Source organism: Eptesicus fuscus, chromosome 10 (assembly GCF_027574615.1).
Source record: "Eptesicus fuscus isolate TK198812 chromosome 10, DD_ASM_mEF_20220401, whole genome shotgun sequence".
NCBI lineage: Eukaryota > Metazoa > Chordata > Mammalia > Chiroptera > Vespertilionidae > Eptesicus > Eptesicus fuscus.
In genome coordinates this window covers 737968-808849 of record NC_072482.1, presented here as the reverse complement: position 1 = coordinate 808849, position 70882 = coordinate 737968, and the positions used below count along the sequence as shown (strand labels likewise).

The following is a 70882-nucleotide window of genomic DNA, read 5'->3' as shown; positions in this document are numbered from 1 at the left end:
TCATCCAAATTTGAAAGGAAGAAACAAAATTGTAATTATTTTCAGATGACATAGTAATATATATTATGGAGAGAGAAACCTAAAGATTCCACCAAAAGCTATTAGAACTAAAAAGTGAATCGAGAAAGGTAGCAGGATGCAAAATTACTATTCAGGAATCAAATGCATTTTTGTATACTGATAATAAACTGTAAGAAAGGAAAACTCAAAACAATCCCATTTACAATTGTATCAAATAAAATATCTAGGAATTTATTTAATCAAGGAGATAAAAGACCTGTTCTATGAAAATTATAAGACACTGAAGAAAGAAATGTAAGAAGATACAAAAAAATGGAAGGATATACTGTACTCATGGGTAGGAAGAATTAATACAGTTAAAGTTTCCATACTACCCAAAGAAATCTACAAATTCAATGCAATTCCTATAAAAATACCAATGACGAAAATGGTGGCAAGAGTAAATGCAGTACTCACATCCTTCCACAATAACATCAAAATTACAAGAAAACTATAGAACAACCAACATTCAGAACCACCTGAATTCTGGCTGAACAAAAGTCCTACAACTAAGGATATAAAGAAGCCACCACATCAAAACTGGAGGTGAGGCAGAGATGAGGAACAGGATGGTCCCACACCCACATGTGGCAGATAAAAACCGGGAGGGAGAGCTTGGCCATGGAGGTCCCCCCTGAGGGGTCTCAGCCTCACACCAGGCCTCTCAGCACAGGGTTCCAATGCCAGGAGGAGAAGTCCCCATAACTTCTGGCTGTAAAAACCAGCAGGGATTATGGATGAATGAGATGGAAGGCTGCTGGAGTCCCAGGTGTTCCTCTTAAAGGGCCCATGCACAGACTTACTCAGACTCACTAGCTCTGAGCTCCAGCACTGGGGCAGCAGCTTGAAAGTCATCAGGCGCGGAGAGCGGCTACAGCGTTTGGACAGATCAAGCCTCGGACTGACGAGAGGGCACGGTCCTCTTGTGGCAAAGCCACATACAAGTCCCAATTGGAGGGCAAAGCCCTCCCACCACAATTATAGCCAAAGGCTATGGTTGTATGTAAGCTTGACCTTATAGTCCGACCTTGTAGTCCTAGGTAGCTGAGGAATGTGGGCTGCAGGAGGTACAGCAAGTGCTACCAAAACAAAGCTTGATAGAGTTCAGAGAATTGCAACCATAGGAAAGAAGCAGATTTGAAACTTGCAAGAACATTGTAAATATATTGACCACTTCCTTGTTTTGCTTTGTGTGATCTGACTATAAAATAAAGCTTCTGCTTGCAGGCGGGGTCACTGTGTCCTCATCCAGGCGCAGTGATCACCTGGCCTCAACTATATTCTCTTGTCTGTTTTAATCCTTCACCACCCCTCCTCAGGTTCACCATTGGCCTTGTTGGATGTGGTTCAATCAGGGACAGAGGGGGAGGAACTGAAGTGTTTGGCATCAGGGCAAGAGCTGGAGGGGCAGCTTCCTTCCAGACACAAGTGCTGGAAGAGGCCATTGTTCCTTTTCTGAACCCCCCTACCACAGACCTATTAGGTGAGCTCCATCAACCTGGCTAACATGATTAGTCCTGCCCTGGCGATTCCCTGAGACTCCAGAAAAAGAGCTAAACAAAATGGAGAAAACCAATTTACCAGATGCAGAATTTAAAACACTGGTTATAAGGATGCTCAATGAACTTAGGGGAAGAGTAAGTAAACTTGGTGAGAACTTCAACTGCATAAAAAGGGCATGGAAACCATAAAGGAGAACCAGTCAGGAATGACGACTAGAAGAAGTCTGCGTGAAGATGGAGGCAGAGATAGAATGATGCACCTGTGAGTCAAGAATACAGAGGATTTCTTGCTGAAACCGGTTTGGCTCAGTGGATAGAGCGTCGGCCTGGGGACTCAAGGGTCCCGGGTTTGATTCTGGTCAAGGGCATGTACCTTGGTTGCGGGCACATCCCCAGTAGGGGGTGTGCAAGAGGCAGCTGATCGATGTTTCTCTCTCATCGATGTTTCTAACTCTCTATCCCTCTCTCTTCCTCTCTATAAAAAAATCAATAAAATATATATTAAAAAAAAGAACACAGAGGATTTCTGGCTACCCCAGAAGCCAGGAAGAAACAGGAGGGATCTTTTCCATAGAGCCTTCAGAAGGAGCATGGCTGGGCTGACACCTTGATTTTCAACTTCCAGTTCCAGAAATGTGAAAGAATAAGTTCTCTTGTATTTTAGTCAACCAGTTTGTAGTACCTTGTTACAAAAGGCCTAGGAAACGAATACAGTCTGCTTCCACAGACCCATCTTCAAATCACTCAACCAAAGTCTAAATCCTATAATATGTATTTTCTAACACCCTCTACTATGATACCCCACAGCTCCCTATGTCATGTGTTTTCCCTCACTACACTATGCTAAATAATAAACCCAAGTTGTTTAACTTTAAAAAAAGAAATGAAGAATACATGAACTAAAATGAAGAATACATTGCAGGGAATCAACAGTAAAATAGATGAAGTAGAGGTTCAACTAAGAGACTGGGAAGATAAGGAAGCAAGAAAACAACCAATCAGAACATCAAAAAAAGAAAAAAGACTCCAAAAATATAAGGATAGAATAAAGAGCCTCTGGGACAACTTCAAGCATATCAACATTTGCATCATTGGGGTACCAGAAGAAGTGGAGAGTGAGGAATTGAAAATCCATGTGGAAATAATGACAGAAAACTTCCCTAACCTGGTGAAGGAAATAGACATACAAGTCTAGAAAGCAGAGAATCTCAAACAAGATAAATCCAAAGAGGCCTATACCAAGACACATTATAATTAAAATGCAAAAGGTTAAAGACAAAGAGAGAATCTTAAAAGCAGCAAAAGAAAAATAGTTAGTTACTTACAAGGGAGCTCCCATAAGACTGTCAACTGATTTTTCAACAGAAACTTTGAAGGCCAGAAGGGCAAAAAAATATTCCAAGTTATGAAAACCAAGGACTTACAATCAAGATTATTCTACCCAGGGAAGATGTAATTTAGAATTGAAGCATATATAAAGAACTTCTCAGACAAAATAAAACAAAACAAAAGCTAAAGGAATTCATCACCACCAAACCAATATTACATGAAATGTTAGAAAGTCTTAAGAAGGAAAATAAGCAAAAATATGAATAATAAAGTGGCAATAAGTATGTATCTATCTATAGTTGAATCTAAAAAACAAAATAAACAAACAAGCACAACAGAAATGGATTAATAGATACAGAGAACATTTTTTAAAATAAATCTTTATTGTTCAGATTATTAGGTGTTCCTCCCCCCCCCCCCATAGCTCCCCTCCACCTGATTCCCCACCCCACCCCACCCCATGCCCTTACCCCCCGCCACTGTCTTCATCCATAGGTGTAAGACTTTTGTCCAATCTCTTCCCACACCCCTCAGACCCCCTTCCCCCTGAGAATTGTCAGTCCACTCCCTTTCTATGTCCCTGATTCCATTATATTCACCAGTCCATTCTGTTCTTCAGACTTTTTATTCACTTGATTTTTAGATTCACTTGTTGGTATGTATGTATTTGATGTCTTTTTGTTGTTCATAATTTTTTTTAAAAATATATTTTATTGACTTTTTACAGAGAGGAAAGGAGAGGGACAGAGAGCCAGAAACATCGATGAGAGAGAAACATTGACCAGCTGCCTCCTGCACACCCACTACTGGGGATGTGCCCGCAACCAATGTACATGCCCTTGACCGGAATGGAACCTGGGACCTTTCAGTCCGCAGACCGACGCTCTATCCACTGAGCCAAACCGGTTTCGGCTGTTGTTCATAATTTTTATCTTTACCTTTTTCTTCTTCTTCCTCTTCTTCTTTTTTTTTTTTCTTCTTTCTCTTCTTAAAGAATACCCTTCAGCATTTCATGTAATCCTGGTTTGGTGGTGATGAACTCCTTTAGCTTTTTCTTATCTGTGAAGCTCTTTATCTGGCATTCAATTCTGAATGATAACTTTGCAGAGTAGAGTAATCTTGGTTATAGGTTCTTGCAGTTCATCACTTTGAATATTTCTTGCCACTCTCTTCTGGTCTGCATAGTTTCTGTTGAGAAATCAGCTGATAGTCGTATGGGTACTCCCCTGTAGGTAACTGTTTTTCCCTTGCTGCTTTCAAGATTCTCTCTTTGTCTTTTGCCCTTGGCATTTTAATTATGATGTGTCTTGGTGTGGTCCTCTTTGGATTCCTTTTGTTTGGGGTTCTGTACACTTCCTGAACTTGTAAGTCTATTTCTTTAACCTGGTGGGGAAAGTTTTCTGTCATTATTTCTTCTAATAGGTTTTCAATATTTTGCTCTCTCTCTTCTTCTGGCACCCCCAAAATTCAGATGTTGGTATGCTTAAAGTTGTCCCAGAGGCTCCTTACATTATCTTCGTATTTTTGGATCCTTTTTGGTTGGGTGTTTTTTGTTTCCTCATATTTCAGATCTTTGGTTTGATTCTTGGGGTACTTTGTTCTACAGTTGAGTTTCTGTATATTCTTTATTTCAGACAGTGTATGCTTAATTTCTGACTGGTCCTTTTCCATTGTTTTGGCATTCTCATTAAGGTCCTTGAAGGTCTCATCAAGTTTCTCAGCGGTTTTTAGAAGATTCTTGAGTAACCTTATAAATGTGGTTTTGAACTCTATGTCGTCCCGTAGTTTGCTTTCCTCCATTTCTTTCATTCGTGACATGTTTCTGTGCCTCCGCATTTTGGCTGCTTCCCTGTGTTGATGGAGCGGCTTTGTGTGGTAGGTGACCTATAGGGCCCAGTAGCTCAGCCTTCCCAATCACCTGGGGTGGACGGTCTTGGTACACCCCTTTGTGGGCTGAGTGCACAGTCTTGGTGTAGTTAAGCCTTGATTGCTGTTGGTACACTGGGAGGAATTGTCCTCCAGCCAATTGGCTGTGGTGACCCGCTGTGTTTATAATGGAAGACACGCTCATGGTGCAGGACTTGTTTCAGTGGGGCTTTGGTGCTCACTGAGTCTGCCTCTTGAATGTGTCACTTATGGATGTGAGGAGTTGAAATCTGTGTCTCACACTGACCACTAGTTACACTGGCTTCTGGATCTCCAATGGGGTGCAGGTCAGCTACTGTCTGAGGTCACCCTGCAGGAGCTACAGCGAGAACTACAGTCCCCTCCTCCCTGCTTGGGATTTGTAGATTATGGAGCTGTCTGAACCAGTTTGCAAGTTTGCTAGGTTAAGCGAAGATAGTGAAGGCCATTCATATGCAAAAGCCGCTGCTTGGAGCTTGGGTGAGTTTGTAGGTTGTGCGGGGCGGGGTCTCAGGGAGTCACTAGGCTAGGGCGTGGCAAACAGCAATGGCTGGCAGCCAGCCATCCTGCACCTCCGACTGCGTCCCCGCGTCTCGCGCCCCAGTGCAGCAAACTATTATTCCTCCACGTAGCTCTGCAAGCAAGCCACCCTCACTTTCCAACTTAATGGCAGACAGTCCAGCTTCTCCTCATAGGAGTTTGGGTCCCGTGCGTCTCCCCTTTGAGTTGAAGAAAGCAACGCCCACCGCCAGCTGGGATCCGCCGCCAGCCTGTATTGCGCGCGCCCCCGTACCTCAGCTTTTCAGCGTTTGTGCACTGAATGCTCCCTTCTCTTTCCGTCTAGTTGTAGAACTTCCACTCAGCCAGCCCTCCCGTGGCTCTGGGTGATAGATGTTTTGTCTTTTAGTTTTGAAATTGTTGTGCCCAGCCGCAGTTTAGGTGTTTACCTACGCCGCCATCTTGGGTTCTCCCCTATGGAGAACATTTTGATGGCTGCCAGATGGGAGGGGATTGAGGGGGATGAGTGAAAAAGGTGAATGTAATTAAAAAGTAAAAAATTATACCCTCCCCAAAATACTAATGGCATTTTTCACAGAACTAAAACAAATAATCCTAAAATTTATATACAACCACAAACAAACCTCAAATAGCCACAGCAATCTTGCCAAAGAAGAATAAAGTTGGAGATATCACACTACCTGATATCAAACTATACTATACTACAAGGCCATAGTACTAAAAAAAAAAAAAAAAAAGCATGGTACTGGCATAAAAACAGCCACATAAATTAATGGAACAGTATAGAGTCCATGCTTATCTGGTCAATTTATCTATGACAAGGAAAGCAAGAATACACAGTGAGGTAAAGACAGTTTATTCAATAAATGGTGCTGGGGACAGATACATGCAAAAATAAAATGAACTAGACCATCTTCTTATACCATATACAAAAATAATATACAAATGAATTAAAGACTTAAATAAGAGACTGAAACCATAAACCTCCTAGAAGAAAACATGAGTAGACTCTCTGACATTGCTCTTACTCATATTAAAAAAAAAAATCTCACCCTAGCCGGTTTGGCTCAGTGGATAGAGCATTGGCCTGCGGACTGAAGAGTCCCAGGTTCGATTCTGGTCAAGGGCATGTACCTGGGTTGCGGGCACATCCCCAGTGGGAGGTGTGCAGGAGGCAGCTGATCAATGTTTCTAACTCTCTATCTCTCTCCCTTCCTCCTTGTAAAAAATCAATCCTATATAATAAAAGGCTAATATGCAAATTGACTGAACGGCAGAACGACCGGTCACTATGACACACACTGACCACCAGGGGGGGGCAGACATTCAATGCAGGAGCTGCCCCCTGGTTGTCAGTACACTCCCACAGGGGGAGCACTGCTCAGCCAGAAGCCCTGAGCTGGGCTCATGGCTGGCGAATGCAGCAGCCGTGGCAGGAGCCTCTCCCACCTCCACGGCAGCGCTAAGGATGTCCGACTGCCTAAGATTTCAGTTGGACATCCCCCAAGGGCTCCTGGACTGCAAGAGGGCGCAGGCCAGGCTAAACGAACTCCCCCCTCCCAAGTGCACGAATTTTGTGCACCGGGCCTATGGTAAAAAATATTTTTTAAAAATTCTCCTTGGACAAGAGAAATAGAAGAAAATATAAACAAATGTGCCATGTCAACTAAAATTGTTTTGCACAGCAATGGAAACCATCAACAAAACAAAAAGATAACCTACCAACCAGAAGATGATATTAGTCAATGATAATCCACTAAGGGGTTAATATGCAAAATTTATAAAGATTTCTTTCCATTTAACACCAAAAAAGCAAACAATTCAATTAAAAAATAGGCAGAGAACCTGAATAGACACTTGTCCAAAGAGGAGGTACAGATGGCCAATAGACATAGGAAAAGATGGTTAACTAATCATCAGGGAAATATAAATTAAAACCACAATGAGATACCACTTCACCCTGTCAAAATGGTTAGCGTAAATAAATCAACAAAGTGTTGGCAAGGATGTGGAGAAAGTGAACCCTCATGCACTGTTGAGGGGAATGCAAATTGCTGCAGTCACTATGGAGAACAGTATGGAGATTCCTCAAAAAATTAAAACTATCTATGACCCAGCAATTCCACTTCTGGCTATTTATCTGAAGAAATTCAAAACACTAACTTGAAAAGATATATGCACCCCTATGTTCACTGCAGCCTTATTTACAATAGCCAGGATATGGAAGCAACCCAAATGCTTATCAATGAACAATTGGATAAAGATGTGTACATATATACAAAGAAATATTACGTGGCCATAAAAAACTAAATCTTACAATTTGCAGCAACATTGAAGGACCTAGAGGGTATTTTGCTGAGTGAAATAAGCCAGTCAGAGAAAGACAAATGTCATATGATTTCACTTATATGTGGAATCTAAAAAACAAAATACAATGCAACTTTGGTTCTCAAACTTAATTTGTTCTGGAAGGCTGAGAAGTGATTTGTTTGAAAAACTGAATCATCCCCCCCCATTATAAATTATGTAAATTAATTCATCCCAGACCCCCCCCAAATGATTCCATTTTAACCTTTCTTATATACAGAACATGTCTAATGTATTGTTTAGTCTATAAACAAACACTTCTTAAATTTATGGAACCACCCCCTACTACTCTTAAATGAATCACTTTCAGCACTTGTTCCAGGGGTGTTTATTTTTAAGGAGTTCAGCATGTGGCATCTTCAATTGTTCACATATTGTTGCCTCCGAAATGCCATCACCTGCCAGCTGCATTTGGTTCATCCTAATCAACAACAGTCTTTCTACCTCTTCAATTGCCTGTGACCATTTTTTTTCACACCTTTAGCAACATTAGCACTCTTGATGGCCTTTTTATGCTTTAAAATTGTGCTAATTATCCATTTTGCCAGCAACAAAAGCAAAAAACCCACAAGAATATTCACAGCATGAGTTCTTGAGATATAGACAACTGATTCGCATTCTCTCCTGTTTGTGGCCTGAGAGAGCTTTTTGTCATGTTGATGTATCAGCAGGAAAGGGCTGTCAGGTTGAGAACTAAAGATTTTGTGCAACAACTGAGACATTATTCATGAACAACTTGGTTGAGAATCAAATTGTTTGAGATTAGAGATGTTCAAGAACTGATGAAGTTTAACTGTACATTGAATCTGTTCCAGAACCCCAAATGATTCCATTTTAACCTTTCTGACATACAGTACACGTCTAATGTACTATTTGTAAGTAAATAAAAACAAAAAGGAAAGGAAATGTCCAGTACAAAATGGAAATTTACAGACACACTAGAACTTAATGCTGAGAGCGACTGATGACTGAATGTGGAGGGTGGGTGTTCTTGTTTGGAAGGGAGCTCCTTCCATAAAAACGTCAGGTGGCTATTCTCCTGGGGTCCTTTCTCTTGCGTCTCTTTGCTCCACTAGAACTTGCTTCAGGCTCGCTGGGCCTCTGTCTCACTAAATACCTACCCAGTGATTGTTTTTGCCTGCGGTTTAACACTTGCCTGAAGTGCAACACCGCATTGTCATTGAACAAGTTGATTGCTCGGTTTGCTACTTCTTTGTCAGGGTGATATTTCTCAATAAAACTTTGCATTTCTCCCCATTTCCCAAGCATTCCCTTGATTAGCGAAGTGGGAATATCCTCCCTTCCCTCCTCTGAAGAGCGCTCCTCAGCTGCCGGCTGTTGCTGCTCCCTCTGAAGGTCCTGGAGCTCCTCAGTGGTCAGCTCCGTGCTGTGGTCCTCCACCAACTCCTCCACATCATCGTCATCCACCTCCAAGCCCATGGACTTGCCCAGAGACACAATGTCCTCCACCACAGACACAGGCGGGTCCTCACAGGCTCTGTCAGCAACAGACTCGGGCCACAGTTTCTTCCAGGCCGCTTGCAGGGTCCTGGAACACACCCCCCCCCACGCTTCATCTATGAGCCTCAAGCAAGTGAGGATGTTAAAATGTTCCTTCCAGAACTCGCTGAGGGTTAAATGCGTTTCAGAGGTCACCTCAAAACACCTCTGAAACAGCGCCTTCGTGTAGAGTTTCTTAAAGTCAGAGATGACCCGCTGGCCCATGGGCTGGATGAGAGGAGTTATGTGAGGTGGCAAGAACCTCACCGTGATGAAGCTGTGCTCCTCCGTCAGCTCGGCCTCCAAGCCCGGAGGGTGGGCAGGGGCCTCGTCCATGACAAGAAGTGCCCTGAGTGGCAGCTGTTTTTCCCAGAGGTATTTCTTCACACTTGGGGCAAACACTTCATGAACCCACTCAATGAAAATGTGCCTGGTCACCCAAGCTTTGCTGTTAGCCCTCCACATCACATTCCACTTGTTTTTCATGACATTGTTTTTCCTGAAAACTCGTAGGTTTTCAGGATGGTAGACAAGTAGAGGCTTCAATTTAAAGTCCCCACTTGCATTCCCACACAGCAGTAACGTCAGCCGGTCCTTTACTGGTTTGTGTCCTGGCAATGACTTCTCCTCCTGTGTGATGTAGGTCCTCTTTGGCATTTTCTTCCAGAAGAGGCCTGTCTCATCACAATTGAACACTTGTTGGGGAACAAATCCCTCAGCCTCGACGAATTCTTGAAATTCTGTCACAAAATTATCAGCAGCTACTTTGTTAGTACTGTCAGACTCCCCATGCCTCACTACATGATGAATACCACTTCTTTTCTTAAATTTGTCGAACCACCCCCTACTAGCCTTAAACGAACCACTTTGAGCACTCATCCCAGGGGTGTCTTTCAGAAGGTCAGTATGCAGCATCTTTGCTTTTTCACATATCATTGCCTCCGAAATGCTATCACCGGCTAACTGTTTCTCATTTATCCAAATCAACAACAATTTTTCTACCTCTTCAATTGCCTGTGATCGTTGTTTTGTGAGCACTGTCACACCCTTAGCAACATTAGCTTTCTTGATGGCCTCTTTATGTTTTAAAATTGTGCTAATTGTAGATTTCGCCATGCCATACTTGGTAGCCAGATCAGACACACGAACACCTTTGTCATAATTTGCAATTATTTCTTTTTTAAGCTCTATCGTTGTTCTCACCACTTTCCTTTTCACTTTGCTATCACTAATTTTCTTAGGGCCCATGATGACTTCCTGCACGTATTTAATAATAAGCAGCAAAAAGGCAAAACACAAAAACATCCAGAGCACAATTTCCCGAGAGGTCAACAGCATGAGGTTTAGCGGTAAAGTGACTCATACTTGCGCATCCTCTCCTGTGTCACCTGAGAGATGCATGACTCATCATACAGGGATCAGCGTGAAAAGGCTGTTGGGTCGAGAACAGAAGTTTTGTTCAACACCTGAGACATTTTTCCGTGAACAACTTGGTCGAACCCGAATTGTTTGAGATGGGAGACGTTGGAGAACCGAGGTTTGACTGTAAACGAACAAAGAAAACAGAAAGACTCACAGATAGAACAAGCTGATGGTTGCCAGATGGGAGGAGGGATGGGTGAAAAAGGGGAAGGGATTAAAAAGTACAAATTGGCATTTACAGAATAGCCGTAGGTATGTACAGAACAGCACAGGGAATATACTCAGTAATACTGTAATAACTATGTATGGTGCAAGGTGGGTATTAGACTTATTGGGAGGGTCACTTCACAAGTTATATAAATGTCTGGCCGAGACCGGTTTGGCTCAGTGGATAGAGCGTCGGCCTGCGGACTGAAAGGTCCCAGGTTCGATTCCGGTCAAGGGCATGTACCTTGGTTGCGGGCGCATCCCCAGTGGGGGGTGTGCAGGAGGCGGCTGATCGATGTTTCTCTCCTGTCGATGTTTCTGGCTCTCTATCCCTCTCTCTTCCTCTCTGTAGAAAATCAGTAAAATATATTTAAAAAATAAATAAATAAATAAATAAAATAAAAAAATATATATAAATGTCTGACCACTCATTGTACTTGAAGCTAATATAAAATTGAATGTGAACTGTAATTGAAAAAAATATCTTAAAGGAGTGACCCTTTTATTTAGATTTCAGAGAGGGAGATAAGGAACATCAATGATTAGAATCTGATTGGCTGCCTCCTGCACATCCCCCACTGGGGATCAAGCCCACAACCCAAGTATATGCCCTTGATTGTAATTGAACCCGGGACCCTTTAGTCAGCAGGCTGATGCTCTATCCACTGAGCCAATCCAGCTAGTGCAAGAGTGATCCTTTTAAAATGTTAAGCCATCTTTCCTTGCTAAAATTTTCCAACGGCCTCGCAGTGAACAATTTCCTTGATTGGCCACATTGACTACTCTCCACCTTGCTCACTCTGTCCCACTCATACTGGCCTTTCAGACTCTGGAACCCCTTGGGCAGGCTCCCACTTCAGGACCTTTGTCCTTCCTGTTCCCTCTGCTCAGGTCCTCCCCAGATGTCTACATGGTAGATCCCTCACCTCCTTTTTTCAAAAGTCACTCTCATTTTGGGTTCCTTCAAAGCAAAACCAGAGACAAATAATTTGGTGCAGGTAGTTTACCTGAAAGATTATTCCAGAAACTATGGTGAGGGAGTGGAGAGTGAAACAAGGGAGGGAACTGTTATCAAGGGCATGTGCAGCAGCCCGCACACTGAAGGGTCACGGGTTCGATTGCTGGTCAAGAGCAGGTACCTGCATTGCAGGTTCAATCCCCAGTCCCAGGTCGGCCTGTGTGTGGCAGCAACAAATTGTTGTTTCTCTGTCCCTCCCTCTCTAAAAAAATCAATGGGAAAAACATACTCAGGTGAGTATTAACAACACAAAAATAACTGAAAAAGGGCACATCTAAGCACCAGGGCTCAACCTTGCTGGTGACCCTGAGGGATCATGTAGAATATCCACCAACTTTCATCCCTGTTTGGGGTTGCTTGCATGGACATTGTTTCCTGGCGTGGTTGGCCTACCCTGCAAGGCTCCTGCTTCCAATACCCCTGGGCAGACAGAGCTGTTGTCATGCATGTGAACTAGGCGCACGAGGTAGCCTTCTCTGGGTTGTCTGAGGGGACACAGAGCGGCACCTTGTTTGTCCGGGTCCCTCAGTGCTGCTTACCGAGACTGCTCTATTCAAAACCGGGAGCCACACCTCACAGCTGCCTTCCCTTTCTGGTTTTCTCACTGCGAACATCCCTTTATAACTTATCATATGTTGTTTTTTTGCTCATCTTCCCTCCCAACTTTGTCCACTCATGTGTATCCCAAGTCCTGAGCAATTTGCCACAGACTAGGCCCTCTGAAAATACTGAGAAACCTGAGAGAAACCCTGGCTTTTTGACATCTAGTGGGAAAACTAGATAACTTCAACTGTTAGCTTCCCGAGTTAGAAAAACTATTGTCAAAGTATCTCCTTTTACAAATATGGATTGTGGAGACAATAACTCAGATTCCTTGATGTCCAGAACCTGTCTTTTCTAATATATTTTGCTGATTCTTACTACTTCCAAAGTATTATGATTCCTACATACTTTATTACAATGCCCTGTAATATCCTTTAAAGGTGTCTTCACATATATTCTCATTTGCAGTAACTATGTGATATAGACAATACCAGAATTATTCCCTTTGTTGAAAGTCTAAGGAAGTTTTCAATTTCCTTCTGAATTCAGGATGGTTTTTCAATCCTTTCCTCTCTTGTGCTCTCCCCTTGATAATAATGCTCATTTTTACCAGTTTTTAAAGTGCTAAATGTACCTACCTATGACTTGGGGATTAAGTCTTGATTTCTATGGCATTTGGGAGGTCACATTTTCTAGAAAAGATCTAGGTTTTCTTCTTTGTCCTCTGTTTAATTTTATTTAAAGAGTCTCAAAAGGGCTCAAATTTTGAATTACTAAAATGTTTAGAAACACTGAAGAAAGCTGACTTGTGTATAACAGGGATTTCCTGTTATAGGAAATGCATTTTTTTTTGTGGCATATATTGACAACTGTCACGTCATAATAAGCAAGCATGAAAAAGGACAGTTTTGGATGGAGGAAGAGGGCTGTGACCTCTCGTTAGGGAACATTTTCCTGCCAGGGGCCATTTGAATTATTTGTAACATCATTTGTGGGCCATACACATTACCACCTTAAAAACCAGCCTGCTCTATTTGGTCAAACATTTAATTAACTCACCCCTAATGCCTGGGCAGGGCCAGACCCCACCTGAGTTACAGGAAGCCATACTGATACAAACATATAACAGACCAAGCCAGATGCATAAGCGAACCACATTTCACATTGACTGGGCCCTGATTCCCATGTTCTCCCACGAGAGGAATCACTTAATGGCTCAGTCATGAAAACAAAACTCAAAGCTCCCCACTGCTGTTCCACTGTGGGCATGTGGTCATAATCACACTCAAAATCAACTCTGCCAGGAAACAGCCGAGTGTGTAAGCCAATGAGTCAGAAAGGAGACCGGAGGGTGCAGCCAAGGAAGGCCAGCTAAAGGCGGGAAGGGCCAGGCCTGCACGGGCCGCACTCCAGGCTCCGTGTGCCTAATGTCTGCTACAGCTGGCCAAGTAGGCATGAGCACCAGACACCAACTGTGGGAGACTAACTCAGAGCACCCAGCTACTTGCATAGTTCAGTATTTCCATGTGAATAATTTTAAGTGGAGACCGAGTCAGGGACAAAGGCGAAACAAGACAAGGCAGGCTGCTGCACCTGTGGTCCCCAGGGGACCAGTGGGCCTCCCAGCAGTCATGCCTTGGTGTTGACTCGGGCTTGGCCATGTGACTTGCTTTGGTCAAGGGGACATTAATTTGCCAGCACGGAGAGCAGAGGCTTGACAAGCACTCTGCGCTTGGAGCCTGTCTTCTTGGAGAAGCGTCCACGCACTCTGAGACAGCCATGCTGTGCAGACATTAGCAAGGCCACCTGGAGGAGCAATGAGAGGTCCCACACATGTACAACGAAGCTTCTCGGATCTTCCAGACCAGGTACCGGCCACCAGCAAAATACAGTGGAGTAACTCCAGGTGGTGCTAGTTGGAAAAGAAGAACCACCCATTTCATGAAATTAACCTCCCCCCCAAAAAAAACAACAACAACACAACCCCAAAAAACTAAAAAAAAAAGAACCATGCAACCCAGCCCGCCCTCTAACAGCCTAGCCCACGGAAGCAGAGGAAACAAGAAATCACTGTTTTAAGTCACAACATGATGGAGTATTTTTTTTAAAGAAAGCAAGACTTTGACTGCAGCAAAAATTACTTAGGACAAGAAACAAGGAAGGGCACAAAAGCAGCAACAGGAGAGCGTAGGCTGGGCTGCTCTGGTCACTGGGAAGGCAGAGAAAAGGGAGCCTTGGGGACAGGGTCAGGGCGTTAACCAGGACAAGTGTCCACTGCTCCCCGGGGGCAAGTTTCATGAGGACCTCAGGGTGAGGAATTACCTGCCTGTGAGGGAAGGAGAGGGGAAGGGATTGGCAGGGGCATGCTCCCTGGAGGGAGAGCACCATCAAGTGTTAATGAAGCTGTTGATTTTAACGCAGCAGGAAGTGCAGCACAGGATTTCTAAGAGAAAGGGAAGAAACTGCATTGTGGGAAGAGTAATTTTGTTTGTATACTTTTGGGGCAGACTGATTAACTGGCACCTAGCACCGAGGTCAGGAAGAAATTCTGTCCTTGAGCACGTTCTCTAGGGAACTGAAGAAAACCATTTTTGTTGTTTACTAATTCTTAAGGAAACGCTGAGGGTTACTTACAGAGCATACTGTATAATGTTTGCAGTGTCCTTGTGATTATCACCTTTGGCCTTGTTAATTCTGGTTTGTACAATTTCCCTTACTGGAATGTTAAAGAAGAAAATCCAGAGATGGGGAAAGACCAACGCTGGAGTGGGCCGAGAGGGTCTAAAGTCCCTCCCCCCACAGCTTTTCCCTTATTTAAAAACAGCATCTGTGGCATCAGCAGTCTGTCCAGCTCATCAGTCAACAAGTCAGGGTGACCTAAATCTGGAATGCCCCAAGACCAGGCCCTCACAGGCAACCCTAGGGCCCAAGTTCCACACTTGGCATTACATTAAGAACCAGGTGCGAAGGGGCCCTGGAGCTAGGGGCCTGCATATGGGAACTGCTTAGTGGGGGCCAAGTGGTCTATGGAAATAGGACCTCCCTGAAAGGTGGGAGTAGGAAGGTGAAAAAGACAAAGGAAAGGTTACCTGGCGACAGAGAAATACAGACAGAGGAAACGGAAGTAAGAGCTGAAATACTTACGTTACTGACTCACCAAAGTGAAACAGAATTAAACTTTATTTATCTGGAAGACAGTGACTCCATCACTGGTGACTAGAGCTCTGGGGCTGCGCTTTCTCCTCAGCAAGGTGGGTTGGGGTGGGGTGGGCTGTGCTTGGCAAGGGCTGCGGTGGTCTCAGATCTGGATAGATGGGAGAGTTTTCTAAGACTGTGGCACCTGTCACACTGACCCAGAACTCACCTGTGTGTCCTATTCAGCTCTCTGTCCCCAATCCATCCCTATCCCCGTGGGATATTCCACACTTTTGCCCACCTCTCACCTGATTGGCTCCCTAGCTGGGCCTCAGGCAGGTCTCCCCAGAGAACATGCGCAGGATCATTGAGGAACCGCCGGCTGCGTTGGCATGTTAGGCAGGTCTGTACTGTCCAGCGCTGTCCCTTGCAGCCTGGGTGAGAGGAGGAAAACGGAAGAGTGCCTGGGTTAGAAGAAAAGGGCTCTTGCACCCAGGTTTGTCTCCATTGTTTTCTAGTAGGAATTCCACCTGCTCCCCACTTTCAATGACAATTTGGTAGTGTGAGTCCCCTGCATAAACTATCAATTTCTTTTTTTAAATCCTCACCCGAGGATATTTTTTCCATTGATCTTTAGAGAGAGTGGGAGGGAGGGAGGAGGAGGAAACAGAGACATGGACCAGCTGCCCCCTGCATGCACCCTAACAGGGGCCGGGGCTCAAACCTGCAGCCAAGGTATGTGCCCTTGACTGGGAATGACGCGCCAATCACTGAGTCAAACTGCCCAGAGCTAAACTATCAATTTCTTGGTACTTTTTTTTTTTTTTAAGTCCTCACCAGAGGGTATTTTCTGCCATTGATTTTTAGAGTGGAAGGGAGGGGGAGAGACAGAGAGAGAGAAGCATCGATGTGAGAGACACCTCGATTGGATGCCTCCCCCACGAGACCTGATAGGGGCCGGATAGAACCTGCAGCCCTCCAGTCCGAGGTCTGACACTCTAACCACTGAGCCGAACGGGCTAGGGCCTCGGTGCGCTTTAAGATAAAGTCCAAACGCATTTACAAGACTCTAAAAGGTATGCCGTTTCCTCAGCCTCCTAAACTCTTGCGTTTTTTTTTGTTTTTGGCTAAACCTCAGCCAAGGATATTTTTCCATTGATTTTTAGAGAGAGTGGAAGTGGGGGAGGCATTTATGTGAGAAAGACGCATTTATTGGCTGTATCCTGCACCACCCCACTGGGGCTGGGGCTGGAACCTGCAACCCAGGTACATGCCCTTGACCGGATGAGAGGCTTTTGACGCTCTAACCACTGAGCACACTAGCCAGAGTGCTCCTTTAATTGACAGCACGTGCCCCACAAGCTCTCCTCTCAGAGCCAACACCCATGCTGAGAATTTCCATCTCCTACTGCCTCTTCTTATGCATCTCACCACCACTGGCATAAGCCACAGCATTCTACTCCTCCAATTAAAGCATTTTCTTCACCAGCTGCAAGAATTTTTAAAATATGCAACACCTGATTAGTCAGGGGCACTGACTCTTTTCCCTTAGATTGTCAAATAAGGTGGCTCAGATACCAAAAAAGGCTGCGGGTCCCATTCCCCGTCAGGGCACCTGCCCAGGTCCCAGGTACCTCGCCCGGGAGGTGCGGGAGGCAACTGATGCATGCTTCTCTCTCCCTACCGCTCTCTCAAATCAATAAACATATCCTCGGGCAAAAAACAGCCCACACAACAGTGGTCCGCTGTGAATGAATCAAAATTATACCTATTTCTTTTTGTCAGCAGAAAACAGTTTTCGGTGTGCTGCAGAATTTTAGTAACTAGTTTATGTGTGCCAAGGGATGAAAAAGGTTAAGAGTCGCGGTGCTCCACGATTTTAATCGTTCCTTTCTCAGTCTGCCCACAGACTGTGCCTTCAATGAGAACAATGGATCTGCACACTTGGCACACCTCGGAAAAATAAGCATTTGTTGCACGAACCGTGGACTCGTCCTCCACAATGCCAAGTGACGTCTATTCTCACGCACGGGCGACGCTGCCTCGTGCTGCCCGAGCGGAGTTACGTCCGAGCCGGACACAGCCGGCTCCCGCGGGCCCTCGGCGAGCAGACACCCGTCCGCCGCGAGGCAGGGCCGCTCGCCCGCCAGCGCGCCCTCCTCCTCCCGCCTCCACAGGCGCACTCACGTCTCTGGCGCTGCGTGCAGGTCAGGCCTGGGATGAGGAGAGAAGAGCAGCCACGACAGAGGGTCCTCTTCACCGATGGGTCCCTGCGGGCGGAGGGAAGAGGGAGACGGGAGGGGGTTCGCGCGCCCGCTCCCCGCCCCCGCCCCCGCCCCCGCCCCCGCCCGGCCCGCTCCGCCTCACCGGCGCAGGACAAGTCGCCTGGCCACGGTCCTCTCCGTGTGGCAGTAGAACCTCGCCAGCGCCTGGTTCTCGGGGTCCTGCGCGAGGACGCAGTGGGCGGCCTAGGGGAGAGGCGGTCACACGGAGCCGGCGGCACCGGGCGCCCTGCCCGAGCGCACCCCACTCGAACTCACCTGGTACAGGAAGCTGAGCCTCTGGAAGGCCTCGCGGTCCTTCACCTGCCCCGCCATCCGGGCCCCGCGAACGCCCGGAACACGCTGGCCCGTAGGCCCCGCCCCTCAGATAGGCCCGCCCTGGCGTCAGCGCAAGGCCTCCTGGGAAATGTAGTTCCAGGCCCACGAAGCCCCACCCTGCGGCCTCACAGATCCATCCGTTTGAATTGCTTTCTAAGCCACGGTCCTTTATGAGTCCTAGTCCGGGCTTCCTTCTAGTCGTCTTCAAGTCCGTCACTAGCTATACTCGGTAGAGGCTGGAGAGGCTGGTGGAACAGGAGAGGATCTCAAACTGCTATACATTTCAGGACAGAAGAGGGGTCTCTATGCAGCTAGGTTGGGGGATGGTTCTGTGCTATTTATAGCCAGATAGACCTTCTGCACTACTCTTTGAAGCCAAAGGTGAGTGCCTGGAAGATGTACAGATAGAAGGAACAGAGGTTATACATTTAAAAAACCACTGGTGCCAGTGGGAGTGAAATTGGAAAGGATCATGAGGGTGGTGGAGGGGAGGAACAGGGTTCTGGCCCTCAGCACAACTCTTTTCCACTGAGCCACACACACGCGTCCTGTCACACAGTTCTAAACAGACACTAACTCCTAATCGTAGGTACTGGAGCACAGAGACAGCATCTCCTGCCCCTGAAACCACCCCCACCCCCAACACAGGCAGACACGGGTCACAGTCCCTCCCTCTGACCTGTCTCCCATTTGTTCTGTTTGGCCCCCCGTCTCACCTCTGCTTCATAGTTAATGACCAATTCCTGAGATCAGTGTAGAGGGATGGAGGGGGAGAACATGGATGAACCCCGAGACAGGGAGAGGGCAGCCCAAGTTCCAGGAGGGGAGGCCTCTCTCCCCTCTCAAACCCCCTCAGGGTGGGCAGGGAACCAGGCCTCCAGCTCAGAGGAAGTGGCTGAAACCTCTTCACAAGTGTTTTACAAGTGTCCCCAGGCGCAAATGGAAGGAGTATGCCTAAAACGCAGGTGCCCAGGCCCACAGCTGATCAGTCACTCGGGATGAGCCCGGGAACACGCATTTTCAGCACCCAGTGCTTCTGACACATCGGCAGTGGCGGCCATCGAATCACCACACAGCACAAAGAGCACGTCAGTGGATCCTTTGTTCCATATTGTTTACCAGCCAAAGCATCTTGCCACAAAGAACCACAGTCAAGGCACAAAGGTAAGAGGAGAGTCTGGACAGAGTCCCGTTGAGGTGGTCGAAGGAACTGAAATGCCCTCACTAACCTGCAGCATGTCCCACCTTCTGTGAACCCCATTACCCGAGCAGCAGATGGTTCAAGTCGTGTCGATTTGGTGTGGCATGCATCGCTTGGCCTTTTTTGACATGTACCCTACGGATTATTTTGGCCTAACATTAAATGACTTACATTCTGATAGGGGAAATGGCGAACGGTGAGGGATGGCAGCAAACAAGCGAAAGACTGGCTCTTGTGAACACTAGTTCCAGGCCAGATGCACGCAGGCACAAGGAAGTTGCCCATCTGGTCCTTCCCTACACACACCACCCTCTTCTACCCTTTCCTCAGGGCGAGAAGACTCTTCCCTCTCTCCCTTTCTGGCTTAGACACTTTATCCAGGTAAGAAAGTTGACAACTTGGGAGTAACTATTTAGTAACATTCCTTAAGGCAAGAGCTTTGGATAGAAATATTTTTCTCTTTCCTCCAATACCGGACTCTCCTTTCCACGTTCCCTTGGGAAAGCAGTAAAAGGGCAGACTGTCTTGCAGGGTCTCTGGCCACGCATCCCTGAAGAGTAAGATGACCAGCTTCTTGGAGATGATCAGCTCTAAGGAGGCAGGCAATAAGCCAGCTCTGCTGAAGGCTGACAGGAGCCTGGGTCCTCCTCCTCCTCCTCCCCCTTTCCTCCCCACATTGCTACCTCTGGCCAATCCAACTCGCAATTGGCAACCTTACTCTGGGAACAGATGACCAAAGAAACCCCTCCCTCATTAGTATGTAGGGACCTGTTCCTTTGGCCCCTTCCCTGACCTTCTTTCTAACCTCTGGATGCCCAATCTCTGCCCTCGTGGGTCCTCAACTCCTAGACCCATGAGAGCAACTGTCATTCATTTTTATTCCGTCCAGAGGTTTGCGTGCCTCTGTGTTCTTCCTCAAGAAACATAACTACTCTGCGTTCAAGGGCCCCCAACACGTGTCCACGGGCTTGTTCCCGCCTCTGGTTTGAGTGTCACACCCTCCCACAGACTCCTTGCTTCTGGAAAAGCCCCTCCTCCCTTCCCGACCCGTCCTGTGCAACAGAAAGCCTGATGGGCTTCAGGGGATTGAGTCCTTGGGAGCCTGCTCCCCACCCGACAGGAGGAGACACAGCTGTGCTCTCACCGGACCAGTCCTGCCTACGCTTCCACATGAACCACTCTAGACACCGGGCTCAGGACCGGAACAGGCAGACGCGAAGCTGCTCCCGCAGGTCACAGGAAGGAAGGCCCGTAGCTCTTGATCCTGCCTCGTCCCAGTGATCCCCCGGCCCTCCCTGTCACTCCCAATCTGTCGGGGGCCTGATGGTAAGCGGTGCGGCATTCTTCCTTCCAGCCCGGATGCCTGGGTAGAAGAGGGGCCATAGTTTCTCAGTAAAAGTATCAGTGAAGGTGTAGATATGGGAGCGGTCTGTGACATTGTAAAAAGACAGTGTGCCGGCCTCGTAGTCTAGGAATATGCCCACCCGCTTGGGTTTCACCTTGATGTGCAAAGGAGTAAAAGGCGTGGTGGTGGCTGCATATTTGTCTCCGTTCCACAGTCGCACCCGCCAGTAGCCAGTCTCCGGCAGTGGGGTCAGCTCGCCCTTTCGGCTCACAGAGTCCCGGCACACACCCACTGCCCAGTGGGTCTTGTCGCCCACCTCCACCTCCCAGTAGTGTCGGCCTGAGGTGAAGCCCTCCGTGGCCAGGACGCAAGGGTAGAAGGTGAAGCGCCGAGGTGTGTCAGGCAGGTCCCGGAGTCTTGTCTCCACAAACTTGACGCTCTTCCGATCTTCCGACAGGACGAGGTTCGGATGAGCAGTCTCCGGGTCCAGGGTCACATCCGCTGGCGGGAGAAGCCAGAGTGGGGAGCTAGATGAGGACGGGAATAGCTCAACGCCCTGCCTCAGTCTTCCAGCCTGCCTTACAGAGCCTGCTCCCTTAAAGGCCCCAGAACACTGTGGTTTGGTTAACTTTCTCCATCCATCGTGTCACCTAAGGGAGGGGAGGGAATACTGCTTCACGTCTCACCCGGCCCTAAAAGGGGCAGGTGACTAACTCGCTCTTGCCTTTGCAAGGGCTGGTGGGTTAGGCCCTCCATCCACAGCCCCGACATCCTCTCACGGTGCAGAGAAGCACCAGGCACAGTTCAAGGGCCAGAAAGAAGGGAAAGTGAATGTGAAGAAGGATACAGAGAAGACACCGTCATCGGGTCTAGGGGTAGGGGGACCTGACAACCTGCTTTCTTGGAACCGTCCTGGTTTATGACTATATTCTCTGAGTCAAAATGAATGACACTCCCTTCACTCTCTAGAGTGGACCAATTTTAGGCAAATTATTTAACCTTTCTGGGCCCCTGTTCAGAAAAGCGTGGGCCTGAGATTAGATGACACTGAGGCTTTTCACTGCGAGTTCTGTGACTCAGAGTGACCGGAAGCCAGGTAAAGGGATGGGTGACAGACAGGACAGCCGAAACCCAGGTAAAGACTTTCTGCTCTCTGCCAATTCCCTTTGCTCTTTTCCTTTTGGGAACAACTCACCAATTAGCTGCTTAAGGATTTTCCTTAGGGCAAAGTACTGTCGGGGGAAACTGCTGAAGTTCTTTTCAAGCTGTATGGATACTGAAGTCACCTCCATGGTCTTCACCTTTTCACATCTAGGAGGGGCGGGGAGATAGGGGGAGAAAGGGCAGGTCAGGGAAGCTCCATCCTCCCACTTCCTCCCTCCCCCCTGAGGACAAGCACTTGCGTATTGCTTTCTTTTGCCAATCTGTGGAGAGCCATATGGTCCCCTGGACAAATCCTTAAGAACGAGCCTCAGAACTTTCTGGAGATATTTGTTATATTTCATGCAAATGGGTAATTACCCTTCCCCCTCCCAACCCTTTCCTTCTTCCATCTTGTTTGGGACACAGTTCCACATACAGGCACAGGAAGAATCTGGTTCTACATGATCTTGTAGAACCAGGAAGTCCTGATGCTCAAAGGGCTACTATTCCCAATGATTTGCTCTCTAACTGGCTTCATGGATGTAATAACCCTTTCCCATAGCCTCCCCGGAAGCTGCATGACTTTTCCATCTTATTCCCCCACTCCTGACTGTACCGTCAGTCTCTAAGCCAAGATCTAACTCACTTAAAGAGTTGCAGGAGTCACTTACTTTTCCAGGGTACTTTTGACATCCTAGAGGGAAGGAGAAAAGAAAGCAGTATTGGTCCTGGTAGTCAAGGGTCCTATAGGTAAAAGGGTCCCCCTCCTCCCCAAAGCTCCAGATCTCTAAAACAGGAACAGGGCAAACAGAGGTTGCCATGCAGGAGAAGGGCTCCAGAGGGGTCTGAGCACATCTCGCCCAACTTCATCCTCACTTTCAACTTCTGGTCACCACGAAGCTCGGCAACTTATATTCCTTCCAAATGGGTTCCTGCACGTTTGTCTTTGCTCCTCAAGGACACTGGGAGCTCCATGCAGGGTGCAGGGATTGTGTCTGCTCTTCGCTCTGTCCCCCAAGTACCAACCGCAACACCTGTCTCCGTGAGGATTGGTACAGATCGCTCCGACCGTGGTAGGGGAACAGGTCCTGCTCCCCACTGTGGGCTGGGATCCCCTGTTTGGCGTTGGTTAACAAACACTAACAACTGTGTGCCAATCCTGATTTGCGAATACTTGGGGTCCAGAAGACAAAGACGACAAATCTCTGCCCCCAGGATTTCCCAGTTTAATGTGGAAGGCAGAACACACATACATGAAAGGACATGAGAATAAACACCAAGGAGTACATCAGCATGCAGATCAATGTGCAACGGCGCCTCGCTGATTCCAAAGCTGCTAGTCTGATCTCTAAGGCGAGAAACGTGTTTCCCACAGCCCTGCTAACACCGTGCATCTCCTTCAGAAAACATGATTGCAAACAGTTTAGAGGTGTTTACATATCAAAAACAATGTAGATTTTATACATAATTTTAAGTGTCTTTCAAACTAGGTTTCTATTGTTTTTTTAAAAAATGTATGTTTTTATTGATTTTGAAGAAGGGAAAGAGAGAGAGAGATAGAAACATCAATGTTGAGAGAGAAACATCAATCAGCTGCCTCCTGCATGCCTCCTACTGGGGACTGAGCCCATAACCTGGGCATGGGCCCTGACCGGGAATCAGTTCATGATGCTCAACCACTGAGCTACACTGGCTGGGCTGTTTCTATTCTTTTTTAGCACTAGGTAAATCAAATTCTAGGACTTAAAAGTAATGGTAACTGCTTTTACACACTTTTTAATGCGTAGTTGTTTTTTTTTCACGAATTCAGACTAGATTTCCCTCCTTTCGAAAGAGTGGATTTTTTCTTTGGTACAAATTACTCACATAATTGTTGACAAGACGTAAGAACACAGAAATGATTAGAGGGAAATGGGAGAACTCAGAGGAGCCTTCCTGTGGAACAGCCCCTCTGACTGTGTCTAGAAGAAAGGACTGGGTTTAAAGAAGCAGAGCAGAGGAGTGAGCATTCCGGGCTGACAGAACCGCCTGTGCAAAGCTAGCCCGACCTGAGGGGCCACGCAGGGGCAAAGGGCGAACCTTAAGCATCTCGAAGCCCGACTGCAAGCACTTGCCCTCCACCTCAGCAGCCAGGTGGGCCAGCTCGCGGCGCCTGTCTCCGAGGTGAGCAGCATTTTCTCGGAGGCGCTGCAGAATGTCCTGTTCCTCCTCCTCCAGGCGGGACAGCAACAGCTGCTGCTCTTCATCCAGCCGCCTGTGAAGCTCTTCAAATTCCTTCAGGACCTGCTGTCGGCGACTCTCCACTAGCCTCTGAGAAAAGAGGGACAGTGTTGCTTACTTAGCCCGGCCAGGGGGGCACAGCGTCCCTCTCCCTACCGGCCACGTGCATGAATTCCGGTGTCATTAAAAACAGTTTAACGGGACACTCATGTTTCTCTCCACTGTCATTTCCTTCGATAAAGAATGGCTCTATCCCACTGATGACTTGGGAGTGAAGACCATTGGGAAGATAAAAAGCAATGTTTGTAACTTTTAATTTTCTTAAATTACATTAACTTCTAAAAAACCATGCTTTTATGTTTTAGGAAAAATAATTCAAGACATAAGAACTCAATAATATAATGACAACCTATTTCAGACATAAGCCATATCTGATGATAAAGCTCTAGCTACTGTAATTTGTTAAGAGAAGGAAAATACAGCCCCAGCCAGTTTGGCTCAGCAGACAGAGCGCGTCGACCTGCAGACCGAAGGCTTCTGGTTCGATTCCGGTCAGGGCCCCGTAGGGTGTGCAGGAGGCAGCAGCCAATCAATTATTTTTTCTCATCACTGATGTTTCTTTCTCTCTCTCCCCGTCCTTCCTCTCCGAAATAAAAAAATATAAAAAAAAAAAATAAAGAAAGAAAAGGAAAATACAAATAGTGGCCAGTTAAGTGATATGACTGTTATCATTTGTATGTTACAGATAGCTACCTGATGAAAACACGATCAGATAGAATTAAGTGGAGAAGAATCAGTAAGGTTCTAGTAATGGGCTGCAACAAATACCTAGATTTCAGGGCTGAACCTGAAATAGTTTCAAGTCATTTCTGAGACTTGCTAGTTGCCATCCCAGGAACAGGTTCCCAAGTTTCTTAGTAAATGAGTTGCTTAAAATTTGAAACATGCTTTCTCTCAGCCAGCACATAGACTTGAAGCTTTCCCATTCCTGAAACGTGTTAATTAGGGGGCAGACAGAGCCACAGCCTTTCTGAGGGTTATCAGCAAGCACATCCCAACTCTGCCCGGCCGCTGCACAGGAAGCGCTCTCCCCAAGAAGGCTCCTCCCAGCGCCATGTGGCTGGTGGGGAGGAATCACCCCAAGAGGGGAGCAAAGTGAGAAGCAGAGACGGGACTTTGGAGGAGGAAGGGCTGGGACTGAAAGGAGGGCTGAGGGGACTGGAGTGGCCTGGAGCCTGGGTGGCCAGGAGAGGCCGATGAGCTCCAGCGCCGGAGCGGCCGCTGCTCCCATTTCACTGCGGCCCTCGCAGAACCACAGGGAACAAAACACATTCGCACAACACATACCCTCACATAAAGCACAGCCTGGGGGTGTTCCGGGGTGATGAGTGGGTGGAATTTAGAAGTCATACTGTGATAAACAGGTAGCAAAACGGTTCTCCCTCATATAGCCCCATAGTCCCTTCTCTTTTTTCACTTTTTTCACATTTGCAGTGCAGTGGATCTGAAAGAGGGAGTGAAATGATATTTGGAAATATCATGTCACCAAGAGCTAAGCTGCTGGTGGCATTTGAGTCAACATGACTCACAACGGCCTCGGTCTGAGTCTGCATCTGCGGCCTGGGTGGTGACAGCACGTGTAGGTGCAGCATAAACCCTACTGCCGGGTCCTCCAGGGCACGCATGCTTAACTGCCACACAGCAGACTTCATCACACATTCCTTTTGTTGTATTACATGATACTATATGTGACATGACAGTTTATTTTTATTTGTATTACATGATACTATATTTGGACATGACAGTTTATTTTTATTTGTATTACATGATACTAAATTTGGACATGACAGTTTATTTTTAACATTATATAGATAATTTTATGAATAATTATCATTTTAGCATGGTTAATTACAAATTATTATTTTTTAAATCTTTATTAAAACTTAATTCTGCGATTATTACAGATGTCCCTCCTTATTCCTCCACCCAGTTCCCACCCCGCCCCAGGCCTTTGCCACCCTAACACATTAGTTTTCTTTCTTTTTTTTTAATATATTTTATTGATTTTTTACAGAGAGGAAGGGAGAGGGATAGAGTTAGAAACATCAATCAGCTGCCTCCTGCACACCCCCAACTGGGGATGTGCCCGCAACCAAGGTACATGCCCTTGACCGGAATCGAACCTGGGACCCTTGAGTCCGAAGGCCGAGGCTCTATCCACTGAGCCAGAACGGTTTTGGCCCTAACACATTAGTTTTAAAAGGTCATTGGGTCATCTCGGGAAGGCGGGGGAGGGTGGTTGGGTGGGAGGTAATCAATCAAAGACCTTGTATGCATATATGCATAACCCATGGGCACAGACAGTGGTGAGGGCCTGGGGCGGGGGCCAGGAGTGGGTTGGAGGGGGTCGATGGGGGAAAAAAGGGGACATACGTAATACTTTCAACAATATTTAAAAAAATGAAATAAAATAAAAAGGCACTGGGTCTGATTCTGGAGGTGGAGATGAGGGAGGAGGAAGGAGAACGCAAATGGTCACCAAAGAAAGGTTGATGCCCTGCCCGTTTTCTCAGTGGTTAGTGTCGGCCCCTGGACTGAAGGGTCGAGGGCATGTACCTTGGTTTTGGGTTTGATCATGCAGTTTTGGGTTTGATTGTGCGGGGGCAACCAATCAATGTGTCTCACCTCACTGTTTCTCTCTCTCTCTCTCTCTCTTCTCCCCACTCCTTCCCTTCCACTTGGTCTGAAAATCAATAGAAAAAATATCCTCGGGTGAGAATTTAAAAAAAAAGAAAGGCTAGTGATAGTTTCTGAAATCATTGAAATGATAACTTACATTTGTAAAAAACCACAGTTCTGTTTATGTATTTAGAAGGTTTTAAAATTTTTATTCCCCTCTCAATCCTTTACCTTTAAGAAGAGGATCAACAGGAAGAGGGATGTTAATGACCGGGAAGAAGCTTCATTTTCACCTATTTTAAGTTTCTCTGGAGCCTTTCAAAAGATCAAAGAACTTTTTAAAAATATATATATTTTATTGATTTTTTACAGAGAGGAAGGGAGAAGGATAGAGAGTTAGAAACATCAATGAGAGAGAAACAACAATCAGCTGCCTCCTGTACACCCCCTACTGGGGATGTGCCCGCAACCAAGGTACATGCCCTTGAACGGAATTGAACCTGGGACCTTTCAGTCCGCAGGCCGACGCTCTATCCACTGAGCCAAACCAGTTAGGGCCAAAGAACTTTAAAAAATATATATATTTTTATTGATTTCAGAGAAGATGGGAGAGGGAGAGAGAGATAGAAATGGAGATAGTCACTAATTGGCTGCCTCCTGCATGCCCAGCTAGGGCAAGGAATTTTTTTTAAACCCACCTTTGCAATCAGAATTAGTTTAATTAAAAGAAATTTCAGCCCTGCTGGTGTGTTCAGTGATTAGAGCATCATCGTCCCACACACTGAAGGGTCTCGAGTTCGATTCCCAGTCAAGGGCACATACCTGAGTTGCAGGTTCTATCTCTGACCCTGGTTGGGGCGCTTTCGGGAGGCAATCAATCGATGTGTCTCTCTTATATCGATGTTTCTATCTCTCTCTCTTCTCCTCCCTCCCTCCCTTCCACTCTCTCTAAAAATCAATGGAAAAAATATCCTCAGGTAAGGATTAACAACAACAAAAATCAAATGCTTGCTTTGTTAAAATGTATAAAGGACTAAGGTAACAATACTTGCTTTTTGTTGAAATGTCATTGTTAAGAAATGACTGTTTCTACTATTTTCAAATATGTGTTTAATTTCAAAAGCTCATTATTCCTTCTGGCACCTGGAGGTCAAATTTCTATGTTGTCCCCTCGTGAGCTGGCACCTCTGCTTTTTATACCTGTCATTGTTTATTCCGCCTGCTTGACTGTAAGCTCAAGAAGGCAGGGCTGTTTCTGCTCATCGGTTCCCAGTGTCAAAAACATGGTTTGACCTATACTGGAAGCTTGAGAAATATTTATTGATTCATGCAGAACCAGTATCCCTAGCTCTGCTACCAACTGGTTGTGTGATCCTGGACTAGACCTGGACTATCCAAGTTGTTTCCACATGTGAACTTGGGGTGATGACAGCTACCTTACAAGGAACGGCGTTCCCGCTTGCCGAAGACGGCCTCGGGACTCTGGCTTCTCATGTCCCCCTTGTGCCCAGTCTAGTTGGATTCAGGATTCCAACCAGGGCAGCACCCTAAGACCTAACACAATTCTGTAAGCTTGGAATGTCATGAATACCTGATGAATTAATGTACAGAACTCAATGCCTACTAGTTCCTACTGTTACTATTAGTGCCTATTCACGGACCGTTGGAAGAAATAGGACAGAGATAAAAACACCATGCTACAAACGTGGAGATGCCCTGAAAGATGCAGACATAGGTGAAAATGAGGAAAGCTACGTGCTGAAGTGTCGGGAAAAGCTGCCTAGAAAGTGGCTCTCCTGCTGCCTGCCTGGCGGACAGGGTTCTACAGGCAGAGGATGGGAAGAGGAGAGCATCCCAGGAACATCCCCTGTCATTCCTGAGCTGCTGGAGTGAAGAGAATGTCATTGGACAGTTCTCCTGGGAGCGCTCGGTCAGTTCCTTCGCCCTTCCTCCCCAGCGAACCTCCCAAATTCTCCTCTGCTCAGCCCCTCTAATAAAGCCCTACCTCTGCACTCAGCACAGCAGCTGTCCACAGCAAAAGAGACCAACAGGCATGAGCCCCTGCACTCGCCAGGAGTAAGACATTCTGCCTGTCCTTTACCTGTTCTAGCCTCCGCCTCAACACTTAATTCATGACAAGTCATGTCAGTGCAATGTCTAATGACCATCAGGCTTAAGAAAACAGCATCATTTCTGAGAGTACAGCATTTTTCTAATGAATCAGAACTGGTGGATTAAATAATGTTAATGCTTGGTTCATTGCCTGCCTTTACCTTGAGCTCTGCAGGCTTCTGCTCCTCCGAGGCCTTACAGCGGGTGACCTCCTGTAGCTTCTGCTCCAGAGGCGCCAGGCACTTCTGCAGCTTTTCCTGAGGGCAGGGAGTGGGAGGGTGGGATGTGGGGTTGGCTGGCATAGCCTACGTTCAGAGGCTAACCCATTTGTTTTAAACCATTTGTTTGCATCCTACCCATCTCACCAGCTCTTGAGCCAACTCCCTCCCTTGCCTGTCGCTTGCGATGTTAACTTCTTATAGGTCTCTCCTCCTGCCACCAGCCTATCTCCATCACCTTCTTTGCTCACCAATTTTCCCCCCTATCTAGCGGAAGAAAAAATGTAAAATACCAATGTGGGGCTAAATCTAGAATTAGGGTTTTACACGTGGGTAAATGTCCTCTCACTGAACCTCAGTGGTCCAGCGGTCACCAACCCCATCCACCTTCTAACTCAAGTAACTACCTACTACTGTCAAAGTGACCTTCTGGACCCTGATGTCCATCTTTAAACTTGCATTCCCATTCAACTCTAACCATCTGTAAATACAATGAAATCTTACTCATAAACAACTTTAAATCTTATTTCTAAGATTTTATTAACATAATTAAGCCCTGGCCAGTTTGGCTCGGTGGATAGAGCGTCAGCCTGCGGACTGAAGGGTCCCAGGTAAGATTCCGGTCAAGGGCACGTGCCCGGGTGGTGGGCTTGATCCCCAGTGGGGGGCATGCAGGAGGCAGCCGATCAATGATTCTCTCTCTTCATTGATGTTTCTATCTCTCTCTCCCTCTACCTTCCTCTCTGAAATCAATAAAAATATATTAAAAAAAAAAAAAAAAACACAGCCGAAACCGGTTTGGCTCAGTGGATAGAGCGTCGGCCTGCGGACTCAAGGGTCCCAGGTTCTATTCCGGTCAAGGGCATGTACCTTGGTTGCAGGCACATCCCCAGTAGGGGGTGTGCAAGAGGCAGCTGATCGATGTTTCTCTCTCATCGATGTTTCTCTCTATCCCTCTCCCTTCCTCTCTGTAAAAAAATCAATAAAATGTATTTTTTTTTAAAAACAAAAAAACACAAACATAATTAAGTAAAGTACTTGATAAAGTACTAAGACATTAGCAGCTCTAATTTATGTTTCTCAAACACTCTGACCCAGCAATAATTTAAACCAGATGTCATGTTATCCATTATCTGGGGAAGATGCAAATAACAGACTGGCTCAGTCTAAAGTGGAATGACACTCTTCCCAGTACCAATGGGAAGGGAAGGGATGCTCTGAGCAGGGGACAGAGTGAGGAAACCAGACCACTTTTCAGTTCTTCCCAACGTGGATCTTCTCTATGTGTTCTCATTCATTATGAAAAATACTAGAGGCCTGGGGCACGGATTGGTGCACTGGTGGGGTCCCTCGGCCTGGCCTGCATCCTCTCACAATCTGGGACCCCTCTGGGGATGTCGGAGAACTGGTTTCAGCCCAATCTCACAGGCCAGGCCGAGGGACCCCACTGGTGCACAAATCCGTGCATTGGGCCTCTAGCATGCATATAAGATCTTTGGTTAATCTCTTCCCGCCCTTCCCCCTCTCCTCTGAGATTCATCAGTCTGTTCCATGTTTCTATGCCTATGCCTTGAGGTTCTGCCCCCTGGTGGTCAGTGTGCATCATAGCTAACAATTGGATGGTCGCTTAGGCTTTTATACATATAAATGTTATAGTCCAAGACCCCTCACGCTCAAATGTGTTAGAAAGGTCAGAGAGAAATTTTGGGGTACTCCTCGCCACTGTTCTTCATGCTTGAGGATATCTGGTCAGATGTACTGTGTGCCCCCTGTGTATGCACCTTAGAGGGAACTACAGAGGGAGACCCAGATACAGTCTTGCCCTCAGGAGCTTATGATCCTCTACCCAGAGAGCCTCCCTCCCCTGTGCTCTGCCCTTTGCCCCACACTGACTTCATGTGCCTGGTTCCCCACCTTGTACTCCTGCGTGGCGTCGTCCAGGGGTGCGACGTTGTGGGCCCGATGGGTGTGGGAAATTGCACATATCAAACATACAGCCTCCTGGTCCTCATAGCAGAAGAGGCTGAGGGCCTCATGATGCTGGGGGCAGAGGCTCTCATCCCGGATCTTCCGCTTGACAGCCTGGAGCTGCTTGGCAATTTCCACCATACTGCCTAGTTGACGATTAGGCCGGAGACTGCGGTACCGGGAGGTCTTTCGACAGACGGGACAAGGAAAGTCCCTTTCTAGGTCCTCCCACCAGCGGGTGATGCAAGCTTTGCAGAAGTTGTGCCCACACTCAATGATGACAGGCTCCTTCAGGTACTCCAGGCACACAGAGCAACTGGCCTCCACCTGTAAGTTCTCCAGAGCCGCGGCTGTGGACGCTGCAGAGGCCCCAGCCTCTAACAGACTCGTCTCTGCCATTATTTAACTTAGGGATAGGAAGGAGGCAGAGAAAAATGTTAGTTGGAGGTTTAAATCTTTTTCTGCATCCCTGCCCCGACATTTACCCACATGTAAAACCCTAATTCTAGATTTAGCCCCACGTTGGTATTTTACATCTTTTCTTGTTAGATTCAACCTCTCTTTTGTTACACTCTTTCCAAAACTTGTGACTCCCAGCCATCAATCTAATTTTTTTTTCCTATGCAGCAAACTGATACCCCTCTCCCCCATCTCTTCTGTCTTTTAGCTCTGCTTTCCCTTGTTAGAAACAGAGGCTTCCTTTAACTGTAGCCCAACATACTCCTGATCCAGGCTCATCCCACTTGTATCCTAAAACCAATTTTCTAGACCAGGGTTGGGGAACCTTTTTTCTGCCAAGGGCCATTTGGATACTTATAACATCACTAGAGGCCCGATGCACGAAGATTCATGCAAGAATGGGCCTTCCTTCCCCTGGCTGCCAGCACTGCCTTTGCTCCGGCCCGGAGCCACCTTTCTGCCTTCATTCTGCCTGGAGCCGCCTTTCTGCCTTCCCACACTGCCCAGAGGCGCGGAGAGGCTGGAGTGGTTCAGAATGCCTGTTGTCGCCATGGCAATGACACAAGCGTCCCGCCCCCAGCAGCTTGGCACCTGTGTATGCAAATTAACCTGTCATATTTATTGGGTTAATTTGCATACTCACTCATGATTGGCTGGTGGGCATCGCAAAGGTACGGTCAATTTGCATCTTTCTCTTTTATTAGTGTAGAATTGTGGGCCATACAAAATTATCAACTTAAAAATTAGCCTGCTTTAAAAAAGAGAAAAAAAAAATAGCCTGTTATATTTGTCAAACATTTAATTAACTCACACCTAATGCCCTAACTGGGCCAGACCAACTGATTTTGCAGGCCTTACATGGCCCATGGGCCGATGTTCCCCACCAGTTCTATGCCTAGTTTGACATATTTTTCTAATGGATGAAAAAGGAGTTTGAGAAAGTGCAGTGCTATAAAAATCAAAGTATTAAGATTTCTTAAATTAGATATATTTTAAAGTTTAACGTTACAGAATTTTTTTGCAATAGTCCATTGGAGCCTAAGCCAGATTCTCCGCCACTGTTCCCTCACTCTTTTAACCTTTTGCACTCGGATGTCGAGTGTGACGGTTATTGAATGTATCAATAATTTGAAATATAAAAAAGTCCAAATGAATAAGTTTGTATGAAAAGAAACTCCAGTTTTTTATTCTACTGCCGCGCTTTGTAAAATCTGGGGTATTTAAAAAATTAAATCCCGAGTAGAATAAAGGAATCGAGAAAAAAGCAAGCGAGTGCAAAGGGTTAAATAATAATGAGCAGAATTAGTTAGGCAAGGGTAACAACCTCTTCTTTTCAGGAAAGTCTGATATTATTATTCCTTCTATCAGATTAGTCTAGAGCAGTGGTCGGCAAACTCATTAGTCAACAGGGCCAATATCAACAGGACAACGATTGAAATTTCTTTTGAGCGCCAAATTTTTTAAACTTAAATTTATTCTAACGCCACTTCTTCAAAATAGACTCGCCCAGGCCGTGGTATTCTGTGGAAGAGCCACACTCAAGGGGCTAAAGAGCTGCATGTGGCTCGCGAGCCGCAGTTTGCTGACCACGGGCCTAGCGGAAGTGTGCCTTCCTCTTGGAGTGAAACGATTTATACAATATCCCATTTCTATTTCTGCATTTGGACATTTAGAACTACTGAAAAGTGATAAATTCATGGCAACTATATTAAAGAGTGTATTATTGACCCAGGCCAATAACTTCAACTTCTTGAAAAGAGGGCTGAAAAGTCTCTTTTAAATACTCAGCAGTGACTGGAGTCTTATGAAACAGCTCTCAATAACAAATTCCTTGGACACACTGTGCCTCCAGCTAATGGGTATTGGATGGTTGGGGAAGAAAATAAAGAGGCAATCAAAATCTCCCTCAAGTGAAGCCTCAAAAGAATGAGAAATGTATTAAAGAGATCTATAAGGCTGGTAAAACACCACTTTTACCCACAAAATGGTTGATTTCTCTATCTTCATGACCCCTCCTGTCCACCTCCCGCCCCTCCACGGGACCGGGCAGAGGGAAAGAAATTTAGTAGGTCTACGTGTTGAGAGGGAAGTGGCCCTATAATGAGTTGGGTTAATAATGACTATTATTCCTGTGTATATTGATGGCACACATTTAGTCTTTAATTTGTGGTAACTTATTTGAATCTCAAATTCTTCCCTCAACCAGGAGAGACTGTTCAGCCCATGAGGCTTCCCCACCCACCTAAGGGACCCCAATGGTGGTGAGCCTGCCCTTTCTCCAAGTCTTCTAGAAACTGGGTGGTCCCCTCGCCTGGGGTGAACTGAATTGTATGCAGTTAGGGAACTAGACTGGCAACAGGGGTGGGAAAACAATGGGAGAAGGTTAGGGAAGGAGGGAGAGCGTGGGGCCTCGGCGCTCTGGGTTGGAGGTTTCTCTCCCTCTAGTCCTCGCGTCTGCAGAAGCGCCGACTCCAGGCACCTCCTCATTTTGCTACACTGTCCGGGCCCCACCTTGCGACCCTCTCCTGAGCGCGGTTCACAACTCGGTCCCACCCCGGTCTCCATCTTCTCCCGTCAGGTCGGGCGCAGGGGCTGGAGGGGAGAGGTTGGCAGGGAGGGAGGGATGCGTGTCCAGGTGAGGAGTGGACGTGAAGGTGGGGTGCCCGCAGCCGGGGCGCAGCGAGAGCCGCCGGGACGACGTCAGTTTCACGGGGGAGGCGGGCGGCGGCGGGAAGGGGGCACGGCGGGGTAGCCAAGCAACGCCGGACGCGCTGACGTCGCCGGGGCGGCCAACGTCCCCGGCCCGAGGCGGGTGGAGGCGGCTGTGGGTACGTGCGGGCCGGTGGCGCGGGCGCGGGCGCTGGGACGCGGCGTGCGGGCCCGGCCGGCGGGGGCAGACCCCGGGCCCGGGCCCGGCGGCGGGACGGCACCTACCTTCCCGGCCACGGATCCGGCAGTGCGGGGCGCGGAGCCGCCGGAGCGCTGCCTCCTCCTTCCTCCTCCCCCCCGCCCCGCCCGCAGCGCGACACACAATACTCGCCGGAAGCGGAAGTCGCTCCTAGAGGCTGGCGGCTGGGAGCCTGTGGCCGCGGGCGGCCGCGGGCCAGGCGCTGCCTGCGCAGAAGAAGGCGGGAGGCGGAGGTGAGGAACGCTGGCCGGAGTCTAGGGCGAGGAGGGACCCGGAGGGGCCGGGGCCGAAACGTGGTCGCCCAGGCGGCCCGAGGAGGCCTGTGGACGGAGGGCCGCGCATGCGCGTGGCTGAGCGCTGAAGCAGCCCGCCGGGCGCCCACGGGCGCGGTGGGGAGCTGACCCACCCGGCTGGGCTGGGCTTCGGTTCGGCTCGGGCTGGGTTCGGTTGGTTCTGGGTGGCGCAGGGAGCTGCCGGAGCCGGGCGGGTCGGACTTGGAGCTACACCTGCCTCCGCTGGCCAGTCCGGGAGACGGTGCCTAGTTGCGGCGGCCATGCACGGGGCGGGCCTGCAGGGCTCAGTGACACGTCACTTCCGCCTAGCTTAGGGTTAGCCTTTCACCGTCCTGGGAGTCGGTTCTCCGGGCCGTGCGGGTCGTGCCCCCCGCCCTGTGATCTTCGCCCCGCTGGAGCCGGCCCGAGCGAGCTGGCTCTGCGCCGCCGCTGCTCACCTGCTCCCAGCTCCTCGCTCCGCCCGCCGCTGCGTGCGAGCCGAGGCCGCTCTTCCCCCCGTTTGGGCGGCGACGCGAGCCTCTCCGCGAGGCGATGGTGCTGGTGTGGACTCCGGACCTCATGGCAGCGCCCTTGCTGCTGGAAGCTTCGCAGGCCCGGGGCTGGAGGAATGGGCGATGGGGCGGGAGGAGCTCGAGCTGGGAGTGGGGCCCTGCCGGTGCGGAAGGGTCGCGCCTTCCCTCCCCCGGCCCTGGGCTGCGGACGCGGACTGAAGGAGGTGACCGGTGTGGTGTACCCTCCGAGGGCGGTGGCCGAAGGCCCGACGTGTCGCGTGTAAGTTGTGATGCTCTTTACAAACAGTGCTCGGTGTTTAGCCTCACATCCTGGGAGCCAGAAACTATTTGCAGAAAATATTCAAATGTGCGAGTTATAAAGGTTTGTGATCACACGTGCTAAATACAGGTGGTCTACTTTTTCTTTACTGTTCTTTGACTTTTGCTCACTTTTCTTTTCGGTAGCCAATGATTGAAGAGGATTAAACTTGAGAAAATTACATTTATTAACTCCCTCCCCGCCTCATTGCTATTGGACCATTAGAAATTGTAGCAGCGGTACTTGTTCTAGTTCACAAAATGCCCCAATTCTAAGGTAGCCTGGCTTTGCAGGGGAGTGATGAGTGTTGTAATGCTGATTTATACCAAGGCATGCAAAAAGTGAATTACAATGAGATGATTTTTTTAATGAGATGAAAATTTATAAACATTTTAAATATTGTTTTTATATCAGGAGAGGAGACTAGAAGATGGCTTAAAATTAATGAGTCGTATAGAAGAAATAGCCAAATTAGCACTGCAGGTAGAAAACTGTTGAGGTCATGTATGGTGGGTTGGGCAAGTCTGTTATTATTTTATTTTGTAGACATAACTTATGCAGCTTTTAAAAAATATATATTTTATTGATTTTTTACAGAGAGGAAAAGAGAGGGACAGAGAGAGAGAAACATCGACCACCTGCCTCTTGCACACCCCCTACTGGGGATGTGCCCGCAACCAATGTACATGCCCTTGACCGGATTGGAACCTGGGACCTTGCAGTCCGCAGACCGACGCTCTATCCACTGAGCCAAACCGGTTTCGGCTTATGCAGCTTTTTATTTAGAGTACACATTTAGGTTCTTTCCAAGTCTTACTAAATAAAGGCTATAGTGAACATCCTTGTACATATATCGTTCTTCCTCAGTTTTGAGATATAATTGACATACAATGTTGTGGTAGCTTAAGGTGTGCAACATAGTGATTTTGCATGTTTGCACAGGTATGTTTAGATTGTCATGCCATAAGGTAATAAGATAGATTTCTGGAAGTTGGGCTGCTGGGTCAAAAGGCATGGACATTTGAACGTCTAATAGAGTCTTCCCGTAAGGTTGTACCTGTTTATGCCTGCACCAGCATGTTATGAGGTAGTCTATCCCTACCACGGAGCCAGGGTTGATATTTCAAGTGTAAAAAATTTTGCTAATATTTTTCATTTAACATTTTTAATGATTGCCTACCTGGTCTTATGCTGCAGGTACCATACATTTTTCAGCCTTTTGTCAGCAGATGGCAATGATTAATTTATTGAATGTTTCTTGGTTTCCTTTTAAATTTTTGCTGCTGCATAAACAGTGTTACAATACAGAGTCTCTGAACATATGTCAGTATGTGTGGTGGAATTAGTACTCTGAGGATGGTTCCTTGTTGAAGGATATGACATAGTTTTAACTGTGATGGAGAGTGCAATGTTGGTTTTTCAGAAGCCTGTTATTCTCACATGTCCCTTGGCAGCAGCGCATGAGCTTGCCCCTTTCCCCACATCCCTGACAGAGGTATCCTCTACGTTGGTCAGCCCCCAACCAGTAAAGAGATGTCTTAGTCACTTAAATTGCATTTTCTCTTCCTTAGTAATTTAGAGTATCTTTTTGTTAAATGTTTGTTTGTCACTAGGATTTGTTTTTCTGGGCATTTTCAATCCTGCTCTTTGCCTGCTTTTCCTATTGGGTTGTTTGTCTTTTTATCTGTTTCTGCATACACGTGTATATATGACAAGTTGTCCTCATTAAGAAGGCCATCCTGACCTTCAGATTCTAATGTACTTTCCTAGGATCTCATATGGTATTTTTTATTTTTTAATTTAACTCTTTTTTTTTTAAATTTTAATTGATTTTTTACAGAGAGGAAGAGAGAGGGATAGAGAGTTAGAAACATTGATGAGAGAGAAACATCAATCAGCTGCCTCTTGCACACCCCCTACTGAGGATGTGCCCGCAACCAAGGTACATGCCCTTGATCAGAATCGAACCTGGGACCTTTCAGTACGAAGGCCGACGCTTTATCCACTGAGCCAAACCGGTTTCAGCTTTAATTTAACTCTTTATCTTTATTTTTAAAAATATGATGTAAAGGGAAGATCTTTATTTTTCCTTAGAGCAGTTCTGTCCATTAGAAATATAATGTAAAACATTCAAGTTTTTTATTTGTCGCTGCATTTTAAAAAAGTAAAATGAGATAGGTAGGTGAAATTTAATTTCACCAACTTAACCCATTCTGTAAAAAAATAATTTTACATGTAATTAATTTTAAACAATAGTTAATGAGATATTTTGTTCTTTTTTAATACGAAGTCTTTGAAATTTGATGTATATTTTACTTACGTCACATCTCAGTTTAGACTAGGCATATTTTAGGTGCTCAGTGGCCACATGTGGCTCGTGGTTACTGTATTGAACAGGACACATTAGATGGATTAGGTGAACGAGAAGTTCCTGTCATGTGTGAAATTCCTTCATAGTTAGATCTATTTCTGGATTTTTTATTCTGTTTTCTAATCCTCTCACCTACAGGGTGTCCCCGAAACATGTATACACACTTTAACAGCTGGTAGCTCAATTGATGTTTCTTTCTTTTCAGCCAGACTAAGCTTTGAAAAAAGGAAATTCATCCTGAAATGCTACTAGAAGTTTGAAAATGCAGTTGAAGTACAAACACAGCCTTTATATTTAGTCAAAGTGTGTATACCCAGGGTGTCTCCCAAAAACTGTATATACACTTTAACAGCTGACGACTCGTTATAGATTCAATACAATCCCTATTAAAATACCAACGGCATATTTCACAGATCTAGAACAAACACTCCAAAAATTTATATGGAAACAAGACCCTGGGTAGCGACAGCAACCTTGAGAAAGAAGAACAAAGTTGGAGGAATCACAATACCAGATACCAAGTTATATTACAAAGCTACTGTACTCAAAACAGCCTGGTACTGGCACAAGAACAGGCAGATAGACCAATGGAACAGAACAGAGAACCCAGAAATCGACACAAGCCATTCAACTCAATATTTGACAAAGGAGGCAAGAGCATATAATGGAGTAAGGACAGTCTCTTCAATAAATGGTGTTGGGAAATTGGACAGGTACATTGATCATAAGGAAAATGCTTCTAGCTTTTTCCAGTTGAGTATCATGTTAGCTGTGGGTTTGTCATATATGCTCTTTATCATGTTGAATGAAGTCCCCGCTATTTCTTCTTTGCTGAGAGTTTTTATCATAAATGGATGTTGGATTTAAAAAATGTTTTTATTAGTTTTAGAGAGAGGAAGGGAGAGAGAGAGATAGAAACATCAATGATAAGAGAATTATGGATCGGCTGCCTACTGGGGATCAAGTCTGCAACCTGGGTAAGTGTCCTGACCGGGAATTGACCTGTGACCTTCTGGTTCATAGGTCGACACTCAACTATTGAGCAAAACTGGCCAGGCTAATGCTGGATTTTGTTGAATGCTTATTCTGCATCTATTGATATGATCACATGATTTTCAACCTTCATTTGATTTGTGGATATTGAACTGATCTCAGGAATAAATCTCACTTGATCATGGTTTATGATCTTTTTAACATACTACTGGAATCAATTTACTAATATTTAGTTGAGGATTTTTGCATCTGTTCATCAGGGCTGTTGGTCTATAATTTTCTTTTTTTGTAATGTCTTTGGTTTTGGAATAAGGGTAAAACTGGTCTCATAAAATGAGCTTGGGAGTCTTCCCTCAATTTTTCTGAGTATGAGGATAGGTATTTTTTGAATGTTTGATAAAATTCACCTGTGACATCATTCAGTCCTGGACTTTTGTTTGTTTGGAGTTTTTTGATTACTGATTTGATTTTATTAGTGGTTATTGCTCTATTCAGATTTTCTGTTTCTTTTTTACTCAGTTTTGGAAGATTTTATATTTCTAAAAATTTATCCATCTTCCAGATCATCCAATTTATTGGTATATAATTGTTCATAGTATTTTTTTAAACATACTCTTTTTTAAATAGGTAATTAAAAAAAATTTTTTTTTATATATATTTTTATTGATTTCAGAGAAGAGAGAGGGAGAGAGAGAGAGAGATGGAAACATCAATGATGAGAGAGAATCATTGATTGGCTGCTGCCTCCTGCACATTCCCTATTGGGGACTGAGCACACAACCTGGGTATATGCCCTCGGCCGGATTCAAACCCAGGACCCTTTAGTCCGAAGGCCGATGCTTTATCCACTGAGCCAAACTGGCTAGGGCCATACTCTTTTTCTGAAATATGTTTGTATTGATTTTAGAGAGAGGAAGGGAGAGAGACAGAGAGAAACATTGATAAGAGAGAGAGACATCTATTGACTGCATCCCGTATACTGGTACATTCCTAATGGGGATAGAACTACAACCTGAATTGAACTGGTGACCTTTTGGTGCATGGAGCTATGCTCAACCAAGTGAGCCATACCAGCCAAGACTCATAGTTTCCTATATAATAAAGAGCTAATATGCAAATGGTCATCACGCCATCACACCGTAAGGGCTCACACACTCAACACTGGGGAGGGAGGAATGGGGACCAGCCAGGCCACAGACTGGGAGAGGGACAAGCCACACACCCTGCGGTCCCGGGCGCCAGCGGTTGGGGCTGTGGCCTGGAAGAGGGACAGGCTGCCCGCCCCATGGTCCTGGGCGCCAGCGCCTGTGGCTGGGGCCCGGGAGAGGGACAAGTCGCCTGCCCCGCGGTCCTGGGTGCCTGTGGCTGTGGCCCGGGCGAAGCTGCTCGTCCACAGTCCCCTGCAGCTGCAGCCAGCCCAGGCAAAGCTGACTTGGGTCCCGGGTGCCTGCGACCAGCCAGAGGGGGGAATCCTGGGTCCCGGATGCGGGGCAAGGCAGAGATGGTTAGGGGCAATCAGGCCAGAAGGGGAGCAGTTAGGGGCAATCAGGCAGGCAGGTAGAGGTGATTTGGGGTGATCAGGCAGGCAGGCAGAGGGGTTAGGGGCGATCAGGCAGGCAGGCAGGTGAGTGGTTAGGAACCAGCAGTCCCGGATTGTGAGAGGCAGTTGGACATCACCCAAGGGGTCTCGGATTGGATAGGGTGCTGGCCAGGCTGAGGGATTCCCCCAACTCCCCATGCACAAATTTTGTGCACTGGGCCTCTAGTCTATATATATAAAAGGCTAATATGCTAAGTGTTCTTCCCACTGCCCAACCGGTTGCTATGACTCACACTGACCACCAAGGGCAGATGCTCAACACAGGAGCTGCTGTGATGTGCACAGAGAAACGGCACCACGGACCTGGTGCTGACAGAGTAACACTGGGCATCCCCCAAGTGTAAGGTGACCAGATGTCCTGCTTTTGGTGGGACAGTCCCGATTTTTAACAATTTGTCCCGCATCCCACGGCGTTTTACAAAGGTCCCGATTTTTTGGAAGAATGCACGACAAGCTAGGGAACAGCAGGAGAACGGGAAGGGAATATACGGTTTTCGGCGGCCATGTGGTTATTTAGCCAGGATATGAGTTTTATATTATTTTTGTTAATTTTATAATGTTAAACTTTAATAATAACAAATAATTGTTGAGAACTGATTATCGAGAACTGCTTATCAAAGTTCACAATGTTGATCAGTTGTTAGAATTCAACCACCATTGTTTGGACTGAATGAACAATGACATTTTTTGGGATTGGCAACGACGAAAACATTTTGTAACTGTCTCTCAGATGATACACATCATACTGCATGCTAGTAAGCTAGTTAAACAAGTGATGTCATTACAAATCAGCTATTCAGATAATTTAGGTAAGTAATTTATTCATAAATACATAATTTTTCTTGAATTTAGCAGACAGTACTCGTATTATTTATATTTTATAGTGGTGGCAAAAAGTCTAGCAGCGGCCTTGAAAGTGACACTTCTGACTTACGGCAAATTCAGAGGAAAAATCATACAAGTTAGTATTGTTATTATTTAGAAAGAAATATAGAATTAAAATTAAAATAATTTTTTAAATATAGTTACTTTATAACAATCAAATTAATTTAATTTATAAACTAACAATAAGATATGTTCATGTAATTATGTACCTACTTACTGTGTTTTTAAGCAATATGTATATAATAATTTATAATTTTAAATTATTTTTTTTAGATTTTTAACATAACGAGTAAGAAAAGAGGATGCAAATTCAACGATGATCTAAGAAGTAAATTTCCTTTTATTAAAAAAACCAAAAGCGATTACAATATAAACCAAATTTTTAATCAAGAACACCCCCCCCCCGCCCCCCCGTCAATGGTGTCCCGCTTTACCAATGTTAAAATCTGGTCACCTTAGCCAAGTGGGACACAGGCCCCGCCACCACCCTGGAGCAACACCACACCAAATCGTGGCCAAGGCTGCCAAGACCCCATGGCGCAAAATGCAGCCCACAGCCCAGCCCAGGTGGGCACCGGGTAATGACGTCACATAGCAACGCCTGGCTTCCTCTCCCTAGTGATGACTAGCCTCCTTGTAGTTTCTTCAGTCCAAGAACACAGGTGGAACATTTTACACTTTAACCAAATGTCTGTGAAGCATTTTCCCGTGCCTCATCTCATTTGATCCTCACAGAAGTCCTGGAGTAGGTAGGTAGGAGATTCGGTGGAATCCTATTTTCTTTTCATTATCCAGAAAATGGAGATTTAGGAAGCTTAGAAATTTGATCCAACTGAAAAGTCAGAAATGGTGGACCTCTCCCTAGCCAGTTTGGCTCAGTGGATAGAGTGTCGGCATGTGGACTGAAGGGTCCTGGGTATGATTCTGGCCAAGGGCACATGCCCTGGTTGTGGGCTCGATCCCCAGTGTGGGACATACAGGAGGCAGCCGATCAATGATTCTCATCATTGATGTTTCTCTATCTCTCTCTCCTCTGAAATCAATAAAGAAATATATATATTAAAAAGAAGAAAAGAAATGGTGGACCTTGAAATTACCTGAAAGAGAAGTTGGGGTGCTTCACTGGGCTGGAAAAAGTTTAGCTAAGTCAGAAAGCAGGTCTAATTAAGCAAGTTTATTCTATATATATAAAAGGCTAAGTTAACTAGTGCATGTGTGATACATATGAAGCTCTTGCTGGCACCAATTGAACGCATGTGTTTTGATCTGTCATTGTTGATAGTGAATTTGGTTGACACTCCTATTATAGAGAAAGGGCAAATAGCAATCCTACCTAATAAAACAGTAATATGCAAATTGACCGTACCTTCGCTACACCCATAAGCCACGCCCACCAGCCAACCAGGAGCAAATATACACATTAAACCAGCAAAGATGGCGGGGGGTAGGGTGTGTTGGGATCCAAGCAATGATGGTGGACTGGAACAGGCGGTTAGCTCCGGCAGACGGCTGACCAGGTCCCGGATAGGGGCTTGGAGTCTAGCATAACAAAAGAATATTCAGCAAAAGCAGGAGACAAGGTTTCATAAGTTCTCCCCCAGGTCACCACTGTTCTCTTATACATTTTAATTATCCCAGACTTTGCCTGATGGGATTTGATTTGAATTATGCCTGATATGTTGCTTCCTTTATTCACAGAACTATTTGTTAGATCTGTGGGAAGGAGTTACAAGACAGCTGCTAAAACTGCAACAGACTTAATAATCTTTCTAATTTCTTTAATCTTAGGTATTTTTTTATATCCTGAAGATCTGTACTATTCTAGGGAGTGATAGCTTAGGAGTGAAGAATTGCACTTACTCATGTTTAGCGGGTGTCTGAAATGAAAAAACCCAGGCAGATCCATCTGCTCAGACCCTAACCATGGCCCTAAAGTAAATTGCTTGAGGAAATTAGTTCCCAAAGATTATAGGTGCAGAGTTTTTCAAGCATGTCCATATTCAAGTGTAGATCAAAGAAGCTCAACTAAAAGAATTGTGGACAGACCGAAATGACATCAGGATTGAGCATAAAAGGGAGTAAGATGATTAAGACTCAAACTCAGGAGGAACTAACGCAGTTGAAGAACTAAGAACATCTGAAATTCCTTAAATAAATAAAAGTTTATTAACTTTAAATAATTGTGCCTATGTTACAAATAATAAAAGCCCTCTATACTTTTTGTAAAAAAAAAAAAAAAAAAAGATTATATGGCATGAATTGTAGGCTCATTCTTTTTTTTTTTTTAATTTCTTTATTGATTAAGGTGTCACATATTTGTCCTCATCCCCCCATTCCCATCCCACACCCCTCCCCACGGATGCCCCAACCCCCTGTTGAACTTAACCATTGGATAGGCTCATATGCATGCACACAAGTCCTTTGGTTGATCTCTCCCCCCTCCCCCCACCCTCCCCTACCCTCCCTCTGAGGCCCGACAGTCCGATCGATGCCTCCTTGTTTCTGGTTCTGTTCTTGTTCATCAGTCTATGTTGTTCATTTCCCCTAGATGAGCGAGATCATGTGTCACTAGAGATATACTTATAAGAACTGAATGTGAGACGAGCAATAATAGTTATGCTGACAGGCAAATGAATCAGTCTGTAGTGAGTTTCTTTCTGGACCAACAGTTCTTTTGAGACCCAATTTCAGTGTCCACCAGTTCCTTATGTGTACATGTCAGCACTGACCCCTCAGCTCTGGATGGTGGACAAATGGTGGTAACGGAGGTCCGACTCCCTCTGGATTGGTCTCGGCCGGACCCAGGGGCACGGCTTCACCCGGACTCGGGCACGTGGCCTCACCCAGACCCAGGGGGCGCGTGGCCTCACCCGGGCCCGGGACCCAGCCTCACCCGGATCCAGGGGCACACGGCCTCACCCGGACCCAGGGGCGCAAGGCCTCACCCGGACCCAGGGGCCCATGGCCTCTCCCAGACCCAGGGGCGCGCGGCCTCACCTGGACCTAGGTGCGCGCGGCCTCACCCGGACCAGGTACCCAGCCTCACCCGGATCCAGGGGCACACGGCCTCACCCAGACCCGGGATCTAGCTTCACCCGGATCCAGGGTCGCGTGGCCTCACCTGGACCCAGGGTTGCGTGGCCTCACCCGGACCCAGGGGCGCGTGGCCTCTCCCAGACCCAGGGGTGCACGGCCTCACCCGGGCCCAGGACCCAGCCTCACCCGGATCCAGGGGCACATGGCCTCACCCGGACCCAGGATCCAGCTTCACCCAGACCCAGGGGCGCGTGGCCTCACCCGGATCCAGGGGCACGTGGCCTCACCCGGGCCCGGGACCCAGCCTCACCCGGACCCGGGACCCAGCCTCACCCGGATCCAGGGACACATGGCCTCACCTGGACCCAGGGACACATGGCCTCACCCAGACCCGGGGGCGCGTGGCCTCACCCGGACCTAGGTGCGCGAGGCCACACCCGGATCCAGGGACACATGGCCTCACCCGGACCCAGGGGCGCGTGGCCTCACCCGGACCTAGGTGCGTGAGGTCTCACCCGGATCCAGGGACACATGGCCTCACCCGGACCCGGGGGCGCGTGGCCTCTCCCAGACCCGGGGGCGCGTGGCCTCACCCGGACCTAGGTGCGCAAGGCCTCACCCGGATCCAGGGACACATGGCCTCACCCGGACCCGGGGGCGCGTGGCCTCTCCCAGACCCAGGGGCGCGTGGCCTCACCCGAAGCTAGGTGTGTGAGGCCTCACCCGGACCCGGTACCCAGCCTCACCCGGATCCAGGGACACATGGCCTCACCTGGACCCGGGGGCGCGTGGCCTCTCCCAGACCCAGGTGCGCGTGGCCTCACCCAGACCTAGGTGCGCGAGGCCTCACCCGGACCCGGGACCCAGCCTCACTCGGATCCAGGGACACATGGCCTCACCCGGACCCGGGCTCCAGCCTCACCCAGACCCAGGGGCGCGTGGCCTCACCCGGACCCAGGGGCACATGGCCTCACCCGGGCCTGGGACCCAGCCTCACCCGGATCCAGGGGCACACGGCCTCACCCGGACCCGGGATCTAGTTTCACCTAGACCCAGGGGCACGTGGCCTCACCCGGACCCAGGGGCACGTGACCTCTCCCAGACCCCTGGTCGCGTGGCCTCACCCGTATCCAGGGGCGCACGGCCTCACCCGGACCTGGGACCCAGCCTTACCCGGATCCAGGGGCACACGGCCTCACCCGGACCCAGGATTCAGCTTCACCCGGGCCCAGGGGCGCATGGCCTCACCCGAACCCGGAATCCGGCTTCACTTGGACCCAGGGGCGCGTGGCCTCACCCGAACCCGGAATCCGGCTTCACTTGGACCCAGGGGCGTGAGGCCTCACCTAGACCCAAGGGCGTGTGACCACACCCGAGCCCAGAGGCTCGCAGCCTCGCCCGGACCCGGGTCTCAGCGGGGTTTCATCTTCTTGATCCCAATTCCTGTTGGTCAATTCTCAGCAATTCCTTCAGCCATTTTCTCAGAGCTCCAGGGCGGCTGCCGCAGAACTCGTTGGGCGGCGGGCTCGGCGAAGCTCCGGTGTGCCCGGTGCACGGCGGCGGGCTGGTTCGGTGTCGCTGCGTCGGCCCTTGGGTCTGCAGCGGTGGCCGGTCGCCGAGCGTGCGCACCTGGCCGCTTCCGGGGCGTTGAGATTCTTGAAGGACTCGGAGGTCAGCAAGCGCGGAGTCTCCCACCCCATGTCTCCCAGGGGCTCGTCTGTCCGTGCTTGGCAGCGAGTGGAGCCGTCCCCTCAGCCGGAGACCGCCGGGGGAACTGCGCCGAGCACGTTCCAAGCCGCCATTGTGTCGCCTGAGCCGTAGTTCTTAAAGTGTGGTCTTTGGGTCACCGGCATCAGCATCATCCCGCGTACCCCTCTCTTTTATTCTAGTTGTAGAGCATCTGCTCAGCCAGCCCTCCGGTGGTTCTGGATGGTGTCTGCTCTGCTCTCCCGTCGTAGTCTCAAAATTGTTGTGGTAGGCAACGATCAGGCTTCCGCCCTATGCCTCCATCTTGGTCCTCCTTTGTATAGTTAAGTCTTGATTGTTGTTGGTGTCACTGGGAGGAATTGTCCTCCAGGCCAATTGGCCGTGTGGACCCTCTTTGTCTATATAGGAAGAGTTGCTGTGCAGGAGACATGTTTATGGGCCGGGTCTTGATGCAGCAATGCTTTGGCGCTCACTGAGTCTGCCTCTTGAATGTGTCCCTTGTGCGCGTGGTTGAAATCTGGTGTCATCTCACACCGACCACTAGATGCCCTCGTTTCTGGGTCTCCAATGTAGAGTAGGTCAGCTACTGCCTGAGGCACTCAGCAGGGAAAAGCCTCTGTGCTCAGCTTGGATGGGGCTGAGCTACAGGGTGGAGCCTACAACCTTGGCTTCCTGTCAGCCCCGCCCTATGAGGTTCCTGTGTCTGTGTCCCTCTGTACTCTTTGCAAACACCTCTGAGAGAAACGTGCCCTGGAGTTTCGCCTGCTGCCAAACAGTCTAGTCTCTCCCCTAATGAATCTGGATTCCCAAATTCTCGCCTGGAACTGGGTTTCAGTGTAGTTGGAACTGGGTCTCAGCGCAGTCTGGCGCTTTTGTCTCCTTCCCACCAGGGTGATTCAGCGGCACCTTCCCATGCGCGCCTCTGGAGCTCTGCCTTCCGCCGCTCCTCTGTGCCTGCGCCCCACAGCCCAGATTCATTCCCCCAGCGTGCGCCTGGCTTCCCAGGGTTTCGCCCGGAACTGGGTTTCAGTGCAGTCGGAGCTGGTGTTCAGCGCAATCTGGAGCTTTTATCTCCTTCCTGCTAGTGAACGCCGGCCAGGCCGTCAGCCGACCCTTCCTCTCCGGCTCCGTCCTCCCCGCATGCGCGCGTGCTCGTGTCTCCGCCCGTGTCTCCATACCTCAGGCTTTTACGGCTCCTCTGATTTTCCTTGTGGTTTTCTCTTTCCTTCTAGTTGTGGGCATTTCAGTCCGCCAGCTTTCCTTTGGTTCTGGATGATGTCCGTTTTGACTTTTAGTTGTATTTTTGAAATTGTTGTGCCCTGCTGTAGGTTAGGTGTTTAACCTATGCCGCCATCTTGGTTTCTCCTGAGACCCAATTTCAATGTCCACCAGTTCCTTATGTGTACATGTTGGCACTGACCCCTCAGCTCTGGATGGTGGACAAATGGTGGTAACGGAGGTCCGACTCCCTCTGGTTTGGTCTCGGCCAGACCCAGGGGCACGGCTTCACCCGGACCCAGGGGCGCGTGGCCTCACCCAGACCCAGGGGGCACGTGGCCTCACCCGGGCCCGGGACCCAGCCTCACCCGGATCCAGGGGCACACGGCCTCACCCGGACCCAGGATCCGGCTTCACCCGTACCCAGGGGCGCGTGGCCTCACCCGGACCTAGGTGCGCGCAGCCTCACCTGGGCCCGGGACCCAGCCTCACCCGGATCCAGGGGCACACGGCCTCTCCCGGACCCAGGATCCGGCTTCACCCGGACCCAGAGGAGCGTGGCCTCACCCGGACCCAGGGGCATGTGGCCTCACCCGGATCCAGGGGCACACGGCCTCACCCGGACCCGGGATCCGGCTTCACCCGGACCCAGGGGCGTGTGGCCTCACCCGGATCCAGGGGCACACGGCCTCAACCGGACCCAGGGGCGCGTGGCCTCACCCGGGCCCGGGGCCCAGCCTCACCCGGATCCAGGGGCACACGGCCTCACCCAGACACGGGATCCAGCTTCACCCGGACCCAGGGGTGTGTGGCCTCCCCCGGACCCAGGGGTGCGTGGCCTCTCCCAGACCCAGGGGCGCGTGGCCTCCCCCGGACCCAGGGGTGCGTGGCCTCTCCCAGACCCAGGGGCGCGTGGCCTCACCCGGACCTAGGTGTGCGCGGCCTCCCCCGAACCCGGGACCCAGCCTCACCCGGATCCAGGGGCACATGGCCTCACCCGGACCCGGGATCCAGCTTCACCCAGACCCAGGGGCGCGTGGCCTCACCCGGACCCAGGGGCGCGTAGCCTCACCCGGGCCCGGGACCCAAAGGCTCATTCTTTTTGTGGTTGCCTGACTGAGAAAGGCCTTGGAATGAGAGAAGGCACTTTTATTTTCCTTTTTCATTCTATAGAGACTGAGGAATTACAGTTATATGAAGAAGTTAGTGAGAGAATGAAAGTCTCATGCTGTATTTTTCTAAGTTTTATCATGTGGACTATCAAAAACTTGGTGGGATCCTTTTCAAGAGGTGTTACAAAAATTATGTTGGAATTAACATTCAAGAGTAAAAGGAGAGAAGTGAGTGGTGGGTAAAGGAAAGAACTTTGTCCTAGAAACCAAATAGAAGCCACATAAACCTTCAGATTCTTACTCATTGTGCTTTGGAGGTATTAAAGGATAATTTTTTAAAAAGGTAAAATCATGACTCATAATCTGTATAGATAAAAGGCTAAGTGACCGACATTTGTCCATCTGTCCGACCAACCGGTACATATGACACATACTGGAAATTTAAAAATAAACTTTGACTCGCATACGTGCCATACATATAAAGCTCTCGCTGGCGCTAATTTGAATGTTGCATTTGGTGGGAAAGTTCTTTTCAGAGGGGATTTTTGTGTTGCCATGCTATATGATTGGCCATAGTACAAATAAGTTTTAAAGTACTGTAGTGTTTGGGGATGTTTCAGACAGTTGTCTCTTAAAACAAATATGAGATCAGAGGATTCTGCTTATAGTGAATGGTTAGTAAAACTTGGAGATGGCAAACTTGATAGCAGTTTTCATTTAGGAATGGATATTATTGAAATTCCCCATGAAATGATTTTTAATGGATCTATTATTAAAGCCACCTTTGGAAATAGTATATCTATAGATAATATTAAAAATATATCTAAACGTGCAATTCTTTGTCCAAAAAATGAGCACGTTCAAAAATTAAATGAAGAAATTTTGGATATACTTGATGGAGATTTTCACACCTATTTGAGTGATGATTCCATTGACTCAACAGGTGATGCTGAAAAGGAAAATTTTCCTATTGAATTTCTTAATAGTATTACTCCTTCTGGAATGCCGTGTCATAAATTAAAATTGAAAGTGGGTGTAATCAGTCATCATGCTATTGAGAAATCTTAATAGTAAATGGGGTCTTTGTAATGGTACCAGATTTATTATCAAAAGATTGCGACCTAACATTATCAAAGCTGAAATATTAACAGGATCTGCAGAGGGAGAGATTGTTCTGCTTCCAAGAATTGATTTGTCCCCATCTGACACTGGCCACCCATTTAAATTAATTCGAAGATAGTTTCCCGTTATGCCAACATTTGTGATGACTATTAATAAATCACAAGGACAAACTCTAGACAGAGTAGGAATATTTCTACCTGAACCCGTTTTTGGACATGGTCAGTTATATGTTGCTTTCTCTCTCTCTCTCTTTTTTTTTTAAAGTATTTTTTAAAAATATTTTTTTGATTTTTCTACAGAGAAGAAGGGAGAGGAATAGAGAGTTAGAAACATCGATGAGAGAGAAACATCGATCAGCTACCTCCTGCACACCTCCTACGGGGGATGTACCCGCAACCAAGGTACATGCCCTTGACCGGAATCGAACCTGGGACCTTTCAGTCCACAGGGCGACGCTCTATCCACTGAGCCAAACCAGTTAACGGCTGTTCCTTTCTCTTGAGTTCAAAGAGCATGTTACGTTAAAGTTAAAGTTGTAAATACTTTATCTCAAGGGAAATTAGTCAAGCACTCTGAAAGTGTTTTTACTCTTAATGTGGTATACAGGGAGATATTAGAATAAGTTTAATCATTTTATCAGTCATTATTTGCATCAATATTGTTTTTATATTATGAGTTTGTTATTGTTATATCATTTTGTTATTGTTTATTAATAAAATTATGTATTATTTTCATATACATTGTACTCATTTCCTTTTATCTCTCACACTTTTATTATAGAGAAAGGGCAAGTAGCAATATTAAAATATTTCATCTAATTCCCTTTCAATGTGCACAAATTTCATGCACCGGGCTACTAGTATTAAAATATTTCTTCTAATTAAATTCCTTTCAGTGTGCATGAATTCATGCACCGGGCCACTAGTTTTATAATCTTTTGTATGTCAGTGGTGTCACTTCTGTTTCATTTCTGATTTTATTTACTTGGGTCCTTTCTTTTTTCTTCATGAGTCTGGGTAAAGGTTTATTGATTTTACCTTTTTAAAGACCAGCTCTTGGTTTTATTGATCTTTTGTATTTTTTTTTAGACTATTTTGTTTATTTCTATGCTGATCTTGATTATTTCCTTCCTCACTTTGGCTTTGTTTGTTGTTGTTCTTCTAGTTCCTTTAGGTGTAAGTTTGTTTACTTGAAGTTCCCTCTTAGAACTGCTTTTGCTGTGTCTCACAGATTTGGGGTCATTGATTTTCAAGGTATCATTTGATTTCTTCTTTGATTTTGTTGTTAAACCATTCATTGTTTCATAGAATGTCATTTAGCCTCCATGTGTTTGTGAGTTTTTCAGTTTTCTTCATGTACTTGATTTCTAATTTCATACTATTGTAATTAGAGACAATGCTGGATACGATTTCATTCTTCTTAAATTTATTGAAACTTGTTTGTGTCTATTTGAGGCCTTTTTTGGTTCCATATACATTTTTGGATTATTTGTTCTAGATCTGTGAAATATGCCCTTGGTATTTTCTTTCTTTCTTTCTTTTCTTTTATTTTCTTATTACTTATTACTAGGGGCTCGTTGCACGAAATTCGTGCACTGGGGGGTCGGGCGTCCCTCAGCCCAACCTGCCCCCTCTCACATACTGGGAGCCCTTAGGGGATGTCCTACTGACGGCTTAGGCCCGCGCCCCACAGGGAGCGTACCTAAGCCGCAGTCTGGCCTCCCTTTGTGGGAGGCAACCAGGCTGGTCAGGGGAAGGCACCAGCCCCATCACCCCACAGCTGCAGCCACTGTCAGTCACCGCAGCCACCAAGGTGTTTTCATCAACACGGGCTCCAGTCCCTTCACCAAGAAAAAATGACAACTTTCTTTAGGCATTTTCAAGATGTGTCTTTCTTTCTTTTTTTTTTTTTAATATATTTTTATTGATTTTTTACAGAGAGGAAGGGAGAGGGATAGAGAGTTAGAAACATCGATGACAGAGAAACATCGATCAGCTGCCTCTTGCACACCCCCTACTGGGGATGTGCCCACAACCAAGCTACATGCCCTTGACCGGAATCGAACCTGGGACCTTTGAGTCCGCAGGCCGACGCTCTATCCACTGAGCCAAACCGGTTTCGGCACAAGATGTGTCTTTCATAGGATATGGATTTCTTTATTTATTTTATAAAGAAATAAATAAAGGGTATGTTTCCATTGACTTTTAGAGAATGTGGAAGAGAAAGAGAAAGACAGAGAGAAACACTTTGATTGGTTGCCTTCTGCATGAGCCCTCATCTGGCCCTGGCCAGGGAGGAGCCTGCAACCTAGGTACATGCCTTTGATTAGAATAAAATCCAGACCCTGCTGTCTGCAGGCTGAGGCTCTATCCACTAAGTCAAACCGGCTAGGGCAGGATATAACATTTCTTGGCCTTCCAGCAGTGGACCTTCATTTTTTTCTCCAGAAGTGTGGTGGAAAAACCCTAGATCACCTTTTTGGATTCTTATTACCCAAGTTACTAAGAATATTACCAGTGGCATACAGGAAGGTTAGCCAATGTGCAGTCAGAAAAGGTGTTTCCTCGATAGTTCATACCAATGGAGGGCTGGGCCCTGCCCAGGCCTAAAGCCTCTGGCCGAAGCTTTAGGCCTGGGCAGGCCTCTCCAGCTCCCTCTGATCACCGGCTCAGCCCCTGCCCAGGCCTGCCCACACCGAAAGCCTCTTGGGCAGGAGCGGACGTCCAGCTCCCTACAATCAATTGCAGGGGGTCCGCTGCTGCCCAGGCTGAAAGCAGACCCCAAGCTCCCTGCCCAGGTGATCAATCGCAGGGGGTCCGCTGGTGTACCAGGCTGAAGAAACCCCCAGCTCCCTGCAATCGATGGCAGGGGGTCTGCTCGTGCACCCGGCCAAAAGCCCCCAGCAGAGGCTTTTGGCCTGGAGCCGGAGCAGACACCTAGCTCCCCGCTTTCGATGGCAGGTGGTCCGCTCACCACGCCCACCACCCAATCAGAGCAAGGAGCTGGGTGTCCGCCACGCCCACCATCCATCAAAAGAGGGGAGCTGGGTGTCCGCTCTGGCTCTAGGCGGACCCCAGCTCCCTGCAATCCCTCACAGGGGGTCAGCTCAGGGCGCCTCTGTATGCAAATTAACCGCCATCTTGGTCGGGTTTATTTGCATACTCGCTTTGATTGGCTGGTGGGCATGGCTTGGCTGGTGGGCGTGGCTTGGGCATAGCAAAGGTTCGGTCAGTTTGCATATTACTGTTTCATTAGGTAGGATTATTTTTTAAAATCTTTATTGTTCAGATTATTACAGTTCCTCTCCCCCCCCCCCATAGCTCCCCTCCAACCCTGCCCTTATCCCCCTCCTCTGCCCCACTGTCCTCATCCATAGGTGTATGATTATTGTCCAGTCTCTTCCTGCACCCCCCACACCTCTTTCCCTCTGAGGATTGTCAGTCCATAACTTTTCTATGCCCCTGATTCTATTATATTCGCTAGATTATTCTGTTCATCAGATTTTTTATTCACTTGATTTTTAGATTCACTTGTTGATAGATATGTATTTGCTATTCATAATTTTTTATCTTTACCTTTTTCTTCTTCTTCCTCTTCTTAAAGAATACCTTTCAGCATTTCATATAATACTGGTTTGGCAATGATGAACTCCTTTAGCTTTTTCTTATCTGTGAAGCTCTTTATCTGACCTTCAATTCAGAATGATAGCTTTGCTGGGTAGAGTAATCTTGGTGATAGGTTCTTGCTATTCATCACTTTGAATATTTCTTGCCACTCCCGTCTGGCCTACATAGTTTCTGTGGAGAAATCAGCTGACAATCGTATGGGTGCTCCCTTGTAGGTAACTCACTGTTTTTCTCTTGCTGCTTTTAATATTCTCTCTTTGTCTTTTGCTCTTGGCATTTTAATTATGATGTGTCTTGGTGTGGTCCTCTTTGGATTCCTTTTGTTTGGGGTTCTCTGCGCTTCCTGGACTTGTAAGTTTATTTCTTTCACCAGGTGGGGGAAGTTTTCTGTCATTATTTCTTCAAATAGGTTTTCAGTATCTTGCTCTCTCTCTTCTTCTGGCACCCCAATAATTTGGATGTTGGTACGCTTGAAGTTGTCCCAGAGGCTCCTTACACCATCTTCATATTTTTGGATTCTTTTTCTTTTTGCTTTTCCAGTTGGGTGTTTTTTGCTTCTTTGTATTTCAGATCTTTGACTTGACTCTCGCAATCCTCTAGTCTGCTGTTGGATCTCTGTATTTTTTTTTTCAGTCAGTGTATGCTTAATTTCTAGTTGTTCCTTTTTCATATCCTCGAGGGTCTCACTAAATTTATCGGCCTTTTCTAGAAAATTCTTGACAAACCTTATAACTGTGGTTTTGAACTCTATATCTAGTCATTTGCTGTCCTCCATTTCTTTCATTTGTGACCTTTTTCTTTGTCTCCGCATTTTGGCTGCTTCCCTGAGTTGATAGAGTGGCTTTGTGTGCTAGGTGTCCTATAGGGCCCAGTGGCTCAGCCTCCCCAGTTACCTCAGGTGGACACTCTTGGTGCACCCCTTTGTGGGCTGTGTGCACAGTCTTGTAGTTAAGCCTTGATTGTTGTTGGTATCACTGGGAGGAACTGACCTCCAGGCCAATTGGCTGTGAGGATCAGCTATGTCTACACTGGGAGAACTTCTGTGCTGGAGACACCCTTATGAAACAAGACTTGCAAAAGCCTCTGTGCTCAGCTTGAATGGGGTGGAGTCTCAGGGCGGAGCAGACAGCCTTGGCTTCCCGTCAGCCCTGCCCTAATAGGCCCCTGTGTCTCAGTGTCACGTCGTAATCGCTGCAAGCACCTCTGAGAGAAAGCCGCCCTCGAGTTCCGCCTGCTCCCCGAATGAGTCTGGGTCCCCAGAGTCTCGCCCCGAACTGGAGTTCAGTGCAGTCGGGAGCTTTTGTCTCCCTCCTGCTTGAGAAAGCCAGCTGCGTACTCAGTTGCCAACCCTCTCTGCGTATGCATCTCGGTACCTCTGCCTTCTGCAGTTCCTCTCTCAGTGTGTTTTTCTCTTTCCTGACAGTCCAGTTTCACCCCGTATGAGTCTGGGTCCGCACAGTCTCGCCTGGATTTGGAGTTCAGCACAGTCGGGAGCTTTTGTCTCCCTCCCGATTGAGAAAGCCAGCCATGCACTCGGTTGCCAGTCCTCTATATGTGCGCCTCAGTACCTCTGCCTCCTGCAGCTCCTCTGAGTCTCAGTGTGCTTTTCTCTTTCCTCTAGTTGTAGAATTTCCACTCAGCCAGCCTTCCTGTGGTTCTGGATGATGTCTGTTTTGTCTTTTAGTTGTAGTTTTGAAATTGTTGTGTGAGGCAGCAGTTCAGGTGTTTACCTATGCCCCCATCTTGTTTTCTCCTTAATCTAGGCGGTTCTGTATATTATTTTTTATTTCAGTCAGTGTATGCTTAATTTCTGGTTGGTCCTTTCTCATATCCTTGAGGGTCTCACTAAATTTCTTGGCCTTTCCTAGAAAATTCTTGAAAAACCTTATAACTGTGGTTTTGAACTCTTTATCCAGTCATTTGCTTTCCTCCATTTCTTTCATTTGTGACCTGTTTCTTTGTCTCCACATTTTGGCTGCATCCCTGTGTTGATAGAGTGGCTTTGTGTGCTAGGTGTCCTATAGGGCCCAGTGGCTCAGCCTCCCCAGTTACCTGAGATGGACACTCTTGGTGCACCCCTTTGTGGGCTGTGTGCACAGTCTTTTTTTTTTTTTTTTTTTAAATATATATATTTTATTGATTTTTTACAGAGAGGAAGAGAGAGGGATAGAGAGCTAGAAACATCGATGAGAGAGAAACATCGATCAGCCGCCTCCTGCACACCCCCCACTGGGGATGTGCCCGCAACCAAGGCACATGCCCTTGACCGGAATCGAACCCGGGACCCTTGAGTCCGCAGGCCGACGCTCTATCCACTGAGCCAAACCGGTTTCGGCTGTGTGCACAGTCTTGTAGTTAAGCCTTGATTGTTGTTGGTATCATTGGGAGGAATTGACCTTAAGGCCAATTGGCTGTGAGGATCAGCTGTGTCTATACTGGGAGAACTTCTGTGCTGGAGACACCCTTATGAGGCAAGACTTGCTTCAGTGGGGCTTTGATGCTCACTGAGTCTACTCCCTGAGTGTGTCCCTTATGGATCTGAGGAGTTGTAATCTGGATTTACGTAGCCTATATAATAAGAGGGAATATGCTAATTGACCATCACACCCTCACAAGATGGCGACGCCCACAGCCAATAAAGTGGGAATATGCTAATTGACTGCCATGCCCTCACAAGATGGCGGCACCCAGTCTCATCCAGCTGAGTTCCCTCAGCCCCATCTCATCCAGCCTCAGTTCCCCAGTCCCTTCATCCCTGCCTCATCCAGCTGGAGTCCCCTAGTCCCCTCAGTCCCACAGGGGATGACAGTTAGGGGCGATTGCGCCGGCAGGGGAGGGCAGTTGTGGATGATCATGCTAGCAGGGTAGCAGTTAGGTGTCAATCAGGCTGGCAGGGGATCGGTTAGGGGGCTGTATCAGGCTGGCAGGCAGAGAGGTTAAAGGCAGGCAGGCAGGCGAGTGGTTAGGAGTCAGCAGTCCCAGATTGTGAGAGGTATGTCTGACGGATTGGGCCTAAATAGGCAGTTGGACATCCCCCGAGGGTTCCCAGATTGAAGAGACTGCAGGCTGGGCTGAGGACACCCCCTCCCCCCGTGCACGAATTTTGTGCACCGGGCCTCTAGTGTGTGTGTGTGTGTGTGTGTGTGTGTGTGTGTTTGTGTGTGTGTGTTTGTGTTTGTGTATTTTTATTTTAGTTCAGAGACAGGAAGAGAGTTAGAAACATCAACAGGCTGCCTCCTGAATGCCCACTACTGGCGATCAAGCCCACAACTCAGGCATAAGCCCTGACTGGGAATTGAACTGGTGAGTTTTGGTTCCTGGGTTAATGCTCAACCACTGAGTTACACAGACCAGGCTGCCACTTCACTTTTATGAAAGACGTACATTTGTATCTGTTTTTGCTAGCCTAAGGAATATGAAGATGATTTTTGCTTTTATGAAAAAAACTTACCATATTAATGTAGGTGAAATGGAGAAACTTTCAGAAAATGGAGGATACCTGTAATAGAAAATTAACCAAAAATAAAAAACTACCTAACAATAGAATGATGGTCAAATAAATTATGATACATGCATAAGAAACACTAGCATTGGGCACGTTGTGGTGTCAGTGCTCAGCCAAAGGATAAGGACACATCAGGGACACAGGAGCCAACCTGGAAGCATTCAGTGGCCAAAGGTGGGACATGGATTGTTCATTTACTTCCCTCATATAAACATATATATGATAGGTCTATAAATATCCTATGTAATAAAAGCCCAGCGAATGAATGGCAGAACAACCAGAATGACCAGTCGCCCAGTTGCTGTGACGTGCACTGACCACCAGGAGGCAGACACTCAATGCAGGAGCTGACCCCTGGTGGTCAGTGCGTTCCCACAGTGGGAGTGCCACTTTGCTGACTGGGATGAGCGATGTTCCCACAGCGGGAGCAGCCACTCACAGGGCGGGTCCACAGCCGCTCAGCTGACCAGGATGAGCAGTGCTCACACAGCAGGCTGATCCCCACAGGCCACACCCCCACCAGTGCATGAATTCTGTGCACTGGGCCTCTAGTATATAAATAAAATATGTGTATAATTATGCATTTGTGCTAAGTACTTGTGATGGTTAATTATGTGCCAATATGGCTAGGCTGTGGTACTTAGTATTTGGTCAAACACCAGTCTAGATGTTACAGTGTAGGTATTTTTAGTTGAGATTAAAGTGGAATCAGCAGACTGTGTAAAACAGATTATCCTCAATGATAACATGGGTAGGCCTTGAATAAGAGGAGACTGAAGTCCCTGAAAATGAAGGAATTCAGCCTCAGACTGCCTTTGGATACATGCTGCAACATCATTTCCTCCCTGGGTCTTTATTCCACAGGTCTGCCCTACAGATTTTGAACTTGACAGCACTCCACCATTGCAGAACTAATTCCGTAAAGTAAATCAATCAGTAAATCTCTCTCCCTCTCTACATATATACACGTACATCTTACCGGATCTGTTTCTTGGAGCATCCTGATGAATTCTATACTATTATTGGGCACTAAGAAAAGAAGTGTTTTCATGGAATTTACTGAGGTAGAGGTGAACCTGCAATGACGTGATGCTTATTGGCCACAGTGGCACCTTGCCTGGGGTGAAGGATGGGGAATAAGTCAAATAATCCCTGGGAAGTAATATTTCAGGAGAAACTAGAAGAGGCAAGACCAAACATTGTGGCGAGTAGATAGGGTAGAGTATACCAGATGAGAGAAGAATAAGGGACTAAAAAACTCAGGGATGAAAAAGATACATTTGAGGAACGGAAAAGTAATAGGGTGGCTGGGATTAGGAGAGCTAAGGTTGTCCCTCCCTCTACCTGCACGATCTGCTACACACTTCTCACATCACACTGGGTGACTTTAGAAGCTGTGCAGTTATAGAATACTAGTGCTGGGAGGTTCTGGGCCTTCTAACCTAACAGCTTTTTTTGTAGATATAAAGAAGCCCATGGAGGGAAGTGGCTTCCCAGGGAGGCAGGGCATGGTAGGGTTTCTGACTCAGGTCATTCCATTTTCCACAGTGACATCAAAGGTGATCTGAGAAAAGGGGGCATTAGTGGCGAGGAAGAGGGAATGGTCAAGAGTTGAGGTGCTACAACATTCTAGTTGAGGACCTGGAGGAGGATTCTATAGCTAGGCAACTCATATCACAATCCAAGACAGAGTATTTCTAAAACTTCTCCACTTAAAGTTCCCCCACTTCTACAAGCTCAGCTCAAGGACAGCTTCCTTGTGAAACTTTTTTCATTGAGGGCTTATGCTAACATCTTTGTTTCTCAGAATTTTCCCAAAGCATACTCTGTGGAATTTGAATTCACTTGTGCAATTGTCCTATTTTATTTTTTTGTCAATACTCACCTGAGGATGTTCTTTGTTTTCTCCATTGCTTTTCAGTGGAAGGGAGAGAGGGTGGGGGGACGGGGGGGGAGAATAATGGGAGAGAAACAAAGACTAGTTGTGTCCCACATGCATCCCTGCTGCTGGGCGCAGACACCACTGTTCACACCATTGACACTCGTGGACACTGAAACTTGCTAGCATTGCTATCATTGACGCTCTTGGAAACTGGATGTTACTATTCCTATTCACACCACCTTTGTCAAATGAATTCTGCACAGCACCAGCCTTTTTGTGACACCACATCCTGAGTCAGTCCATCATGTGGTCATCTGACTGTTGGATGCTCATGTCTACGTCCAACTGCAAGAAGTTTGATAAATGGAATTTTCCTGTCTTAGGGAAGGAGGTGGTCTCTTCCTCTCATGAAGACTACATTACAACTGACCACAGAAGTACAAAGAAACACGAAAGACCACTGTGAACAATTATATTTCAAATAAACGGGAAGAAATGGAATAAATTTCAGGTTAACGGGAAGAAATGGAATAAATTCAAGACTGAATCATAAGGAAATAGAAAGTTTGAGCAGATTGAATCAATAATCAAATCCTCCCAACACAGAAAAGTCCAGACCAGATAGATTCATTGGTGAATTCTATGAAACATGTAAAGAATTAATAATCCTTTCCAAACTCTTTAAAAATTGAAAAGGCAGGAACACTCAAACTCGTTTTATGAAGCCATCATTAACCTGATACCAAAGCCAGAAAAGGACACTATAAGAAAAGACAATTAATAGACCAATATCTCTGATAAGGTGCTAAATGTTTATATAAAATATTAAACCAAATTCAATTTCACATATAAAAGATTATGCAGGGTGGAGGGAAAACAAGATAGTGTAGGTAACACCCTGAACTCATCTCCCATGAACACATTGAAATTAAAATTACATTATTGAACATCCATCATAAGCCACCTAAAGACTAGCTGAAGAGAATTCTTATAGCTAAGGATACCAATATAGAAGCTACATTAAGATAGGAGTGTTGGAGATGCAAACTGGGCAAGTCCCACACCCCCAGTATGGTGGTGATGGGATATCTTGGCTCCCCATTCCAGGGCACTAGGACTAGGGAAAGGGGCCCCCATAGCATCTGGCTTTGAAAACTTGCAGGGAACCTGGCTGATGTGGCTCAGTAGCTGAGTGTTGACCTGTGAACCAGGAGGTCAGGGTTTGATTCCCAGTCAGGGCATATGCCTCGGTTGTGGGCTTGGTCTCCAATAGGGACTTTGCAGGAGGCAACTGATCAATGATTCTCATCATTGGTGTTTCTACCTATCCCTCTCCCTCTCTCTGCAATAAATAAAAATTAATGTTTTTTAAAAAGAAATCCAGTAGGGATTGAATCAGAGAGATAAAGGGCTTTGGGAGACCTATATGCTACTCTTAAAGGGCTTGCATACAAACCGTCTAACCCTAAGCACCACAGGTGCAGCAGTTTGAGAAGTGCATAGGAGCAACTGGAAAAAAGCTGACTAGCTTCAGGGTTGGGCTGGTAGGACAGGGATTGGAGTATTCCCAGGGGATGGAAGCACTGGTAGGTACCATTGTTCCTTGGTTGAGTTCTTTTCCCACCCAGATAGGCATGAAATCTCACTCTATTAAACTAACACTCTTCACCCCATCCCAGGAATTCCCTGAGACTTTGCCCTACCCAACCCACTTGCCTGGCCCCATCCTCTCCCAGTGGTTATAGACCCACCTCTTGAGCATCTACCTCAGCTTGTGTTACAGACTCTCTAACCCCACAGGAATGGCGGCTGGTTTCAGCACACATTGTAGCTCCTACCAAGTGGCTCCAAGCCTGGCACAAGTGGCAGTCAGTCTCAGTTTGCATCCCAGCCTCTTCCAAGCACTTCCACACCTGGCACAAGTGGTGGTTTACCACAGATCACATTGTGGCTTCTAGCAAGAGGCCCTAAACATGACAGAAGTGGTGGCTGACCTCAGCCCATACTTGAGTCCCTCCCAAGAGGCTCCAGACCCAACACACAATGGCCAGATAGCAGTAGAGACACACCCAATCAGCTCCATGACTGACAGATCTAATGGGCAGCCCTGGCTGGCAACAGAGCTCCACTGAATTACTCCTCCCTGGGGTCGGCCACTGAATAACAGCTTGTCTGCTATAGTTGCAGCTGGCCCTTACAGTCATCCTGAGAGTCAGCCCCACCCACCAATGAGCCAGTGGCAATTGAGGTCCAGCTACATCAAGAGGACACATGTAACTCACGTAGGCAACACTCCTGGCTCAGGTGACCACGGGAGAATGCACAACTGAGCCCCACACCTTCTATATAAAGCCACTCTTTAATGATGGAAATGTAGTGGATCTACCTAATACAGAGAAGTAAACAGCCAAAATGAGGAGATAAAAGGAGCATGTTTCAAATGAAGAATAGGACAGAACTCCAGGAAAAGAACTAAGTGATATGGAGACAAGCAACCTAACAGATACAAAGATCAAAATGCTGGTTGTAAGGATGCTCATGAAGTTAGAAGAATAAACTCCATGAGGACTTCAACAAAGAGATAGAAAACAGAAGATAATCAACTAATAACATGGAAGAGAACCAACTAATTGGAGAATGCAATGACTAAAAATGAAAATTACACTAGAGGGATCAATAGCAGATTAGATGAAGGAGATGATCAAATCAGTAATCTTGAAGACAACTTAGTAGAAAACACTTAACTGGAACAACAAAAAAAAATTTTTTTTTAATGAGGATAGCCCTAGCTGGTTTAGCTCAGTGGATAGAGGGTCCCAGGTTTGATTCCTTTCCAGTGCACATACCCGGGTTGCAGGCTCAATCCCCAGTAGGGGGCGTGCAGGAGGCAGCTGATCAATGATTCTCATCATTGATGTTTCTATCTCTCCCTCTCCCTTCTCTGAAATCAACAAATATATATAAAATTTTAAATGAAGATAGCTTAGTAGATCTCTGGCACAACATTAAGTGTACCAACATTTGCATCATACCAGCTCCCATAAAACCATAAGCTGATTTTTCAACAGAATGTTTACCTGTCAGCAGCGATTGGCATGAAATATCCAAAGTGATAAAAGGGGAAGCATACAACCAAGATTACCCAGCAATGTTACTTAACATTGAAGGAGAGATAAAGAGTGTCTCAGACAAGAAAAAGCTAAGGGATTTTATCACCACTAAACCAGCATTACAAAAGATGTTAAAGGGATTTAAATAGAAAAGAAAGGGACAATGCTAAAAATAAGGTTTTGGAAAGGATAAATTTCATTGACAAAGGCAAAAAGTAAAAGTATTGAGTCAACCAATTATAAAGGTAATAATACAAAGGTTAAAAGTAAAAAACAGTAAGATTATGTAAATAATAAAGGGATACAAAAATGGTAAAAATTGATGACAAATACAAATGTAGGGAGGTGAGTAAAAAAAAGTAGTGATTTTAGAATGTACTCGAACTTATGTGACTATCAACTTAAAATATACTTCTATAAACAGCTTGGTATATATGAAGCACATGGTAACCAAAAACCAATACAAGTAAAAAAAAAAAAAAACTTTAAGAAGAAAGGAATCCAAAATACCACTATAGAAAGTCATTGCACCCAAGAGAACAGAGCAAGAAAAGAAAGGAGCAGAGAAGAACCACAGACAATCTCATAACAATTAATAAAATGGCAGTAACTACATACCTATTAATAATTACTTTAAATGTAAATGGACTAAAGGTTCCAATCAAAGACATAGGGTGAGTGCATGGATGTAAAAAAGATCCATGCATATACTGCTTATAAGAGACTTGATTGCCAAAACCGGTTTGGCTCAGTGGATAGAACATCGGTCTGCGGACTGAAAGGTCCCAGGTTCGATTCCGGTCAAGGGCATGTACATTGGTTGCGGGCACATCCCCGGTGGGGGGTGTGCAGGAGGCAGCTGGTCGATGTTTCTCTCTCATCGGTTTCTTTTTTAAAAAAATATTTTTATTGATTTCAGAGAGGAAGGGAAGGGGATAGAGAGACAGAAACATCAATGATGAGAGAGAATCATCCATTGGCTGCCTCCTGCCCGCCCCCTACTCAGAGTGAGGGGCGGATCAAGCCTGCAACCCAGGCACGTGTCCTTGGCTGGAATTGAACCCGGGACCCTTCAGCCCACAGGCCGATGCTCTATCCACTGAGCCAAAACAGCCAGGGCTCTCATCGATGTTTCTAGCTCTCTATCCCTCTCCCTTCCTCTCTGTAAAAAATCAATAAAATATATATATTTTTTAAAAAAGAGATTTGATTTATTTTTTAAAATATTTTTATTGATTTTAGAGAGGAAGAGGGAAGGAGAGAGAGATAGAAACATCAATGATGGGAGAGAATCATTGATTGGCTGCCTCCTGCATGTCCCCTCCTGGGGATCAAGCTCACAACCCAGGCATGTGCCCTTGGCCAGAATCGAACCTGGGACCCTTCAGTCTGCAGGCCGAAGCTAAGAGACTCGCTTTAGATTAAAAGATACACAGTGTCTTTTAGATTAAAAGTCTGAAAGTGAAAGTATTGATAAAGATATTTCATGCAAATGAAAATTTTAAAAAACTGGTGTAGCAATACTTCTACTAGACAAAAGAGATTTTACTACAAAGGCTGTTAGAACTAATTGATGGGTTTACTAAAGTTGCAGGTTACAAAAACAACATGCAGAAAGCAGTTAAGTTTCTATACAGTAACAAACATCTGAAAAAGAAAATTTAAAAATCTAAACAATAGCATTAAAACCAATAAAATACTTAGAAATAAATTTAACCAAGGAGGAAAAAGATCTGTTTACTGAAAACTACAAGACTTTGATGAAAGAGAGGGAAGAAAACACATTTTAAAAAGTAGAAGAATTTATACTTTTAAAATGTCCATATTATTGAGGAAGAACAAGATGACAGCATAGGCAAACACCAGTATGCTCTACCTCCCACAACCACATCAAAATTACAACTAAAATACAGAACAACCATCATTCAGAACCGCCTAAAAGCTAACTGAATGGAAGTCCTACAACTAGAGAAGTAAAGAAGAAAGCACATTGAGACTGGTAGGTGGTGTGGAGACATGGAACAACATGGTCTGACATCCATGTGTGCCATTTTTTTTTAAGTTGCCCTACAGGATGAAAGGTGTGTACTCTTTTTAAAAAAATATATTTCATTGGTTTCTTACAGAGAGGAAGGGAGAGAGTACACCCCCTACTGGGGATGAGCCCACAACCAAGGTATATGCCCTTGACCGGAATAGAACCTGGGACCCTTCAGTCTGCAGGCCGACCCTCTATCCACTGAGCCAAACCAGTTAGGGCCATGTGTGCCATTTCTTTAATTGGGAGGGAGATCATCTGTGGAGGCCACCTGTGAGAAGCAGGGGGTCCCATCCCCACAGTAGACCCCCAGCCCAAGATTCCAGATGGGAAGAGAAGTCCCTATAACTACAGGCTGTAAAAACCAGCAGGGATTGTGGCTGAGTGATATGGAGGCTGCTGGAAACCCAGGTGTTTCTTATAAAGGGCTAAGGCATAAACTTGCCCGGACTCAATCCCTCTGGGCATCCAGACACAAACAAGGAAGAACTGGATTGTCTGACATCTGGGTAGGAACTTAGGTCGTTTTCTCCCAGCTAGCTTGCTCACAGGGGTCATTGTTCCTGTGCTGGGACCTTCCCCACTGCAGAGCTGACTGGCAGCCATATCTGAGTTGCCATCAGTGTGACTCACACTGTTTGCTCAGCTCTGGTGATTCCCTGAGACCCAGCTCCACTGAGGCTGTTTGCAGCAACTTTTCCATATGAATGGCCTGTCCTGGCTCAGGCTTCAGAATTTGCTAAAACCTCTCAAACAAGCTGCAGCTGGCATCAGCATGCCCCAAACCTATCAATAAAAGGCCCAAGATCTGGCACTAGCACCAGCCTGCCTTGCTTTACAGGTTGGCCTGCCTGAACACTTCCTAGCCCAATACAAATAGGAGCCATCTGTAGACCTCTCTGTAGCGCCTGCTGGGTGGCCCCAGGCAGTGGCTGACTTTGAATCTCCCTGGAGGCCCTAGAGTTAGTGTATCCAGTAACAGTTTCAGACCATAGCAGATTACAACTCTACACATCCACAAACAAAACACTGAAAAGGCAGACTCAGTGAACACCAAAACCCCACTGAAGCAAGTCCTACTCCATAGGAGTGCCTACTGAATAGCAGCTCTTCCACTATAGTTACAGCTGGTCCTTATCCTGGAGGTCAACTCCTCCCAGTGACACCAACAGCAATCATGGTTCAACTCCAACAAGACAGTGTACATAGCCCACAGGGGTGCATCTAGAGTGACTGGAAGAACAAGTGACTGGAAGCACATGGTAACCAAAAACCAATACAACTGGAAGCACATGGTAACCAAAAACCAATACAACCTTCCTCTCAGGTGACTGGAAAGGCTGATCTACTGGGTGCTACAGAACACCTACTACACAAGGCCATTCTACCAATTCCAGGAGGCATTTCCCATCTATCTAACACGCAGAAACAAACACAGGGAAGCAGCCAAAATTTGGAGACAGAAATATGTTATAAATGAAAGAAATAGAAGCATACTATTGGATACAGAGTTCAAACAGTGATTATAAGGTTGCTCAAGGATCTTAATGAGAGCTTCATGGGATTCAAAGAGAGCATCAAAGGACTTAGTGAGACCTTTACGAATTTTGGAGAATTTCAAAGACAAAAAAGGACTCGTCAGAAATTAAGCATACACTAACTGAAGTAAATAATTTACTTGGATTCAACAGTAGAGTAGAGGATTCCAAGAATTAAATAAACGATTTGGAATATGAGGAAGATAAACACCCAAATAAGAAGAGCAAAAAGAAAAAAGAATCCAAAAATATGAAGATAGTGTAAGGAGCCTCTAGAACAACTTCAGATGTACCAACACTTGCATTATGGGTGTGCCAGAAGGAGAAGACAGAGCAAGATATTGAAAACCTATTTGAAGGAGTAATGACAGAAAACATCCCCTACCTGGTGAAAGAAATAAACTTACAAGACCAGGAGGCACAGAGAGTCCCAAACAAGAGGAACCCAAGGAGACCAACACCATGACACATCATAATTAAAATGCCAAGGGCTAAAGATAAAGAGAGAACCTTTTTAAAAAAATATATATTTTTTATTGATTTTTTACAGAGAGGAATGGAGGAGAGAGATAGAGAGCTAGAAACATCAATGAGAGAGAAACACCGATCAGCTGCCTCCCACACACTTCCCACTGGGGATGTGCCCACACCAAGGTACATGCCCTTGACCGGAATCGAACCTGGGGACCCTTCAGTTCGCAAGCCGACACTCTATCCACTGAGCCAAACCAGTTAGGGCTAAAGAGAGAATCTTAAAAGTAGCAAAAGAAAAGCAGTTATCTACAAAGGAGCACCGATGTGACTGTCAACTGATTTCTCCACAGAAACTATGCAGGCCGGAAGGGAGTGGCAAGAAATATTCAAGGTGATGTATAACAAGGATCTACAGCCAAGATTACTCTACCTGGCAGAGCTATCATTTAAAATTGAAGTTCAGATAAAGAGCTTCTCAGACAAGAAAAAGATAAAGGAGTTCATCACCACCAAATCAGTATGACATGAAATGTTGAAGGATATTCTTTAAGAAGAGGAAGGAGAAGAATTATGAACAATAAAATGGCAATAAATACATATCTCTGAGCAACTGAATCTAAAAATAAAAATAATAGAATAAGAAATCTAATGAACAAAATAAACTGATGATTAAAATAAAACCAGCCCTAGCTGGTTTGGTGCAGTGGATCGAGCATTGGCCTGTGGACCAAAGGGTCCCGGGTTCGATTCTGGTGAAGGGCTTGTACCTCAGGTGCAGGCTCCTCTCTGGCCTGGGCCCTGGTCAGGGCACATGCAGGAGACAACCAATTAATGTGTTTCTCTCGCATCAATATTTCTCTTTGTCTTTCCCTCTCCAACTCTCTCTGAAAAATCAATGGAAAAATGTCCTTGAGTGAGGATTTAAAAAAATAAAAAAGAACCAGAGGCATGGAAACATGGAACAAGACTGATGAATCTCAGAGGAAAGGTGGGTGGGGAGGTGGGAAGAGATTAACCAAATATCTTACCTATGGATACAGACAAAAGGGTGGTGAAGGCCTTGGGCAGAGCTGGGTGGGAACTGGGTGGAGGAGGGGGCAATTGGAGGAAAATGGGGGCATCTGTAATACTCTCAACAATAAAGATTTAAAATAAATGTTTATATTATTTAAACCCATGTATAATCAATGGAATCCCTATCAAAATTCCAATAGCATTTTTCACAAAAATGGAAATAAAATCCTAAAATTTGTATGGAACCACAAAAGAACTAAATAATCAAAGCACCTCTGATAAAGCACAAAGAGGTATCACATTTTCTGATTTCAAATTATATTACAACTAGAGGCCTGGTGCACGAAATTTGTGCACTGGGGGTGGGGGGGTCCCTCCGCCTGACCTGTGTCCTCTCGTACTCCTGGACCCCTCAGGGGATGTAGCAGTGAGCTAAGAGGCAGGCGGCCAGGGAGGAGTCTGAACTGGGGCCGGGTGCCGCTCACGCTCATCCCGGCCTGCTGTGCCTGTTGCCGTGGTGTCAGGAGAGTCTCTTGCCATGGCAGCTGTGCTCAGCAGCCGTGAGCCCAGCTTCTGGCTGAGTGGTGCTACCTCTGTGGGAGCGCACTGACCACCAGGGAGCGGTTCCTGCATTGAGTGTCTGCCCCCTGGTGGTCAGTGTACATCATAGTGACCGATTGTTCCACTGTAACAGTTGCTTAGGCTTTTATATAGGCTAGAGGCCCGGTGCACAAATTAGTGCACCAGTGGGGTCCCTTGGCCTGACTTGTGGGATCAGGCCAAAACTGGCTCTCCAACATCCCCCAAGGGGTCATGGATTGCAAGAGGGCACAGGCCAGGCTGAGGGACCCCACCAGTGCATGATTGGGGCTGGGGAGGAACATGGGAGGTTGGTCAGCTGGGGAGGGACCGCAGGAGGGCTCCAGGGCATGTCCAGCCCGTCTCGCTCAGTCCCAATTGGCTGGACCCCAGCAGCAAGCTAACCTCCCAGGTGGAGTGTCTGCCCCCTGGTGGTTAGTGCACATCATAGTAACTGGTTGACTGCCCCCCTGGTGGTCAGTGTACATCATAGCAAGCAGTTGAGTGGCCTTAGCATATCATTAGCATATTATGCTTTGATTGGTTGAATGGCCAACTGGTTGACCAGACACTTAGCATATTAGACTTTTATTATATAGGAAGTTATAATATTCAAAACAGTACTGTACTGGCCTAAAAATAGACATGTAGACCAATAGAGCAGAACTCAGAAACTGTCACATATATTGTCAACTAATTGACAAGGGAGCCAAGAACATTCAAAGGGCAAAAGGATAATCTCTTCAGTTAATGGTGTTGGAAAACTGGATAAACACAGGCATAAAAGATTTACTAACATCTTACACTTCTCACAAAATGGAACCAAAGTGGGTTAGAGGTTTAAAGGTAAGACCTGACACCACATAGCCCCTAAGAGAGAACAGGAAATGAGCCACCTGACAGCTGCCTTGGTAGTGATTTCCTCACTATGACACCAGAAACACAAGCAACAAAAGCAAAACTAAGGGGGATGACATCAAACTAAGTCTTCTGCACAGCAAAACAAGCAACAAAAGGAAACGGCAATGTATAGAATGAGAGAAAAGATTTGCAAATCATTTATCTGATACGGGGCTAATACCTGAAATAGGTAAAGAACTAATATAACCCAGTAACAAAAACAAACACAAAACAACCTGATTAAAAATGGGCAGAGTAAGAAAATATACAAATGGCCAACAGAAACATGAAAAGGTACGCAGTACTCATCCTGGAAATGCAAAGCAAACCCACAAAAAAATATGACCTCACACATATTAGAATGGCTATCAGAAAAAAGACGATAGGGGAAAAGATGAACAACATAGACTGAAGAATAAGAACAGCATTGATCAGACTGTCAGACCTCAGAGGGACAAGGGAGAGAGATCAACCAAAGGACTTGTGTGCTTGCATATGAGCCTAACCAGTGATCACGGACAACAGGGGGATGGGGGCATGCGTGTGGGGGGGTTTGGGATGGGAATGGGGGGGGGTTGATGACAAATATATGATACCTTAATCAATAAAGTAATTTAAAAAATAAAATAAAAAATAAAACATTAAGTTTATAAAGAAAAAAGACGAGATAAGAAGTGTAGGCAAGGATGTGGAGAAAAGGAAACCCTCATGAGTCACTGGTGAGAATGTAAATGGTGTAGGCACTGTGAAAAACTGGAGTCCTCAAAAAAAAAAAAAAAAAAGGAACTTCCATATGATCTAGCAATCCCACTTCTGGGTATTTATCCAAAGGTAATAACCAAATATTAAACAGATATCTGCACCCTGATGTTAATTGTGGCATGATTTACAAGAGCCAATATCTAGGAACATCCTACAGTTCATTGACTTATGAAGTGAAATACGGTTCAGCTATGAGAAAAAAGGAAATCCTGTCATTTGGGAAGACGTGAATGAGCCCGAGGGCATAATGGTAAGTGAAATAAGTCAGAGAAGGTCAAAGACTGTGTGGTATCACTTACATATGAAATCTGAAAAGCTGAAGATGAGACACCGTAAAGTAGTAGTTACCGAGGGCAGGTGTTCCGGGCAGGGAATGGGGAGATACTGGTAAAGGGTACAAACTTTCAGGTATAGGATTAACAAGTTCTGGGGATCTAATGTACAGCGTAGTTATAGCTAATGCTACTGTATTATCTACTTGAAAGTTGTTACAGGAATAGACCTGAAATATTCCTACTGTGTAAAAGAAATGGGATGGACATGTCACTTAATGCTGTAATGGCAATTATTTTACAATATAGAAGGGCTTCAAATTAACACAACGTACACGTTAAACTTACACAGTGTTATATGCCAATGATATATCAATAAAGTTGTAAAAAGAAAGTTTAAGTGTGAAACTTCTTAGATGGGAAGAGAGCATAGGCTCTGGGAGTGGTGATGGGCACGGATTGGAAAAGCATGGCAAATGTTGGCTCCTGGAGCAGTGATCTGAGACCCGAACTTGCTCTGATGCACTGCAGGCACTTGGGTTTGGTTAGGTAAATGAGTGACTAATAAATGACATGTTTCAGCTTATTTCTTTAATAGTCTAAAATGGGGTCCAGATTTTGTTTACCCTAATTTATATTTTCAGATAAGTGGAGTGGCATTATGGGTTAGTAAATTGATTGCTCAAAATACCTTTTTCCTGTCTGTCACTTGGTAGGATTAAAACACAGCAACCCAGATTTATAAGATTTCAGAGGATCCAGGCAGACACTGACATTTTATATTAATTTGATGTTTCTTTGTAAATGCATGCATTTCTGGGGAAAGTATCTATAACATTTTTCAGTTTTTTATGTGACCCTGCTTAAAGTTCTAAAAACCATCCTACTTTAGACACCATGCTATTCAAACTCTGGTCTATGAACTGCTGATAACTGTTTTCAGCCAACATGAAGACATAATTTAAGTGGTCACCTTTTCCTCGGCTTTTATCAGCATGGGCTTAATAAGGTAGAGGTTTATAGCTCGTGTCCCTTTCAGCTTCTGTGTGTATCTTGTTGTGGGCTGTTAACAAATAGTTCACAGGCCTGAATGGACCCAGAGGGCGCTGAGGAGCCTGGGGGAGGTGGCTTTGTATCCCAGCGCCTGCCCTGCTGCCAGGCAAATGCAGTAAAGACTCAGTGGGGATTCCATGTCCAGTGATATGTCAGCTAGGTCTCAAGGCTGCTTCTTCCATATAAACAACTGGAAATAATAGATAAAATATAACAAGCGTGCAGAAGTATAGTAAAATAATAAGAATTTATGACAAAATACACATGTGGGCAAAAATCCAGAGAGAAACGTTTTCCTTCGTGGGTGTTTGTCAAATCTGGAAAAATGTTTGCTTTGATTTTCTCTAATTCATGAGCTGTAATAGAAGGAAATAATGCCCAGAGCTTATTCATGGGGGAAGCATAGGAGACATCCCCTACCTGAAAATCTGGGGAACCAAGATTCATCTCAGACAAGGGCGAAACAAAACAGAATCCCCTGCATCCCTCAATACAAGACAATTCTAAGGAAATTTGCCTTTGACCCAGCAAAAGAGGGAGCAAACAACTTTTTGAGAATTTGTAATCATAAGCTAGCCCTGTGTGATCTGCAGTCCACATGTGGTTTACTATTTGGGGTCAA

At 46.4% G+C, this 70882-nt stretch overlaps 2 protein-coding genes and 1 long non-coding RNA gene across 7 annotated transcripts; 1 reads left to right on the top strand and 2 right to left on the bottom strand.

The window, feature by feature from the left end:
- Positions 1-15534: 15534 nt before the first annotated feature.
- On the bottom strand, positions 15535-18144 carry RPP21 (ribonuclease P/MRP subunit p21). The gene is made up of 5 exons (XM_028133831.2): positions 18048-18144; positions 17875-17975; positions 17695-17777; positions 15816-15941; positions 15535-15676 (listed from the first exon to the last, which is right to left on the bottom strand). The coding sequence occupies exons 1-5, from the start codon at positions 18102-18104 to the stop codon at positions 15579-15581; spliced, it is 465 nt and encodes a 154-aa protein (XP_027989632.1). The 5' UTR covers positions 18105-18144; the 3' UTR covers positions 15535-15578.
- Positions 18145-19000: 856 nt separating this feature from the next.
- TRIM39 (tripartite motif containing 39) lies at positions 19001-34478 on the bottom strand. 3 transcript variants are annotated; one of them, XM_028133838.2, is made up of 7 exons: positions 33964-34478; positions 30940-31399; positions 28969-29064; positions 23876-24106; positions 22468-22490; positions 21849-21964; positions 19001-21154 (listed from the first exon to the last, which is right to left on the bottom strand). In XM_028133838.2, exons 2-7 carry the CDS (start codon positions 31390-31392, stop codon positions 20607-20609), a joined length of 1467 nt encoding a protein of 488 aa, XP_027989639.1. In that variant the 5' UTR covers positions 31393-31399; positions 33964-34478; the 3' UTR covers positions 19001-20606. The 3 variants fall into 3 exon arrangements, with proteins under 3 accessions (XP_027989639.1, XP_054577943.1, XP_054577945.1); XM_054721968.1 differs by having other exon boundaries at positions 34387-34477; XM_054721970.1 differs by lacking the exon at positions 33964-34478 and adding an exon at positions 32096-32326.
- Positions 34479-34489: 11 nt separating this feature from the next.
- Positions 34490-41674, top strand: LOC129150462 (uncharacterized). Of its 3 annotated transcripts, none has more exons than XR_008557219.1 (4): positions 34490-34593; positions 38044-38811; positions 41312-41388; positions 41586-41674. It is a non-coding gene; the product is annotated as an uncharacterized LOC129150462 (long non-coding RNA). The 3 variants fall into 3 exon arrangements; XR_008557217.1 differs by having other exon boundaries at positions 38040-38811; XR_008557218.1 differs by lacking the exon at positions 34490-34593 and adding an exon at positions 34768-35424 and having other exon boundaries at positions 38040-38811.
- The last annotated feature ends 29208 nt before the right edge of the window (positions 41675-70882 follow it).

What these genes read in the sequence shown, in the direction of transcription:
- RPP21 (XM_028133831.2), bottom strand. Translation starts at nt 18,104, where the DNA reads ATGGCGGGGCAGGTGAAGGACCGCGAGGCCTTCCAGAGGCTCAGCTTC. An exon ending in AGGCGACTTGTCCTGCGCCG is followed by an intron (nt 17,778 to 17,874) that starts GTGAGGCGGAGC and finishes CTCCGCCCGCAG; the next exon opens with GGACCCATCGGTGAAGAGGA. An exon ending in CTGCACGCAGCGCCAGAGAC is followed by an intron (nt 15,942 to 17,694) that starts GTGAGTGCGCCT and finishes CCTCTCACCCAG; the next exon opens with GCTGCAAGGGACAGCGCTGG.
- TRIM39 (XM_028133838.2), bottom strand. Translation starts at nt 31,392, where the DNA reads ATGGCAGAGACGAGTCTGTTAGAGGCTGGGGCCTCTGCAGCGTCCACA. An exon ending in AGAAGCCTGCAGAGCTCAAG is followed by an intron (nt 24,107 to 28,968) that starts GTAAAGGCAGGC and finishes CTCTTTTCTCAG; the next exon opens with AGGCTAGTGGAGAGTCGCCG. An exon ending in GTCAAAAGTACCCTGGAAAA is followed by an intron (nt 21,965 to 22,467) that starts GTAAGTGACTCC and finishes CGCCCCTCCTAG; the next exon opens with ATGTGAAAAGGTGAAGACCA.